The sequence below is a fragment of the Tetrao urogallus genome, assembly GCF_951394365.1.
Source record: "Tetrao urogallus genome assembly, chromosome: 6".
Lineage (NCBI taxonomy): Eukaryota > Metazoa > Chordata > Aves > Galliformes > Phasianidae > Tetrao > Tetrao urogallus.
The window spans coordinates 715,201-787,289 of NC_136819.1; the positions used below are offsets into that span (position 1 = coordinate 715,201).

The 72,089-nt window shown below is 46.6% G+C and overlaps 1 protein-coding gene across 1 annotated transcript; it reads right to left on the reverse strand.

Annotated features, from left to right (window-relative positions):
• Window positions 1-9,759: 9,759 nt before the first annotated feature.
• BDNF (brain derived neurotrophic factor) lies at window positions 9,760-16,834 on the reverse strand (the record flags this gene model as incomplete). The annotated part of the gene is made up of 2 exons (XM_079537100.1): window positions 16,814-16,834; window positions 9,760-10,521 (listed from the first exon to the last, which is right to left on the reverse strand). Exon 2 carries the CDS (start codon window positions 10,498-10,500, stop codon window positions 9,760-9,762), a length of 741 nt encoding a protein of 246 aa, XP_079393226.1. The 5' UTR covers window positions 10,501-10,521; window positions 16,814-16,834.
• Between the last annotated feature and the right edge of the window lie 55,255 nt (window positions 16,835-72,089).

Genomic DNA, 72,089 nt, shown 5'->3' on the forward strand with positions numbered 1-72,089 from the left:
TGGCAAATCCACGTTCAGCTGGGAACTGCGCTAAATACAGCTTTGTCAAATCTTGAGCTTTTATTGCAAGTGTCACATTATCTGACCTTTTTCTTAAAGCTCTAGTTACCAGAATTGTGTTATTACGTGAAAATCTCAGCTTTTATTAGGGAAATAAAGGTTTCCAGCTCTGATGGCTCCAGAGAAAATGCCAATTCCAGAAGTAAACGAGAGGTACTTGAGCACCAAAATGAAAAAGAGGAGAGTCATCTCCATGAGTCAGGCACCTATAACCACAAGTGAGAAACCATGGGAGAGAACACTGCCTGGGCTGTGACCCCACTGAACATTTTGGGTTCCCTAATTCAGCATCAGGAGAGAGATGACTGCAAGAGCATCCCAGGAAGTGGAGCAGGTACACATAGGGCAGCACACGCAGTCTGAGTTACATGGCCCTCCATGGTGCAGAAGTTCTATGGCACCAGGTCCACCAGTTCTCTAACTCTCTCTCAGGCTGGTGGCTCCCATCCTATTGGCAATGGGGACTTCCAGCAAGGCTGAACATGGTGGGAGAGGATCCTGCATGCCTGTGATGAGCACCAGGAGGTTAAAATTGCTTTGACCTACTCAGCAGAGCAGCCCACATTGCTTTCACTGCCTCCAGACCATGGATGGTGCTGATTGCCTGCAACACTTTCCTTGCAGGCACCATATTTCCTCATTGCAACACAGGGAAAGAGAGATGTGAGAATTTTCTCATTTAAAATTAAAGATGATAGGCCAGACTGAAAAAGAAACGAGATGTAGCCAATTCCGCCATTGCTTCACAGTGAGACTTCAGCAAATCTCTTAATGCTCCATGTGAGCTCCCCCAACCAACCGTACAGTGCCCAAGTATCCCACACTGGTGTCCTGGGAGCAACTAATTCAGGAGTGTGGAGGGTCAGCTGCTCAAACGGAGAGGAGTGTTGTTATTTATTGATGCTTTCCTCTGCATTTTGTGCATTCCACAGCCCATCACTCGGCTGGGGAAGACCAAGGATGCCGCAGCTGTGAGCTCTTCCCTTTCCAGTCAGCGGTAACCTAGGCAATATGCAAACAGTTGCCAAAATGGGAGCAGGGCTTTCCTCCTTCCTTGCTCAACACCTTACGGCAGCAATTAGGAAGGGTCAGTAACCACACTCAAATGCTGGAAGCGAAAAAAAAAGAGAAACTGCAGTGAATTGCACACGACCACACAGTTAAATGAGAGAAGCAGAGAGAAATCATCTCTCAAGAAGGCCAGCTAATCCTTTAGGAAAAACAAACAAGCACTTTGTTTCTCCATTTTCCTTAAAATGCTGTTAGTGCTGAAGCAATGCCCTACCATGTTCCACGGTGCTTGTGCAGGACATTAATTCTCAGGTGATCAGTGAGAAACTGAGACAGACCTCACCAGAAAAATGGAACAGATCAGTGTCATGCCTCAGGTACACTGTAACTGAGCCATCAATTACAACACACACCACCTAAACCCCATAGGCTTGGTTTTACACTTTGTGGCTGGATGTAGCATAAATAATACCTTCTGTACAATGCCTCCACCATTGATTTCATTTGATTGTTATATTGATATATTGATCCCGTTTGTGCATGTGTCAAGGTTCTCCAAAAAGGTTTCCCTATCTGGTCGCAGCGCTCATGAAAGCAACACGTGCTCATGGCCTATGAGAACAATGTTCCTGGTGTCACTGCTACCCTGATGTCTTTGGCTGCTGAGCAGCTGGGGGCTGAAGGTGGGGGAAAATGGGAGGGGATGCAGGCACATTCCTTGTGGTGCAGCGCTCAGCACGGGCACAAGGCAGACGCGCAGCCAGGTTAGAAGAAAGCAGCCAGCAGGTGATCAGCGCATTGGGAATTCCACCTTTGGGTTTTTGAGCGATGCGTGTTGCCAAGCACCCAAAGAACCAGAAATGTCAATTCTCTTCTATCAGCAGCCAGCTTTTTCTTTTTTCTTTTCTTTCTTTCCTCACTCCAGTTTCTATAGATATCTCAGACCTTCAGAACCGGTGCGATGCAAACACCGTTGCACAACCGTGCAGTGGGGGTGGCACCTAGCGTGGGGGTGAGGGTGGGGACGGGCAGCTTGCACACAGAGCTCAGGGGATGTCGTAACAGTGGTGCAGGGAGACATCTGCTCCTCGCCACAGTGCCTCCATTCCAGGCACTGCACAAGCACGAACAAGCCTGAGTGGAGGCTGCTCCTGTCTAAATCCCCGTGTCAAACTCACAGCCAAACGTCTGACCGCCCTGGGGCCTCCAGCAGGGCCTGTGCTGGACTCCCATTGACCCTCTCTAAACTGCCTCCTGCATGCATTCCTACATCTGGCCCCAGCAAAAACAGGCAGAAGGTGCTGGTCCCTGGCTGAGCAGGACTCCTACGCAACAGCGTGCAGGATCGTATCCACAGCATGTGCCCAGCCCTGTGCAAGGAAAGACGAGGTGGAGGGGCCTCATGGGGAAACGATGCAGTGTTGATTTGTGTGGCCAAAACTGGCGTCTGGCACCCACATTTTCCTTCATTTCAATCCTCGATGCACTCGGTCCGCCGGTCTTAGAGGGAGTTCTAGTTTTGCAGGAGGGGAGTTATTCTGAACATCCTTTAAATACCCTGTGGGTGGGAGTATTTCCAGTTTGGGCATGGTGCGTGTATTTGGGTAAATAAAATCAGCCTGCAAAGCCAACATTTGCATTGACAACCAATACAGCATGTGCCTGCACCAGTGACTCACGCAGCTTGTCGTTTTGTGTTCAGTTCCTTAACGTATGGTTCCATTTATACCGCAACGTATTTATAACACAGATATTTTAATATCAAGGGACAAATATTTGTTAACGTGTGTTTGTGGAAGGAACGGAGCCCTGCGTTGGGTGACGTGCTGAGATCTGCAGAGCTTCAAAACGTTTTATGGCGTCGTATGCCGCCCACCTCCGCCTCCATCGGAGCGCCCAGCGAGCAGAACAGAAACCAGACAAAATGAATGGGAAAGTGGAGCCGGGGAGCTCAAATGCGCCCCAGGCTGCGCGTCAAGTCTGCGGCAAAACCAAGGCACTGCGGGTTTCTTATCCCTGCGGGATCCATGAGGCGAACTGCATTTCAAGTACATTCATGTAAATCCAAACCAGACCACTGGGCTGGCTTTAATTTACCAGAAAGCCGAACTCGCTCCGTGTGGGAGTGCAAAGGCCGACCCGGGAGGCATAAGGGCCACATGCAGCCCTGCGAGGAGCTGGCAAAGGGCCCCCGGGGTGGCAGCAGCCCCAGGGCCAAGCCAGGCTCCGCGTCTCAGCTGCAGCCACACAGGCAGTGGAGCATCCTGTGCCCCGGTGGCAATGCTGTCATTCCCTACTGCTTTACCTAGTCCTCGAGCCCCTCAGTTCTGCAGACCTGGCCCTTCGCAGGGGCAAAGACAAACTCTGCAGCTGACAAAAAACTGTCACGTTTAAATCACTGAATTAATGCGACATCAAGTGACTCAGTGAGCGGGCACGGTGGCGGTGGGCTGACATTTGGACTAGCTGATGTTAGAGGCCTCTTCCAACCTTAGTAATTCCATGACTCTAAAAGAGAGCAGATTCAGTGATACCCAGGCTTGCAGCTTTGTTCCAAAGTGCTCCGACACATTGGTGCGTAGGTGGCACCCAACTGTAAATTATACTTTATCGTAATGTTCTGCAGTTACAGCCATGTGTAATGCCTGACACGGCCTTTGTTTGGGGTGTTGCACCAGTTCTTAGAGACCGCAGATATTGGCTGTGTTGGGAAGCACGCAACAGAGGAGGCTGTGGTCCTCAAAGTGAACTTGTGACGTGGCAATGGCTTGCAGACCCCTACACAGTTTCTTGCCCCATAAACTGATTATTTTAGCATCTCCTCGTACTGACTTCCTGCCTTGAAAGTTCAAGCAAGGCTTCAGGTTGTCAGCCCATGCACTGTATTATTTTCCAGTGGCAGGCAGGGCTGATTAACATGTATAGCAGTCGCTTGCACTACTCTACCCTCATTAATTCCTAGACTCACCACGCAGGCAACGGTTATAAGCCGTAAGGACATGCAGAGCTATGCCTGGAATCTGCTTTAATTTGGAGGTGTACACCACAGCTGTGCTGCCAACTCTAGCCATAAACCTGGTGGTCTATGGACTTGTTTGCTGCGCCCATCTGCCTGTGCTCCAGCTGCACCACCTGGCTGCCACCAGGGCCTTGGCACAGAGTAAGGCTGCCAGCTCCTTGGGAAGCTGCTGGCGATAAGCATTTAGAAGAAATGCTTTTCTTTCTGTAGTCCCTTTTGGGGTGTTTGCCTAGCTGCCCTGGGAAAGAAAGTAGGAGGTAGTTTTATCAGGGCTGTACCAGTTTGTACATGAAGCGTGTGCATCCACTGAAAGCAGAATGTAGAATTGAAAGCAGCGTAGCATCGCAGGGCTGTTCCCTAAATCAGAAAGGCTAAGGTGGCAGCACTATTTTTGTTACACAAACATGGCCACATTGACTTCTCATTGTTTTAAAATAACAGATTCCCAAGGCTGTAGTCCAAATATAGTGAGGCTTCTATTAAGGAACATGCTGGGGTTAGAGCAAAAGTGAGTTTCCCAGCAGAGTGGCCTTTAGTTAAAGGTCAGAAAAAAAAAATCTAATTGGAAACCTTATTATTATAATTTAAAATATTCAGCATAGATGCCAGTTAAAGGAATATTTAGTGCAGCAATACCCTCAGCTCTCAGAGCCTGATTAGTTCAAAAGACTATCATAGAATCACCAAGGCTGGAAAAGACCTCTAAGATCATCCAAACCAACCGTGCACCTATCACCAAAAAAAAGCCCCACCAATCAACCCAAAAGCTTTTCAGTTCAACCCCATTGGTTTATGTCAATCCCAGTCTTAAGCTACCCTACTTGGTAGCAAGTGTTTAAAATTAAACAGATAAGTCTCTTACTCTTCCCCAACCTGCATCAGAACTCTACCAACTCAGGTGAGTCCTCGGTGCTGCTTCTACTCCATCCAAATAAGTGCATTCCTTCCTTTTCTTGCTTTAATTGCCCTGCCAGAAGGTATCTTCTCTTAATTAGGGGAGGTGGCCTGTGAAAGTGTATTGGATCCACCTGGGACAAGCTGAAATACACATCCTCGCCTTCTCACTGCAATTTAATATTGCCTTGATATTCTGTTAACTGTTTGCCACTCTTCTCTGGCTGGGTAATTTAAAAGCCTTGAGTTTTGCTGCAAGTGATAACAGCTATGGAATTATCTCTTTCCTTCCCACCAGACTGTTCCTGGGTAGAAATAAAGGTTTCGGGGTGCCCATCTGTTCTTTAGTTACCTGTGCCATATATGTAGAACAAGACAACTCGGTGTATTCCCCCATCTCCACTGCTGTCTCGGGCAGAGGCTGGCAGCATGGAAGGCCCGCAGTGAGGCACGACACATCAATGGCACAGAACCACAGAATCCAACCGCAAAGGTTGGAAAAGACCACTGAGATCCCAACCCTGACCCAGCCCTCAGTGCCACAGTTCTGAACACCTCCAGGGACGGTGAGTCCAGGGACACGGCCCCATCAGTCCAGCCAGCGGCAGTTTGCCTATTTATTACGGCTTCTGTCGGTTTCTGCTAGGATAACAATAAGGCAGGGAGCACCCGTGCCCGTGTGTTTAATAGAAATGATAATCTGCAGAAGCGCTGTCTGCTGGGTTCTCGTGGAGATGGTACTGGCACCAACCTCTTGGGAAATTTCTGAGGAGAAGTTGTTTTGCTTTTCTTTTCTTCTTTACGTTATATGGAGGTTTTCTATTCATCACAAAGATTTATTGATTTTTCTAGGCTTACGGGATAATTAAATATACAAAGGCTTGGCAGCTGCAGCAGAGCATATTCTTTTAGAAACGCTATGTTAAATCTGAGCAATTCCACTCTCAGTACTGTGTGGGGGTCATAAATAAGTTCAGTGCAGTGGATATAAATATACATGACACCACTTAAAAATCAAGCGTAGGACTGGCCTGTAGCTGCGGGACTTGGGCCTCACGTACCCATTGCTATTAATGTTAGTGACTCCCCAGCACACTTCCATTACAGTCATCGTTTTACAGCTGAATAAAATCATTTCTGTTTGTCATCCGTGGGTTTTTAGTCTCATGAGGACCTACGGGCCAGAAATATATGGAAATATATCACTTGTGAGCATCCTTATGTTTTATGGAAAGCAAATCCTTGCCAGCACTCCCCTCCCGATGCTAACTGTCCATCTATGAAACAGGTGGCTATCTGCCCTCCAAGGGAGATTTTATTGCTAAAATAAAGTAAAAATTGTTTTAAAACAAAGAACACACATCTTTATAGTAAAACTCAAGTTTGTTTTACAGTTAGAGAAAAGAGTCACATGGTCCCCCAAAAAACCCCAAGTTTTATATATATATATATATATATATTGAAAATATATTTAAAAACATAAAAAACTCTATAGTTAAACATATATTAATCAGTACACTTAAATATAGCTTAATTATATTTACAATACGACGCGGTTGCTTTTAAATTTTAATGCCAATTTCAGTGTTTGTCTTTTTCCTCCAAAAAACATAAAATTATATAAATATACAATAAATATTTATGTTACACAAGGTGAATAGTAGAGAACAAGGCCACAGACATGAACTTACATTTGCAAGTCTTTACTTAACACAGCACTAGGCCTGCTGACATGCATGATATACCTCTGTCACAAACAGACCACAGCAAGATTTCAATTAAGTGACATGAAAGAAAACCAAGCCCCCGCCACCAACTCTGTGAACTGAACAGAGCCTGCCATCACGTCTGCATTGGGTCAAGCAATGAGAGCCACAGGAACACAGCTTAACTACCAGTTTTCATGTTATACACATGTCGAAAGCAACAGCTGACATACATATGATGGGAATCCGCTCTGGGAGCAGCTGCAGGACATGGTTCCTCCCTCCGTTCTCAGTGCTGTCCCTTAGTTCTCCCCACAGCAAGGGCTGCTCCTTTGGCCGCGCTCAGCAGCACACGAGCAGAAGGGATGGGAGGAGAAACCCCATCGGGTGGCTCTGCTGGAAAAGCTGCTGAAGAGCAAAAGCCACCTGTCCGTGCTGTAACACAACAGCTGTAGACCCTGCTCCTAAAGGTAATATAAAGTGGGTTTTCTCCATTTCTATTAACGCAGGGGTTACATTTTTGAGTTGCTTTAAATACAAAGCTGGCAAGTCCTACTCATTTCAATTACTCGGAGCTAACAGCAGCGCTCAGACCTGCCATCCAACCGTTCTCACTGCGACAAGTACAGCTGTGACCATCCCAGGTCAGAACGACTGAACTGAAGCTGTACCCATAATTAACTGTGAGAGATGAGGAGCTTTATTTCTAGCGTAGTTTATGCGCTAACACTTCTTTTGGAAATTCAGTTTGTTTGACCAGGGAATTATTTTGTTTTGATACCTTAGATTACCATTGCATCCTAGCTACCATTTTTTTTCCATGCTCTAGATGATGTTGCTCACTCATTACTGCCACCAAACACACTTGTGAGTTGGGCTACCGCTGCCCCATCTCCCTGCAGCAGTTTAGAAACACGGCTGAGAACAACAGCACCCAAGAGATGTTCAGGTTACTAAATGCCATGGATTATAATATGCATAAACATCCTGGCTACAGAAAAAATAATTTTTTCCCTCACCACAAGTGTCCAGTTTGCATAAGGAACAGCTGAAGCTTGGGACATTTCAGTAAGATTTCCTCAGTTTCTGATTTTTAGGTGGGAATGCCTCAAGTTTGAAGCTCAAGTCGGTCACATAATGTTCTCTTCTTGTTCACAGCCCAGCAAACGTGCAGCCAATACAAAATATGAAATTATTTTTACAGTGAGGATGACTCCACTTTGACATTCCTAGCAAAGGGGAGCCCTTTTACCCTAAGAAGAAACCACTTACTCTGAAGGCGTCTATGCCAGCTCACAGAAGCTAGCAGACAGGGTTTCTACTAGGAGCGCTATCAGTTCTGCGTGAAATATATTCTTCACAGGGGATGATATTTCAAATCAGCTGTGCCCAGCTTTTAATTAATTTTCACTATGCAGATTTCTCAATAGTTACGTCTTCCAGCATTCCCCTCTTTGCTCCAGCTACTTTGCCTAGAGGATTTGCAAATACAGCATCTCTCTTTAGTGAGCTCACTAATGAGCTATGTCTGCCTCTCCACCCACCGTATCCAGATGAAGCGCTACGCCCAGCTCTGAAGCTTACAACCTGCCTTTTTGGAACTACTTCTGTCTAGCTCATTAGAGCGGCAGCACAGGGCCTAGTAAGCAGGTCAGAACCTAAGCAGATGTTAAGCCAGCTACTCCAGCCCTTGCTCTTCACTTCCTTTTAATGCCAGTTCTTGTTTCACGCAGGCTGACAGTAGCAGACGTGCACATTAAGCGTTGGCTGCCTCCACCCCTAGCTCTCACACTGGAGCACAAAGGCTGTGTGCACCACGTGTGCAGGGCACAGCTTCCCCTCCAGGAGGAGATGCACAGGACCAAGTTCAGTCCCAACTACAATCTGGGCAGCCTCAGTCAAACCTTCCTCTGAACTGACCAAGCTCTCCAGTGCTGCTGACCTCCCTCTGATTCACTGGGGAGGGTTTCAGACCCTACTGCATTGACACCACTGCCAGGCTTCACTATGTTGTTAGATCCAAGCACAGTCATATTACACTGTTATCACTGCTCTCAACGCTCCATAGAGCATTTTCTACGTGACAAGCTCCAGCTGTATGCAGACTGAAATATTCTGAAGCTCACAGCCAACCTTCTTGGAGAGAGAAAAGGGGAGGGGACCCCAAACACAAACAAATATGGTATAAAGAAAGGCAAGTCTCAAAAGACAATGACTTACTAAAAAAATAACCCAGCAAAGCATGTTGACAGACAGTTAACTGAGCGCTGCCTTGAAGCCTGAAGTTCAACAATGTGAAGTGGAACATCACCATTCTTTTTCAGTTGCCTCTTTTTATTTATTTATTTTTATCAGTAGTAGTCGGATTGCTACTGCAAACACCTTCACAACATACAAGAAACAAATTTGTCTTTAATCCAGAATAAGGTAATGTGGTTTTCCTTGTTGTTGTTGTTCTTTTTCCCAAATCTGATGGGAATTCAAAAATAAGAGAAACAGTAAAACTATGACAACAGCACCTTGACATTGTTTTAATTCCAACGCTATCAGAAGGTAAAAGCAGTAAACAGATATAGTACTAACAGGAATAAAGATACTTACTGTCTAAAATGTAAACGGAATGTTTTGGTTCAATTTATTTTTCTGAAAGAGGACAGTTTATCATCAATTCACAATTGAAGCAGCATGCAATTTCAATTTTTTTTTTTTTTTTTTTTAATCGTTTTCTGTTTTCAATTCTTGGCAACGGCGACAAACCACAACGTTATCGAGGAATGTAATGCAGACTTTTTAGTTTGTTTGCTTTTTTTCTTTTTTTTTTTTTTTCTCCTCTTTTTTCCTTTTTTTTTTTTTTTGTTTTGTTTTTAATTTGTGCGCAAATGACTTTGACTTTTGTTCCCTTTCAGGTCATGGATACGTTCAATAAATAGATTGTGGAATCACTGTACTGTATAAACTTCAGTTATACATGCAGTCCATAAAATTATTTTTTACTGAATAATTTACCCTGTTATGTATATATACAAATAGATAATTTCGTCTCAATATAATCTGTACAACACGAGCCCACTATCTTCCCCTTTTAATGGTCAATGTACATACACAGGAAGTGTCTATTCTTATAAACCGCCAGCCAACTCTCTTTTTGTTATCCATGGTGAGAGCTCTCACGTAAGACTGGGTAGTTCGGCACTGCGAGTTCCAGTGCCTCTTGTCTATGCCCCTGCAGCCTTCCTTTGTGTACCCCTTGGGGTTGCATTTGGTCTCATAGAAGTATTGCTTCAGTTGGCCTTTCGGTACCGGGACTTTCTCAAGGACTGTGACGGTCGCACCAGACATGTCCACTGCAGTCTTTTTCTCCGCCGCCGTTACCCACTCGCTCGTGCTGTCGCAGACGCTCAGTTCCCCACGGCGAGCTGGGTCAGAGTGACGCCGGACTCTCATGGACATGTTTGCAGCATCCAGGTAGTTTTTGTACTCCTCAAGCAGAAAAAGCAGCGGGGGTTCCAAAGGCACTTGGCTGCTCAGCATGACTCGGGATGTGTACAAGTCCGCATCCTTGTTTTCCTCGCTGGGCTGGATGTCCTGATCCTCATCTAGAAGCTCCTCTATCACGTGCTCAAAAGTGTCCGCCAGCGACGTCAGTCCTCTTGAACCAGCGTTGGGCCCATTTAGGCTTTCAAGTGTCCCGTGGGTCCGAAGACCTGGGTAAGCCAAGCTGCCTTGTCCTCTTACGCTAGCTTCTTTCATCGGGGCAGCTTTCATGCAACTGAAGTATGAGATAACCATAGTAAGGAAAAGGATGGTCATCACTCTTCTAACTTGGTGGAACTGTTAAGGACAAAAACAAGAAGGAAATTAACCTCAGAGGAACAAAGCTATCAAAATTCACCTCAACTGTCACAAGACATCATGCTTTTCCTGCAGAGATACACTGCATGCATGCAGCTGCAACTCAGTACCAGTGGAGGAGCATACTCTGGTACAAAGGTGTTTCTTCAATTTAGATTTCCAGATAAATCATAAGCGAAAACTTGGGCAACACTGATAATAGTGAGTCAGTTCATATGTGCCAATGTCTTGCTGTGGTAAGTACTAGATCAGATACTACACAAACTCCTTATTTACTGAACTATTACACCTATTTCAAGTAACAACAAGAGCAGAACTGCTATTTAGCAACATAGTGTTTCAGCATTAAAAGGCAGCTTCACAAGTGTGGAAGGCAAGGAAGTGGAAAGCCAAATATTTGATTCTTTTTTTTTTTTTATAATGTTATTTATTTAAAGATCTCCCTTTGCCAAAAATAGTCAAATCCAAAAGAAACAGAACGGCACCAGGATAAATTGCATCTGTATTTTAAAAGCAATCCTCAAAGCACAGGAAGAGGCCATGCACCTCAGAGGTCTCACCAGGTCAATCCCTCAACTAGAAGTAGAAGGTACGTACACAAATATAGAACAAGAAAATGATGCAGGACTGTGTGCTTGTAACCCTACTAAATTGGAGCTGGAAAGATTGCTTGCATCATGTGAATGCCAGGGGAAGGACATACTGGATTACAGCACTGATAAAGTGCTCGCTATACCGAAATGACAGCGCCAGGATCGCTGTGCTGCGTTTCCCCAGAGCCCCACAGCAGCTAATCTCAAGTGGGCAAAGCACACATTTTAAGCCCAGGGCTCCCCATGCAAACTAACAGCATGGCCAGGCCACACCACGCCGCCATACCTGAACAAAGAACAGCTTGCCTTGTTTCTCGCACATTCTGCCTCCAGTTCTGGATCACGTTAGGGGCCATGCCTTCAGGCTTATCAGCTGGCTTGGCTCTTTCCTCATTGAGCACACAGGGACAGCACCAGCTAACAGCGTCGGCAAGAAAACTCCTCACCAGCTTTGGGATTAGCAAAACTCATTCCTACCAGCACTCCAAACAGTTTGGGCTTGCACAACTGCAGCTACTCACGTGTTTTGCTAAGCCTCCATGTGTTTCTCATGGTAGAAATTGTTTCTTCCTGAAGAACAGAGTGCGTAGGTAGGATACGATCACAACGAGAGCCCCCCAAATCCTGCTGTGACCCGGAGCTATACTTAGTCTGATCCCAAGCGCTACTACAACATCTATCATGTGTCCAGTTGTTGTATTTCCCTCCTATCTGCTCTCTCACCAGTTCTGCTTGCTAGAAAGCAATGGCATTGTTCACATTTTTGAAGCAGCAGCTAATGCTTATTTCGTAGCTTTTGAAGTTCACTCGGAAGTACCTCATACTTGGCAGCACTCACTGGAGTAAATGCTATTTCTGTTTGCCAACAGGGTGCTATGTAAAAAGCCTTACTTCATCTCCTGCAAATATGCTATGGGAAACTAGTACTCATAAGACTCCAATGTGGAAAGACAATCAATCACAAAACGCACAAAGAAAATGAAATATGTACTAGAAAGGCAGTGCCTGACACGTGGGTCTCAAAGTCTACTTATTGAAGTGCTGGGGGGTGCAGGGAATGAAAACCAACATTTTTTGTGCCCATGCCCTCCCCTCCGCTACTAAGCCAAATTCTGGCTAAGAATCACCTCTTTTCCAGCACAACTTCACTTTCTTGCCTCCATCTCTTTTCCTGTTTAGAAGTGTTACTGTGGCATAGATTTATTAAGATTAAACAAACCTGACATCTGTGACTCACAGGAACACAGTGTTTGCTCTAACCATGCAGAACATTAATATTTCGCATATTTTTCATCCTGGGATTTTAAAAACACATTTTACAGGGAGCAGTATCAGATTTCTTCCTCAAAGGGAAGAAACAGACACTAGAGGTGATTTACCACACAAGGAAAAAGGCTATCAGTCTTCCTTGGTCAAATGTGGAGAGGCATGACAGGAGGGAGACAGAGCGGTTCAGCTAGCATAAAAGGACAGAGCCAGTGGGAACAAGCATCATACATTCCCTCTTCTGAGAATTCTCAGAATTCTTGCATGTGAAAGGAAAATCAAAAGCCGTATTGCGTCCTCTGACCACCAGAGCACTGAACATAACACAGAGCAGGCGGCTCCTAATCAAGTCGTCATTATTTTTATTAGAGTGGTGCCCAAAGGTCCCAGCCAATATCTGGACTCTAGTGGACAGATTCTGTCTGAGCACACAGCAGCCAGAGGGCCGCCCAACATGACAGCAGCAGGACACAACGCAGGCGGGACCGAGGCAAGCACAGAACAAACAGGAGCTTGCATCCGTCAGTGAAGCTTGACCGTTGGAGGCTGAGGATTTGCTAAGTGAAGCCAAGGATACAGTGATTCCTGGAACAGGACACATCCTTCCCTATTATCATTGAACTGTTTATTTATGATAGCAATGAACTTGATAGGATCCAGAGTGACTACAATAGCAGAACTTCATTTGAGAGGAAAACTTAAAAGGAAGACAATATATGAGAAGCAGAGAGGTGCAGAGAAGCTCCGTCAGGAGGCTCAGTGTCCTCCAACTTGCTGGCTGGTCACCAGATCTAGCAGCATTTTATCTCAGACATTAAATTAATCCTTTCTTAATTGGTTTTGCCCTGCATTTAGGAGGGAAACTGCTGTCAAGCTTGATCAATTTACATCCCATCCGATATCTGACTGTCACTATGATAGGTACTATGAAAAAACACAACTAGTCTCTGAAAGCCAACAACTTTATGACAGACGTTATTCACAAGAAAATGTGACCACCTGAAAAGCCACCCCTTTCCCTCCCACTTATATCAATAGAGAAGTATGTCAAAGTATGGCTTAGCAGTGCAGACATGTGGAATACCATCAGCAAGCAAGCACACAGCTACATCTTTGTATAAGAGTTGCAGACTAAACTGAACAGCACAAGCAGGACATGAGAATATTCTCCTTTACCTTCACAACGACTAGAGCAATATACATGGTCCTCAGGTTTTCCACTCAAAATATTGAGTAAAATAATTAAACTTCTAGGAAGCATCTTCATTCTAAAGGCTATAATTTCTATGAGAAGTTGCTCAGAATCTGGTAGTTTAAGATACCACAGCAGATTAAGACAAACCTCATTTTGTGGATAGAAACAGCCTTCGAGCTACTGATGAACAGACTCACGGGTGTGCATGATTTCAGCTCTCACTTAGTGAGCAGGACTAATATCCCCGTGCAGCACTGGACACAGATTGGACAGCATCTTCCAGTCCTTTTTCTTCTACTCCCCAACTATCAAACGCTTGTTGCATTGCAAAGATTAAAGGTACTGGCTGTCTTGCTGCAATAGGTACCTTACAAACTCCAAACACTGACAGATCACATACACCCCTCCAGTTACAAGGCAGGGACCACATCACCTGCGTGGAATCAGAAAGGGCTTGGAACACAGGACAAATCCATACTTTCCCATTTTCCAAGCGTGCTCCTGCTGAACATCTATTTAAATAGGTGCATGCTAGCTGCCTTGAGACTCAGCGTTGAACAGCTTCCTCGGGTCACACAAGATGCCTGTCAGAAATGAGGCTTGAGACCAGTTCCTTAAATGCTATCCATTCTCATAGCTGTGAGAGCATCCTTCCTCCTCTAATGCAGCAACAAAGCTGAAGCCATGAAAACAGGTCACCCACCACGGACGAGATCTCAGAAAGACATGACCTAGTTTGTACTTCAATAAAGTCCATACAATTACAGCTAGAATAAAGGCACATAATTGTGGCAGCAGTCCCCACTAATGGGAAAGAGGCTTGTTAAATGAAGGTCATGTCAATTACAGCTAGTTTACATATGCAGTCAATTACTTAGCTGCACTATTTACTTAGGTATTTAGCATTTAATGAGAATTCACCAGCTAATTGTTTCATTTCATTATTTTTAGTTATTTTAAGCAGAAATCTAATGGCTTAGGTTCTATTTCCAGCAGAGAGACCTGAAGAACAACCGTGAACATGAACTTGCCTTCCCGCATCCTGATGCGCCATGAAAGTTGAAATAACTTTCAGTAGTGAATAGATTCAGAATCCTTTCATCTCCAGAAAAGCAGCATGCAGTGGAAAGTCAAATTAGCAGCAAGATAATTTTCTGCCTTGCCATTTTCTAAGACCTTTATACAGAAGTTCAGTTTACTAAATAGCACCGAATGGCAAAGGCACGAGTTCCTGCTCCACGCATCATTACTGGAGTGTGTGAACAGATACCAGAATGGGATGCATGTCAGCACATGCTTTACAAAGATTTAATGCACTGAGAACAAACAGCATTAACCTTTAATACACGCATAACTGGCTGTCTGACGCACTATGGTTATCCTCACAGCTATTCATGCCAACTATATAATTAATTTTTATTGCTGGAAATAAAACACCCCCCACACACACCTCTCATGTATACATACATACATAGGCACGCCCTTGCCCAATTTGTATTCCTTAAGTTGCTGCTTCATGTCAGGAAGAACACAGACACTTTCCCCCCCCTCACAAACCAAAACCAACCCAACCCAACTTGTCCCATCGACCAGAGGTGGGAAAGAACCCAAAGAAAATAATACAGGATATTAATGCCACAACATAACACCCTTGATCCCTCATAGAGTTACACATCAGTTTCCTACAAACATTCCTCATACCTTTCTGGGTGCTCAAACAATACAAAGGGCACACTTGCTGCAAAACTCTCAGAAGGAATTCAGCCGTTCTTAACATGAGCAGACTAGCCAGGCTCCTCGTTACAAGTGTGCCTATAGTTCACTTGGCAAAGTACAGGCCTGAAGGAGTTCCCAGCAGGATTTCTGTCGGCCAGATCTTGGACCCAAGCTGCAAACACCAGGAAAGAGGCACAATAAATTCTGGCAGTGTGCACAGGCGAAGGAATAGCAGGCCAGGCTCACAGATGGTATCAGAGCTTTCACAGAGACAACACCCATAGAAGAGAACAGATGTGCACTATTTTTACACATTCACAATGGGAATTGCTGGGAGAGCCCATGGCACACACACTGCTTCTCCAGCTGTTCGTACAGCATCCCGCACAAGGGGCACCCCAACTGCACAGGCTTTGTGACCATCCCTGTAAACAAACTCAGCTCCAAAAGGGACTGTGTGTTTGCCACATCAAGCTATACAGGGAAAGCCCTCTTCAAATAGCAGCTACCAGCAGGTTTATGCTCACCAGGAGTAGCATGGGTAGGGTAACATGCCATCCATACTCCTACTGCCATACTAGAAACACCAGACAGCAGAGACAAGACTTCCAAATCTGAGGCTATAGCATTAGCAAATTCCAGGTTGAGAATTCACGCTGCTTTCCAAGCCCGAAATCAAGCTGTTTTAGAGAATTTGCTGTGATACGCTCATGCCATTTCTACGTTCATTCAGAAGGAACATTACAAGACTTAAGTGAACTTTAAGTTCACCTAGACATTATCATATAAAAAAAAACTAAACCCACATAAAACAACTAAACAAAAAGCCAACTACAAAACCATTCAATGAAATTATTGCTCCCTGCCAAGATAATATCTAGATCCTCCACAAAAGCAAATAATTACAGTTCTCCAAAATCATTCACTCCAATTTCCACTAGAGCTTTATACAATGCTAACCCAACCTGTGCATGAAAGAACATTAGGGCAGAGTCTCAGACCTCAGTGCAACATCTGTGGTTTGCCTCCCATTTTACTACAGCTCTTTAGTATGCAACACTGTGCTGAATCATCACAGGATAATGCTATTCTGCCAAGCACATGCATGCAGCTCCCACTGAAGTTGAGGATAATTGGCATTTGAAAGCAGGAGCAGAATGGAGCACACTGCAGGCAAACTAGCATGAGTTGGATCCTTTGTACTGTGACGTGTGTCCAGCAGCCCTCCAACAACCCAGAAGCTGCTGTACCAGTTAAGCTCGCATCTTACAAGCACCTATAAACTTCTGAACAGCATGTAAAGCATCCCACACACCCATCAGCTCTGCAAGTGGCAAGTTTCCCAGAACCTATAGAAAGTTATGCACTCAACAACGTGAACGTAAGAGAAGCTCAGCCAAGGAAAAGCAATGGTTAAGAAGTTAAAGCATCAGACAGTTGCCCATGGACAGTGCCTCCTCTACAGCAAGGGCTATGCCCACTTATTTTGCAAGATACGTACCTTCGCTGAATCCCTGTCTGTGTGTGGCACTGCTGTAAGGGAATACCTTGCTTTTAGCCATAGTCAGTCCTTGAAACAAAGCTGATCAGCACCGTGATGTGTATGAACCAGAAACTGGAAATGCCTGTTGTCAGACTCCTGACAGGTATTAACAATATGCCTGCTTCGTCAGTGGTGTTATCAGTCATCTTCTGGCTGCCTGCCCTCGTGTGCAGACTTTTCTCAACACATGTTCCATCCAGTTGTTAGCACAGCATCTCTGTGGTAATATTGTCCCTACAAGGTACCAGAACACCTAGAAGTACTGGAATCCAAAGTTACACAAGAACTAGCAGACCAGGAGGAGAAATCTCTAAGTTCACAAAGCCACCCCAATATATGTTAATGGAATAACGGACAGCTTCTATTTAATTGCCATTATTTTATTTAAACACCCTCGGAGGGGGCAGCAATCTATAACCCATCTCACTAGGCAGCCAGCCCTGCACCTGTCCTGCTGTAAGAACTACTTTATGTTTGGAGATAGCACTGTGTTGTGAAGTTAATGTATCAGCATAACTACTGAAAACCCTGTGGCAAGAACTGCTGTCTTCACCACTGATACTTTATTTTGACAATGCAGCACATCACAGCTTTCAAAGCATTGTAATTTTCAGCCTGCTTTCCCCCTCTCTGTGTGATTTCATGTTGAAACAAGACTTTTGCTATCACTGCCGGGTTCTCTGTAAGCAACTTTAAAAATTCGGGGGCCAGTTTCAACTAGATGTAGAGGGACACAAGTTTCATAGGCAACACTACTTCCACAGCCCTCAACCAGCAAGCCAGTAGCTGAGACCACCCAAATAAGCTTTCTGCTCCATCCCTAGTTGGGCAAGCCTTCACGGCACAGCCGCCAAGCAAGAAGAGAGCAGCACACGGGTTTGCCCACAGGTTTACCCACGTATTTACAACACTGCCTTGTTGCTTCCACTTCAAATTTTGTATAGGAAAAGTCTGGAGTTAGTTTGAGGGGGTGAGGAAATGTATCTGACAAAGATGCAAACATCAGAAAACGAAGTTCAGTAGCTGCACCGCTCCAGATCCAGACATCTATTAGAACACAAGGAAAAAGAGAAGTAAAACCTGCAGCCTTGCAGGAAGAATTATCAACCTCCTGCCTTTTCACAGTTGTATAATGGTGTAATCTCTCGCCCAGAGAAATATTACACTGTGACTTGTGTGAACACGGCACGTGGGCATTAGGTTGTTCCATCCCCCCAGATTAAAGTGAAGTTTACCTGACTGATGACTTCTCATACCAGTCATTAGATTGGTGGCATCGTGGGAAGTTATTTTGATGAGAGCTGCTGAGGCTCACTCAAGCAGCACATATTCCAGCAGACCTAATTCTGGCACACACAGTCACTGCCTGGTATAAATCCACAGCGCTCTATTCATAGATTTGTACCAGCTGTGAAGCTGGCCCAGCATTTATGCAGTCATAAAATCAGATGGGGCCATCACCTAGACTATAGCTAATATCTACATCAGAACAACGTGCAACAGGTTTCAGCAGAACAGCTTCCACACGCTCCCCACTCCCCAAGGATATGTGCATATTTAGGATTAATTACACTTTAAAGAGGAAGAAAGAAAGTTTCCTAGGTGTGCAGCCCAGCTCCCCCTTCCCCCACCAACACAAGCACACAAATAGCCCAGACATGCCTATAAACAAAAGTATGCAAAAGCCAGGCCAACACAATCCAACTTCCCTCCACTCCACATTAGGGTGTTTTGTTTCAGATACTCGCACCCCCAACAGAACAAAGCGGTTCTGCTGCCAGCCTACAGTCTTCACTGTAAGAGCCCTTAAGCTCCAAAGGGTGGGCTCATAGACGGGATTTCAGTAATTAGACATTCCTCTATAAAAACTTCAATACCTGTCCCTTCACATAAGCAGATCCTACTGCCCTGCAGGGAAGGAGAGCCTCTCTTCAAATAGCTGGGAGTAGGGGGAGGAAGCAGAAAGTCAGAGAAACAAAACTACTCAGTCACTCCATAGAAAGCAGCTAGCTGCTCTCCCTCTCCCAAACTTCTGCATAGCATTGAAGATCCTCAAAATTACTAAAATTCCAAAATAAAACACCTTATCAGATACGACCAATAGATTTCCACGGGGAGTGAAAGCCTTGGAGAAGTTGAAAGAGAAGAGAGACCTGGTACTTACACTGCTGAGTCTCCGATCGTGTAACACTTCTCACAAAACAGACTGTCAAAGCATCAGAAGCGCTTTGCAAACACAGAATCTCAGCACACTTAGGTTAGGAGAAACCACATTCAACATCCTATTTTCCTACAGGGTAGACTGAAGCACATGACAGAACTTAACTTTCCTCAGGTTGCACAGCAAGTCACTGGCAAACCACAGAACATGGGAGCTCCTGCTCCCGATTCCTTGCTTCAGCCCCTACAGAGCTACCTTAACCATATGCATCATTCACATATTTTGCAAATCTCTCTACAGTAAATTCCATATCTAACCCAGAAAGAGGCAGGGCAGCTGATTAAAACCTTAGGGATACTATTTAGAATACACATGCTAGCTCACTTCCATCTGTGTTGTTAATTAGTTCCTGACCGTAGGTTAAATGTAGGGCATGTTGTCACGAGCCTAAGGTGGGGTGGCAGGACCTCCTGCCATTGCCATATGGCTTTTTGTTTCTTCTTTCATTCTTCAGCTTTGAGCCTCATGCTTCTAATTTGTGGGCTCAACCATTGTGTAACAAACAACAAGAAAAGGCAGAACTGTTTCTGTTAATGCAAAAATATTATTCGCCACCAAAACCTCTAAGAGGTTTGATTTGAAATGCATCATCCAGAAGCTGCTTTTACCCAGAAGCCTGCTATGAAATTCAGGAAATAGCTGTTCTCGTGAAGAAGCAGGTATTGACCAGCCCTAGAAATGCAAAACAGGCAGCTTGCCAGGAAGCAAAGGTCAGCCTTAACTTGGATAAAATAGCAATGAGCAAAGCCATCCTACGCATAATACATACAGAGGCTCCTCATACAGGGGGTGAAGCCACTATAGCAAAGTCATCATGATGATCAGTAATAAAAACGATAAAAGAAACACTAGCAGTGGCACCTCCACAAACGCATCTTTTTGGCAGAAAACACGAAGGGCTCAGGATGGTCCTGGTCGAAGCTGCAGGTCACGTTTCAAAGTATGTCTGAACAAGACAAGATACGCAGCGCATCGACAATTCTCCCTCAGTCATTTCCCAGTGAGCACTACTTGAATAATAACAGCTCTGCTGATGGTTTGCAACTGAAGAGTTGCTCCGGAGCGTTTATCTTCCAGTAGAAATCAACGTTGTTTACTATGCTTCCTAGCTGCCATTGCACAGCTGGCCGTTCATTAGCCAAAGGCTGGGGAAATGATTTGTGTTATTTCCAGACACAGGGCTTCCAAATTTTCCTAACAGTTACAGGAGTCACAGCACACTAAGAGAACACCCGTGTTGAACAATTCTGATTAAGAACCAGCTGACCTGAGTTCATGCTGGAGCATTACAGAACCCAGGACGTCTCACTCAGGCTTGTCAGACTTGGAGATAGACCTCTTTGTAGGTGTTGACCTGTAAGTATTTTCTTCCTAACTTCTAATGGAGGTATGTGAAATTGACTGACATATCCTTTGCAAACAACCTTGCTCATCATTACTGCTACTTTTGCAGTTAAAGCTGCACTGAGGGCAGCAGAAATTAATCATTAATAGCAACTAAAAAAGAGAACGGGACTTGAAATGAGTCTTTCAAGGAAGCCCAGCTTTTAAATCCAGATGCCAATCCCAAGCTTGTGAGGGGAAAGCTCATTTTCAGACTTTATGCTAATCATTACATCAAATTTGTATTGCTGTAAGTAGATGCAAAGAAGCACCTGCTTATCTTTATCTTTGCACCATTTCATTGGCAACAACTTGCATGCCCCATACCGGTGCCTTGTTGTTGTAATGAGATGTTCAACATCGCCTCCCAATAAAAACAGCCTTTCTTCACCAGTCTGCAGGACATTAGATACCAAAAAAAAAAAAAAAAAAAAAAAGATGACACTGACATAAACCATTATGCTTGTACCTCCAAAAGCAGAAATGAAGAACCTTGGTAGTGTTTATATCTCATTTTGGTTCAATCCATTAAAAAAAAAAAATAAAAGGCAATCGTGATGTTCAGCAGCAGACCTACCCCACCACAGTTCCCTGGCACAGGTTCTGGTTAAGTCACCCTTGCCAGCTTAACCTTGTTACCAAGGTTAAGGTTGCTTTAACCTTGTTACCAAGGTTGCTTTGCTTCCCCCTTGGACTTGCGCTGGTTTTCAGTACAAATTCTATCAAACAACATTTCTCTCCTGGCATTTAAAGCTCAAACTGGATTATCAACTCAAAAGGAATGTAAATACCAAGTGAACATCCAAGTCTTAATGCAGGCAGCCAGCAGGCACAATTATCTAGAAAGACCACAAAACTCAGTCCCATCTCTCATCCCAGCAGTGCCCATACAGTTCTGTACTGCGATGGCAGCAATGATGAAGAGTAGGTTGGTTTCCTTATTAATCCAGCCCTCGGATCAAGTTTAGATTCCATTTCTTTTTATTTCAGTCTATCAAATACTGAACACACTGAGGGAACCATGTCCAGCATAAGGAAAGGTAAACTAAACCATATGGATACTAAGTGTTGCACCAAGCTTAGAAAGTAAATGGCATAACAGACTAAGGAATTCAGAGATCATAACCTTTAATTCCTCGATCTAGGAAAAAAAAAGCCACACACACACACACACATACACACACACACACACACACACACACAAACCTGCATTTCTCCAGGAGCTGTTATGTTTAAAGAAAGCAGTGTTTTGATCACGTTAGATAAAGCATAACATGTGCTAGAGTTGAGAGGAGATTACGTTCAACTCCTTTATAAGGTACAGGATTCAGCAAAATGCAGTAAAGTAAAAAGGACTCTAGTCCTGTTCTTATTACTACAGCCTTAACTGCAGCAACATGCTTGGAGTCTTTCACATGCTGAGTTAATAAGGAGCATACAACAGCACTTTGCTGAGTTTCCCAATCATTTCCCAGAACCTTCTTGCTATACTACATGTATCTAAGTGCCTACCAGCCTACTGATAGCCCACTGCCTATGGAAGGGAGGCAGCTTGGATGCCAAACTCCAGCTGAACGGAGGGTAGTTTTATAGTTTTATACTTATCAGAGTTTGGTACAAGAGCTGTATCCCTTAACCTATGAGGCTGAATGAACAGTCTGCAGTCGCTTCCCTACTTGAAAGGCAAACACCCCTGTGCCACAGCACCTCAATTTCCCAAGGGACAGCTCAGTTCCCACATATAGAACACTTATTCTGATCTACTTTACACCAACAGATTTAAAGTATTTTAAGAAATTACCGAAAGTACCACCTGGAAAGATAGGCAGCGTGCATAAGCAGTGAAGGGTTTGTATTTCCTAAGTTGCACGAGTTGGAAGTTCTCAGCTCCTACTGATGTTTGCTTGTGCTGGCTTCCTAACCCTGCCGGGCATTTTGACTGCTATAAGTCCACAGTTATTTTAAGAGCCCATAAATAATTGCATCTAAGATTGAGTTTACTGACAAAAAAAAGGCATGTTGGACTGTCCTTATAACCAGTTCCTGGGAAGCTGAGTAAGGAACAACGCTTATTCTGCTCTCCCAAATGCAGTCTGCTGTTGCTAAAAAAATAAATCGCCTACAAAACATACAGATAGGGGTTATCAGCAGCCTGGCTCATTGCAACTGTCCAGGCACAGAGCAAGGGCCAGCCATAGCAGCGTGTTGTGCCACAGATCTCTAGGTGGCGGTAGCTGCTCAGATTTTAAGATACCAAAAGATGCTTATCTCAAATTTAGCAACCAGTATTCCTCCCATCCTCCTAGAACTGCCTTTCCTAATTTGCAATGTGACCCCCCTCCCCCCCCCCCCCCCCCATTTCTTCATAATTTATAGTAGTCTGAAGCTGAGTCACAAGGATTTCTGCGTTTTCCTAACCAAGTGCACAAGAAAAGAAATGAAGTGCCAAAGTATTGAGGTAATTTATAGCGTAAAGCATCGAGAGTTTCTAGTCGATCAAAGGACTCAGGGAAACAAACATAAGAACAATCATGCCTTCTGTTCTATACAAATGCCACGGCCAGAAATAACTGCCCTAATTAACTGGTTTCAAACTGACTTCTCTGAAAGATAGGAGATTCTTACTGAGAAAAGCGTACCACTGCTACAGCCTTATGGCAGCTGTCACTGGGGCATGGAAATTCACTAAATGAAGCTTCCTTTTGCTTTCTCGAGTTGTCCATGGCACTCATCTTTAGACAGCTGTATCCAGTTGTGACGCCTAAATTACACCATAATGGGACCTACTGCTTCCATTACTACCAGTGTTACTGCAGCATTACAGTCACGTCAAATCAGCATCATCCCAGCCAGCTCCCAAGTTCTAAGTGGTAAGAATTCGGTGAGGTGAAGTTGGCTTCTCTTTTTGCAAGACAGCTGACTATTACGTGGCATCTGTAGTGTCTTCAGCACTCCAGGCTGCTCTGACTAGCTGGTAATGGTTGCAGTTGAGCACAGCAGCTGAATTCTACCGACCTATTGTTGTAATAGGCCCAGAAAGCTGAAGAGCAGGCACTATGACGTTGACCCTGCCTCCACTGTAGGTACAGGACTATTTGCCCTGTTCTGCACGGAACAGAATGAAAACAGCATGCGACAGCTCAGAGCCCGTACCTGTAAGCAACATGGCCAGCGTAAGCATGTTGACCACAACACAGTGCCTACCCAATTTACACACACTTGTACCTCCCAAATTAAAACACTGCATTCTTCTAGTATACGCTAGTGCTTCCAAACCAAGTAGCATGAGCATCTGTTGTAACAACATGCAAGTCTAAAGCACCAGAGCAGAGTTTCCAGTGCTGTCTAGCAAGATCTGTTTAGTTTTCGTACTGAGGAGCTCTTGCCAGGGACCAGGGCTGCATGAACGGCGATCCCTGCCCCACACAGCTCACACAACCAGCGTGCACGAGCACAGGAAACAATAGGATCCATGAGCTGATCAACAGCAGGCAGCCCCATCCCAGCTCGTCTGTGGTGCAGCCTGCTCAGCTGGTGTCTGTGCCACCTCCTAATGGTGCGTGGTGGGGAACAAGGGCGTTATTACACACAGCACCTTCTTGCTTGGAAACAAAAGCAGTGGGTTGTGGCGTTACCACATTTCAGTAACACACAGAAATAGCTTCGCATCAGTGCTTTTCAAAGGGTGTTCACAGCTAAGTACTTGCAGGAATGCCAGTATATGGACTGATCTAAGAAATGATTGAGAGTTTCCTAATTAAGCAGCAATTTAGCTATTCAGGAGGAACCAAGTGCTCACAACATATGCTTGAGTGCAGGTCAAGACAAGTTTGTAATTAACCTATTAAAAGCACATATCCTCTTCTCGTGGAGCCTCCACCAGCTCACACAATGCCTAACACAAGATTTCTGGCACAGGCACACACCACGTTCTCAGAACAACATTTCAGCCTTTCACATGAGCCAGGAAGGCAGACGAGTGAATGGCTAATCTCGAAGCAGGCTCACGCACGGAAGCAATGCGATGGTCTCACCCTGCTCCTCAGGAGCTGCGTTTATGCCCTCTCCCTGGCACACAGCTATTACTGAGCTGGAGATGCAATATGCTCTGCTTCCTCCCTCCAGCAGTGGAGCAACAGTTGCAGGAAGTACTAAGGGCAGTGCACAGGCTTTTAACTGCAGCTGCTTTCACTTCAGCATCATCACCGCGCGCAAAGCTTTAAAGAAAAAGAACGGATCCTTCTTTGCCACTACATCCTTCCACATTTTAATGCACCTCTGGAACGCTACACTGCATAGTATTCCAGTGTTCTGTAGTACTACAACACCGTGCCTTTGCTTTTAGAAGCACGCTGCTTGAAATCGAACTTCTCCAGATTAGCTTCCAAGATAAAAGCCGTTTCCCTTTCTCCTCTGCTATCTCCCTTATCACATCTGGATTATTCTGACACAGTGTCCGCACTCCTCCTGATCCGCTTACCCTAATTTCACCGCCCTGGAGTGCCAGGCAGCTCCAGGCAGCAGCCCAGCACGCCAGTGGGCTGAGCAGGCAGCACGCTGCTTACAAATGGATTTCCCCAGCCGAGGTTCAATGGAGCTGAACATTAAGCAGTAGTACTACAGCGGAAAATTGCTGCCTGGTATAGCATCCTGCAGAAAGCCTCTGAACTCAGCAATTACAGAATCACAGAATGGCCAGGGTTGGAAGGGAGCTCGAGGGATCATGAATCTCCAACCCCCTGCCACACGCAGGGCCACCGATCTCCACATTTAATACTAGACCGGGCTGCCCGGGGTCCCATCCGACCTGGCCTTGAACACCTCCAGGGATGAGGCATCCACAGCCCCTCTGGGCAATCCTCAGCCAGCAAGCGGCCGAAGCCGCCACCGGCTCCTTCCAGGTGCAGCCAGCGAGCTAGGGGGCAGGGCAGCGGGGCAGCAGCCGGGGCCAACGAGGGAGAGGGGCTCGGCTGGCACGACGAGCTCTCGGCAGCCCATTCCCGTCGAGGCGAGGGGCCCAGGCTGGGCACACCGCCCTGCGCTCATCGCGCCATGAATTAAAGATGACTCAAACGCTGAGGAAAAAAATGTATCGCCGGGATAGGTTCCTCGCATTCATTAGAACCGCGTTACTAGAAATATAAATAAGTAATGGCTATCGATCCCGCGATAGCGGTAACCTCGGAACTAAGCGGAGCGGAACGCTCAGCTCAGCGCACGGCGCGGCTCCGATGCCGCCCCCACGGCCGCACCGCAGCGCTCGGGCCGCGAGGCGTGGCCGGCCGGGCGCCCCGCGCTCCCGTCGGGCGGGCGGCGAGGACGCCGCGCTGCCGGCGCAGGAACGGCGCTAGCGGCGGGCGGCGTGCCGGGCATTCCGGCGGCGCCGGCGTCCAACAAGTGTCTCCCTCCCGGCCCCGCGGCGCTCCCCGAAGCGCCGCCACCTCCGTCGCGCGCCCGCCGCCAGGGGGCGCCACGCAACGCCCCACGGCCGCGCCCGCGCGGGGTCCGCGCGCTCCGCCACGCGCCGCGCTCCGCCGCCGTCGGGGCAGCGCCGGGAGGCGGCTTGGGGCCGGCAGGTGCCCGACGCGGCGGGCTCCCCTCCGGCACGGCCCGCCTGCCCGGCCCCGCAACTTTGTCGGCGGGGCGCCGCGTACCTCCGTCGTCCACACAAAGGCTGGCCGCTCCCCTCCGGGCAGTCACATCCTCTCGCGGGCGCCCGGTGCCTCCGGCCGCCTTCCGCCGCCCCGGCAACGCAGGCGGCGGCGGCTCAAGTGTCTCATCAAAGCTTGATGAGGAGGGCGGGAGGGCAACCGAGCGGCAGCCGCCCAGCACCCGGCCCGGCCGCCGCCGCCTCCCTCCTAAGCGAGCGGAGCCGCGCCGAACTTCGCCCCCCGCCCGGCGCTTGGGCCAGCGGAGCGGCGGCCGCCCGCCTCGCGCTGCCCCGCTTAAAGGCTCCGCGCCGCCGCCGCCTCCCCCGCCCCGCCCCGCCCGGCCCCCGCTCCCCGCGCCCCCCGAGCGGCGGGCAGGGCACGGAGGGGCCGGGCCGGGAGGGGGGGTGGGGGGGCGGCGGCGGGTGTTGGTTTACTCTGGCGGGGCCGGAGCGATCCATTTAAATATCGCTCCCGCGCTGACCTCTCCTATTAAGAATGCAATCAAGATAATAGCGGGCATTGCTTATTGATGAGTGGCCCAGGTAACGCTACACCGGCGGCTCGCTGCCCGCACGGGGGCACGGCCCGGGCCGGCTCCGCCCGCACCCGACGGCGCGGACCGGTCTGCAGCCGCAGCCGCATCCCCGCAGCACGGCCGCGCTCCCGCAGCACCCGCACCCTCCCCCCTTCCCAGCCCCCAGCACAGTGCATTATTGATAGTGGAAAGTGCGCTGCAATGGCAGCCCCCGATTGAGTGGCTCCATCCGATCTTGGTAAAGACCTGTCCCGTGTTCCCTCACAGATCGGGCTTTCGCCCTTCCACACAACCGTTGCCCCAGGCAGTTCTCCCCGCTGCGATCGACACCTCGGGTCCCACGCTCTCCTTTGTGCTGGGAGAAATGTGGGCGTCTCACTGCCGCCCCCGGGCAGTCCTGCGTGCTGCGCGATGAAACACCTGCATTTATTGGATCGGCGACGTCGTAAAACAGCCCCGGCGTTTGAAACCTGAGAGCACCGAAGGCCTCCTCTATAAAACTGCTTTTAATATATATTAAGGGAAACAATCCTGGTGGTTAATATCCTTTGCAGCTTTAAGAACTTCTTTAAAAATCGCACCTTGAGTCCTCCTTGTATGAAACTCCAATTCTGCCATTAGGAACGGGTCAGCCATTGCTTTCCCTCGTTATGCACCTGCATGACCTCGGACCGCTTGCTGGCACTGCCAAGTGGACCTTTGTGGACAGCCTCCAACAAGGGGAGCGCAGCTGGACGGTGCTATCTGCATTTCATTTGTACGTCGGGCTTCTACCTGCTACACAGTTCAGCTTTCCAGGTACAGCTGTATGACAGCAGTGCCTGACGGCACTCGAGGTGGCACGTTCTAAGCTGCTTTTTGCGTCGTGAGGAGGCTGAGCTGTGGCAGAGCTTTAATATTCAGCGTTCGTAGGACAATGCCTGCAAGTATTTGAATGATCCACCCGTCAGGTTGAACAGCAGCAGGGGCTGCTTTAATTAGCTGTAACGTAATACATTACACACGTGTTATTCCTGGAGGAGGGACTCTTCTCTTACACTAGACATGCAGATGAGCAGCAGCGAATGTCGTGCTGTAGAGACGCTGAAGCATCTGCTGGCTTGCGCTCAGGAGCGAGGGGGAGAGCTCATGTTCAGAAAGCCTGCTTGCAATCAAAGCAAGCTTTTAATTTTGGAAAGGAAGCATGTTCTGATCTGCATGACAAATCTTTGCTTGGTCGTGGATGCGTTCAGCTCTGCTCTGCTGTGGACACGAAGACCATCGGTTACAGGCAACCTCGTGCCAAAATTCCCAATTTGCTCTGCTACCAGCACTCTGCCTTTTGCCTCAGTATCAAGATCTTCCTAAGGAAGAGGTGTGGTCAGAGAGCTGCTGCATCTTGCCAGGATAATCTGCCCTTGGGGGATTATTATCAGCCAGTGCTTGATGGCCAGGAAAATGAAAAAGTGGTGTAAATAATGATCTGCTTGCGTTCTAATCCAAATACAATCTGGGCTCCTTCGTTTTCAGCAGACGTTGACTTCCAGGAGAATGCTGTATGAAGGAGCCCCAAAAGACTGGGCCTGTGAAGTCCTAGTTTGTGAAGCAAACAGAAATCCTTATGGGGAGACACTTCCCTGGCCAGAGACTCTGTTCTATTTCTACAAGAAGTGCTTAAAGCTTAGAGGTACACAGAGAGCCTCGCTTCCACATCCATATGCAAGGATCCGCAGTGCTGCTGCTTCCCATGGGTTCCTGGGTGCCCAGCGAAGACAGCCTCCATTTCCCCTCTCTCTGCTGGAGTTGGGTTTTGCAGGTGCTGCAGCTCAGCACTGCTGGGTAGGACCTGCTCCTAGTTATTTCAGCCAGGTGACTGTAGTGCTTTGAATCCATTGTGTCAGTGCCATGGCATGCCCGCTGTACGGCGCTCACATTGACATCCAGTGTCTTCTTCCTACTCCTGACTAGATAAAATTATGTTTCGCTTGCACCAGTTACACTTAAACCTTTTCCAAATGGCGACAGCGAAGGAGTACAGCTAAGAGTTGTCCCTCTCTCCAATGTTGATTTATCCCTACAGCAATATCAGATTGCTTGTAGTGGGGTGGGACCATTGCTTTTTGCTGAATTCAATTTAAACAATAGCATAGGCACTAATGATACCGTAGATACCGTAAAGAACAAAGCAGCAGCACACACATCTGGTTTCTGTCTCAGTGAAGGCTATGCATTATAGTGATTGATGTACGAGGTCCAAATTTACTGATAATCTAATTATATGATGAAGTAGGTTGTGGGGCTCTCAAATTCCCCCATTGAGATTGTAAGAGGAACAATAAAAAAAAAGTCGATATTTGAAAAGAATAAGGCGGCTCAGCCTCCCCCCACCACTGCACCTTCACGCTCCCTGCTGTAGGAACGTAGTATCTCAGCCTGTTTTCCAAAGAGAAAAAGGTCAAGAAGCTGCAACGTGGACTCCCTCCTGCCTGGCTGTTAGGAAATACAAGATAATCCCGATTACACAAATGTGAATGATGTTGATACGCTCAGGTTTTGACACTGAAGTATTTTTTCTATTAATAATTTTAATTGCCTGAGGTCAGTTCTTATATCACTACAAGTATTTTATGTTTCATTATGTTTATTCATGTTTTCTAGTTACCTATCTTTGCTATTTTTTCACATTAAAGGGCTGGAAAGTTCATTGAAATAAACTTTTCCAACTCAAGCAATGCGAAGAATTGCAGTGAGCTATAAACACGATTGGAAGTCGCAGGAATATCGTGTTTGGAAGGCGATGACTGGGCTGTGACACCACTTTGTTGATGTTAGTCCCACTCACACCAGTGGGACTGCAAAACCGAGGATCTTTCATTAGATGTGGTTTGCAGGCTGTGCGTGTGTGTGTGCGTGCAGGATAAAGCACCTTTCAATCACTGGGGCTGAAACCACAACATTTTTGCTGAGGAAAATACCACCTAACAGCTCAGCATCATCACCCTCCAGCTACAGCAAAGAAGACTTTTTAAGAATTCGAACCAACAATTAAAGTAATTGGTCTCTTCTCATGTCTCTTACAGGTATGCCAGTTTCCCATCACATGGGAGATCTGTGCCCTGGATCTTGTCCCGTCAGGGATTTCAGCGCAATTGCTGTGCGTGAAACTGCTGCCACAGCAAAGCTCTGTGGTAGGTGCAGATGAGGAAGTCATGAGTGAGTTGTACAGAGACACGTTAAGCCTCTCATGACTGTACTTGCTGTGGGAGCACACTTGGCCTGCGCTTGGGCCTTGCCACCCCTGTGCAGCCATCGGCACAGAGATCAATCACGCCATTTGCACACACCGTAAGCACCCCCCTCCGGCCAGCAAGAGCATGGCCTCTCCAAAACAGCCATAGAATCACCCAAACACAGAGCATCCCCAGTTGGAAGCGACCATCGAGTTCAATACTCTCAGCCCCACACAGGACTGCCCAAACCCAATGTCTGAGAGCAGTGTCAAAACACCCCTTGAGCTCCAGCAGCTCAGGGCTGTGCCCACCACCCTCTGGTCAAAGCATCCTCCAGGTTAACAGATTAAAGCATTTAAGAGAGAAGTAGCTGAGAAACGGTAGACATTTTTTTGCTAACTGTGGTATAAAATCGTCACTGTGGCCACAAAAAAGTCTCAGCAACAAAACCCAGATCACATCACGTCCTCCTCCCCCAGGCCTGTGACTTATGGTCTATGATGCAAACACTGGATTCATTGCATTAAAGCCAAAATTTCCCTTAGCTAACACATTTCATTTGTTTGCTGTCTTATATGTTTATTGAACACTTGGGATTGTTAATCTTGTGCTAATTTAATAACTGGAACCATGTGGTTATATAAACGTCGCTGCGTTCTGCTGGGGAGATGAATGAGCATCATGGCACATGGCAGCAGGAAGCACCGGGCTGAGGTGGGCCAGGAGCACGGGGCTGGCCCCTTTGGGCCTGAAAATCCTGCAGTTCATATGCAGAAAACCGACACGAGGTTTTTAGATGCGTGTAACTGACTTTCCTCAAGCTCCACACAGCTTCTCAAATGTGAGGCTGCACAGTGGGGCATGGCCACTGGGAGGACCCCAGAAAGCCAAGCATGGGGCTGGTGTGCCCCAGCACCCACCAGAACCAAACTGCGGTGGGACGGCCACGGGGCCTTCTGCAGAGATCCAGTATCCACACTGCCAGAGTATGAACTCAAAACCAACGTTTTTAGTGCTTGTTTCCTGGACACTGCTTATTTTTCGTGTAGTTTACACAGCTGACATGTAAATGCTTACAAAGGAGTAGTGGCTTCAAACAGCGCTTTGTTTGCCATTAGTTACCCTGATGAATCTGCTATAACTAATTGCAACCTGACGATATATTCCATGGCCTCATTGTGCCTTCAATAACTTGAATATAAACACCACTGAAGGCAGCAGGAATGCAAAGCATGTAAATCAGCACAGAGCTGAGCACTAGGTTTTAAGCAAGGATCCTGCAGCGAGGAATTCAAACCATTATTCTGTATATTCCTTATATTTCTGTTTGATGCTTTACTCTTCTCCGTGCTTGGAGCAGAATCCATTTCCCTTCCGGGCATGCATAGCATGCTCCCCTTTGGTTTCCTAATTTGGGTTAGATCCTATCATATGAAAAATACACTCCGGTATTGCACCTAGAGCACATCGATGAGTCCTAAAGAGCTCTTCTGTAATGGGAATTAAGATCAAAAAGGATACGGAATTTAAATATTCAACATTTTTTTCTTGGATATGAAACATACAAAAATTGTTTTGATGCAAAAGTTGCTGCGACAGAATACGTTACTTAAACTCCAGGACCATATTAGGGTAAAATGGCTTTTTAGAAAGGAATTGCACTGACATAAACTCCTTCATGTGTAAATTATGACATTTTGTCTATTGCCTCTTACTAGAAATGTTGAAAAAAAAAATCTGTTAAAAATATTCTTTTAGGAAGTTGTGTTGAGATAAAAGCAAATGAATAGGAATTGGTATAATTTAGAGGCTCATTTCTGATTAGTTTCTTAATTTATGCCCCATTAACTGCCAGAAATCTGCAGCAGTTCCCAGCGTCCAGGAAGCACAGTAAGCACAGTTGATAACACGGTTTATTTTGCAGTGGTGTTTGCTGCTTTTGTGTTGGAACCTCGCACTTGCAGTGAGTTGATGCTTTGTTGCTCCCATGTCAGGGACACAGGCAGGCTGGGACTGGGGTAAGCTAAACCTGCCCACAAACACGTGCAGAGAGTGAGTGCACGAAACACACGCTGCAACAAGTTTGACCTAGCCTTCTGGCTGAATTCAGCTGCTATTTAGAGCCATTGGTCTTGACCAACATCCCACAGTCAGCACAAGCTCACAGAGGCAATGACTTCCCATGCTGTGGTTTCGAATGCAGCCAGACATGATGCACCAGCAGGTCACCACGGGATCAATAACTCTTCATCTTATGTGCCTGAGCACTGAGCAAGATACGCCTGTGCTCTTTGCTCATCTGTTCCTCCTGTGTGGGCCCACCTGCAGCACGTGCACCATTCCACTCTCCTCTGCAAAGACCCCTTAATGGGGTCCTTCCCCACTTGGTATACCCCTCGCTTCTTCCAGGCTCGAAAAGTGTGAGAGAAACGCAAAATGAGAGATGAAGAGACCACCAGGTCCAAACCAGGCTTGCATCATGCCCAGTGCATCCCAGGGAGGTGGCAGAGACACTGTCCCAGAGGCGTTCAAGGAAAGGGTAGATCTGGTACTTAGGGATGTGACTAGCAGGCACGGTGCCGATGGATGTGTGGTTGGACAGGGTGATCTCAGTGGTCTTTCCCAAACTGAACGATTGATTCCTGGGGCAGCAGGCACTCAAGTAAGCCCGACTGCTCCTGATAGGAACTGACGTGGCACATGCAGTTGTGCTGGCAGCCTGGCAGAGGCAAGCTGAGCTGTGCTGCTAATCAGGGCCGCAGGCAGCTGTCACGCAAAAGCAGCAGCTGGTGAAATGGCCTCTGGAGGTGCAGGAGGCAATGATACCTTGCCTCAGCCCTCCCTGCTGCTCTTGAGCAGGCTGGCGTGCCAGGGCACAGGGCAAGCCCAGCAGTGAGCAAACTGGGAAAGTCCATCTCCCCCAGCTTCCCTCTGCCATGAAACAGCAGTCTGAAGTTGCGTCTGGAAAATCCCCCCAGATAAACGAATATGAAATTCTCACCGTTTAAAATTAACTTTCTCGTTTTGCCTGTAAAAAAAAAAAAAAAAAAAGGCTCAGCCTTCCTGTCAGATGTTTTGATTGCTTTGGGCTCCCTAAAAATTGAAAGCTGGCAGAATTCTCCTTAGCGAGTGCTGTGGGAGATCTTTGATGGGATGATAAAAATAACTATTTGGTGCCAAAGGCGATAGGCTGGGGGAACAAAAGCCTCTCTGAAGTCAGAAAAGTGGATTCTCTGAAAGAGTTAAAAAAAAAAAGAAGAGCCTAGAACAGCAGTGGGCATCCTGGGCCGTGACCAAGGCTGTGCAGCTGATGGCTGAGTCTAGGTGAAGGATTTGGAAGCAGGAAAACAACAGGTGGCGGGCGGGAAACGTGCGAGAATCAGATCTGCCTGGGGAATAGGCGGTGGATAGAGTGACTGGAGGTGATGTGGCACTGCGGGGAGAGAAGAATGGGACGAATCCCTGATGAAGCCCTGACCTCTCACGCCAGCAGGCCTTTGTGAAGAACGAATGCACAGCGAGAAAAGCAGAGGAAAAGGAAGAAAAAACAACAACGAACCAACAAAAAAACAGACTTCAGGTGTTCCTTTGGGAGAGGATGAGGGTGAAACTTGTGGCAGATATTAGTCATGTCACTTAGCAAGGTGTTCAAATACCACGGTGAATGATGAGTGCAGTATGAGGGCTTGGAATAACTTAGGCAGTAAACCAAACTTGAGGCGCAAAAAGATTCAGTGTTGTGATTGTGGTTGCAATATTGTGAGCTTCACTCTGGTGTGGATGACTTTCTGTTCATTTTTCTGATGCGATAACATTTCAACCACAGTGTAAGTGCCGTCACACTTCAGGCTGCAGCAAGTGGCATGTACAAAAGCAAAGGATGCTTGAGATATATTACCACCTGTCAGAAAATTCCAAAACTGGGATTTGGCCCCCACTTAAAAACCATTAGAGCTTTTTCTCTTGGGCAATTCCATTTTATCAGGTATCTGCTTACAGAACTCAGCCTGATCTCCTCTCAGATGGTTTTACAAACTTTCAGCAGATGTGAATGAGCATTTATTTGACAGAGACAACTAACTACCTCGGCAGCTCCACCCTCCTGACCCTTGTTCATGAATCCCCTTGGTCAGGTTTCAAAAGTATTTGCTGTCAGAAGTAATCCTTTTTTTTTTTTTTTTTTTAGCTTTTAGTAACCACCTGCTTCCCTGAAACCCATTGTCCTCTCATGATAAATTCAGTTTTGCACCTGAATATTACATCAAATGTCATCGTCAGGGTTTTGATGATAGTTTTATGAGAAAATATTGAAGGTCTCTTTGAACACGGTGTAAAACAGAACTTCCCTGTCCCTCAGGGAAAACCTGAATAGGAGTTATAGTGAATATGGAATGACCATTGGGTTGCTATGCAAGCTTCTTCAGTTGCTGCTCTTTTAGGGATACAAACGTGTAAAAAAAAAAAAAAAGAATACACCTTAATGCAGGATGAGGCCTGAAGTCAACATTTTGAAGTTTCCATAGCTGTACATATTCAGTGCCTCCCATAGCTACCATTCACATTTGTTTATTTTAAAAAATCTATCTCTAAAGAAGCTGGAGCATGCACACATGAATATCTATGTGTTGATCCGTGGTATTTTTCACTCTACTCGTTGCTCAGAGGGGAGTTTGGTAACACATCTGTACCACTGATGAACATACAGTAGCAAAAGAACTGCAAAGATTTCTCACACAACACACTAGACATACAGGAACTGGAATTTATGCTCTCGGTTACTGATGGAGCAGCCAAGGAACCAGCTTTGCTGGCCTTCTCTGCAGACTGTCTTGAAGAGGATGTATGGAAACGCATATGAAGCAAACTCTCTGGACACTGCCCATGTTCTTCTACTCTTGCTGAGCAGATGAGAGCAGAGTTAATCCCAAAATATTCTCACTTCCTCATCAACATGCCTCCAACTTCTAAGTGCTTCAGATTGTCTGTTACCACTTGTTTTAATAATGGAATCTAGTCAGAAGCTCGTGGCCCCATAAACTTTAGGCATAATTTTAACTATGTCAACTTTAGAAAGTCAGTATCTGCCTCATCAAAGGGCAGTTATGTCCAACGTGGGTGTCTCTGCCAATTGTGTTTCGAACTGCAGCAATAATCCAACCAAACCATGCAAATAGCTTTTCTACACCCACATTTTTTAATTATCATCATGAGACTGAGGTAGCTGAGACCAGATCTATAACATTTTCTGGATGTCAAAATGCCCACACACCTTCTGTAATCCTTGTGCTACCAGCCCCCTTTCGCATTGCTTTTAGCTGGCCCATCTAATTATCTATTACCTTCACTGTTTAATGTATTATTCATAAGCCCCACAAAGGACTGTCAGGAGGAAGGGGCTCTGTTTAAGAAAAAGGAAACAACTTGTCTGACCAGACCACCTCAGCTGCGCCACCTTATAAACATTGCGGCGGTCGATACAGCCCTCCTCGCCCCTTTTCAGAAATGAACCGTTTCTTTTTTACTGCCAGGTGAGACCTCTGCATACATTGCAAACAGAAATAATGTGCTTTCGTCAGAGATTTGTGGCCTACTTCCCATTTTGAAAATAAATAAATTCATTATCTTCGCATGTGCTACAGTCAGTAAGGATCTGAAATGGCAAAGCAGTGAAAATGTTATGACTTAATGAACGCGTTGCGTAATCATTCTTACCAAATGTCAAAATAAATTGGAGGCCAGTGTGTATGGTTTATGCTTGTCAAGTTAGGGTCTTGTTTGCTATTTCTGGAAGAAAAAAAGAAAGAACACTAAAAAGTAGGGGAAGAGAAGGCATATATTTGGGCACTGATGGAAAGAGTTTGGTCCATGCCAGCACAGCCGCTCACGCAGCCTGCCAGCAGATCACAAGGCTGTACTCTGCCATCAAGTTCCAGCAGCCCCAGGAACTGCGGAATACAAGGAACGAAGCCAGGTTCTGCCTATGCTTGAGGCCTTTTGGGGTGTCCCATCACATCCAGTGTTGGCATGTAGGCATTGAGAAACACGGGATTCGCCTGTCCTAAGCAAAGAACTTTCTGTTTGTCCAAGCAATGAATACCTGGGAAGCTCCAAGTCTGGAGTATCGGCAGAGCCAATGGCTCGATCCTTGGGTCTTCCCTTTGAGAGTGCCTCGGGAAAAGACCAATTAGGACTATGCGATAAGAAGGATGACTCCCATACTTACGTGATTAGGAAAACAGATCTCTAAAACAACATATTCAAAGGAAGATCAAAGCAGCACTGTTCTTTTGTGGTTAGATTTTGACTTATTTACGCTTTGCCCCATTGTGTACATGTTCTAGCAGCACCCAGAGGCCACAGCTGTGCGTTGCTCACTGCATCAAAGGCAATGCCTCCAGCGTGCCAGTATTCCTTATGGCCCGCATGAAACGCACAAATACACATATGTGGCTTTCATTTATTTTGTTTCATGACACAGGGAGGGGGGGAAAAATCCTTTTCATACACCTACATCTATCACATAGCAACTAAGAATAGAAGCAATATTGAGACAGATGGAAATGTTAGCGGTGACAGCTCACAAGCACGAATCGCACATTTGTGAAATAATGAAATGGGTGGGCAGTTGTTATATGAACTCCATGTCAGTCGTTACGCTTTCCTGGCTATAATTTTGCAAGAGTATGTCTCAGAGATATTTTCAACCCAGAGGAGTTGGTGCCCTGCGCTGTGCCACACCTTGCTGGAGTGTGGGAGCGAGGACTTGGGGAACTGCCGAGTGATTTGTGCAAGAGCTGCTCATCACAAGCCCTGGGATGGTCCAGGACATTTCCTTGCCAGGACATCTCAGTATTTCCTACATGTGGTGGGAAGGACGCGGAAAGGAGTAAAAACATTTGGAAACCCAAGTGCAAGGGAAACACGGGATGCTCAGATTTGTTTCCAAAGCTTAGTTCTAGCCATATGAGTATTACGTGCTTACGTGTCATCCGCCCATATTCTGTGGTCCCTTGCCCACCATGAATGGCAACAAGTTAGCCCTGCATTCCTCACTTCAGTCTTCCCAGCTCTTCGTGCCCCAAAAGCCACTGTCTCCATTTTAAGAACCGCTTCAATGTTTTGCTAGCCCCATTTTCCAAGCCTCCATCCAAGGGTTTTTCCACCAACAAAAGAAACGCTGTGCTCTCAATCTTAAGTTAGCTCAAAGGGGAGGGAGCTGTGAAAGCGCTCCCCCATAAGTCTATCCATACGTCTGCCCATATGCCTTGCAGTCTGTGCTACCTGTCTGTTTCCCAAGTCCTGCTTGGGAACCTGCTGATTTTCTGAGGTACCGTTGCTTTCACAAGATGCTGTTTACGGCATCATGTTGACATTACTATTTTTTGCTGGAGGAATGAACTAGATCTCCTGAAACCTTATGGACGTTCTCTTTGTTTGTGTACCTGATTAAAAAAAAAACAAAAACAAAACAACAACTCTGGCAGCTACATCCTGGAGTGCTCAGTGGAGATTTACTACAGTGATTCATTCATGATAAGACTTCCAGCTCTGAGCAAAATTTCTCCTCGGGGATTCATCCACCTTTCCAGAATCTCTCATGGCTGGGCAATAGTGTGCCACTGCTTCTAGGAAGCAAAGTCCAGTTACTAAATGGCAGCCAGATGACATTTTCTTTGGGCATTTTGGGGAGCTCGAGAATACTGGCGTGGTAAAGAAATGAAAGAAATATCTTGCTGCACGAAATCAAGTGCACATCCAGCCCCTCAGCTTAACGAAGTGCTACGCAAGCCTCCGTGCCTATCAGCAGTGACTATCAGGTCATTCAAAATAGGAGAACTATTGAAGGATGTTGAAAATCAAGTGGTTATCCAAAAGGAGAAGGATAAATTTTGAGACAGATCATGCCTACATCGGATACCACACAGAGAAACATCTCATACTGAATACAGATACCCGAGAGACACCAAAGCAATTAAGCTGCACCAGGGGAGGTTCTGGTGGGATGTTAAGAAGAATTTCTTCTCAGAACGAGCAGTGAGGCATTGGCACCGGCTGCCCAGAGAGGGAGTGGAGTCATCTGGAGGTGTTCAAGAAAAGAGTAGATGTGGCATGGAAGAACATGGTCAGTGGGCATGGCGGAGGTAGATTGGGTTTGGACTTGAAGATCTTTTCCAACCTTTATGATTCCATGATTCTAAACCACTGAAGACAACACTTGTGGTAGTGGGCAAAATAAATGGAAAGCCATTGAAGAGGACAAAAAGAGGCTGTCACGTCAAAGCTTTGGAGGATGAAGTGAGATTCAGAGGAGATTGGACATTTTACAGTATCATAAACGTAAGAGACGGAAGGCAGTGATGAACCACCACCAAATGGGTGACAGCTCCTGGAGAAATACTATGTACTAAAATCAATAAAGCCACTTGCAGATGAAGGCATGAGTCACTCGAGCAAATGCGACCAAATATGGCCCAGTGTCATTTGTTAGCAGCCACACGTCCCATCCATCTCACAGAGAGTTCTGCACAAACAGGGTGGCGGTGGCAGAAAGGGCAACAGTAGAACTGGGAGTTTGGAAAGGCTGCTGACAGAATACCGGGTGTAAAATTAAAGTGAATGAAGACATACACGGCGGTCTCCGGGGTGGGAAATTCACGTAAACAGAAGCTCCTTGAGAGCAGTTTGGGGAACTGGCAGGACTCCGGCAGGGCTCACCGCCTCTAGTTCGCAGCACACGTACTCAGCTCTCAGCCACCTGACTCCTTCCCGAGCGAGGAGAGGTCAGAGGATGCTTCCTTAGGAGTCTCACAACCCGGCGCTTCTAAGGAGCCGCGTTCGGGCTCCGTCCATCCTGCCGACGACAGCCGCTCCCGGAGCGGCCTCTTCCTCCTCCACGACTTTCTCCTCTCTCGGGCGCTGCCGAGAAACGTCCCGGCAGCGCAACTTTCCAACTGGCAGTGGAAAAACACCCGGCTGCTCCCCGCCCCTCCCCGGGCTGCCCGGCAGGGAGGCGGCCGCTCCCGGAGCGGGGCGGACGGGAGCCCCCCGCACAGCGCACGGCGCTCCTGCGGCAGCTCCATGTTGGCTCCGGGGCGATGGCATCCCCGGCCCCCGCTGCCGGGACCCCGGCGGGAGGCGGTCGCCGCGGTAACCGCGCGGCGGGGGCGGCGGGGCTGGGGCGGGGGGGGAGGGTGGGGGGACGCCCGGCCGTGCCAGCCGGGGTTCCCTGCTCGGCGCTACGTGCGAGCCGCCGCGGGAGCCCGGGGAGGCGGGGGCGCCGGGATCCTCCCTCCCTTCCTCCCTCCTTCCCTCCCTGCCTCCCCGGCGGGGCCGGCGCCGCAGCGGGGCGCCGCCGGCTCTGCCGCAGGGAGCGGTGCCGGGGTGGGGGGAGTCGGAGCCTCTCCACCGGGGCGGGCGGCCGGGATCCCCCGGCGGAGGCAGCACGGCCCCTTCCTCCTCGGGAGCCCCCTGCCCCCCAGCAGCCCGGGTTCGGGAGGGAGAGCGATGCACAGGCTCCACGCAGAACCCCAGAGCTTCTCTACCTGCTACACCGCCGCTGCTCCGCCGAACTGCTGACTTTCCAGAGCTTATTTTTAGCCCGGAGACTAAATATTATTAGCTACATTTCTACGTAGGAAGGATCGGAAGAGGGAGGGGAGGGGGGCACTCGAGAGAGGGAGGCGAGCAGAAAGCTTATCCGAGCCATCTCCAGGCGGGGGACTGCGTTTGGGTTTCAGGCTCGTCAAACACCTCCCCCCTTTCATTTCTAGGCAAGCGGCTGCGGACATGGGATCGGCAGCGCAGCGCGCCCGGCGCTCCGCTCCGTCGGGGGCTGCACGCACGCACACATACACGCACCGCGGAGCCATCGGTGACCCCCGCGCTGGGCACCGGGCGGCTCCATGGAGGTGCAGCTCAGCTGCGTCTCTTTATCTGCGTGAGATCAGCTGTGCACAGTGCCAGCCAGAGCTGAGCTGCAGCTCTTCAGCTATGCAAAATCAACTTCCATCCTCAGCTAGGAAAAAAACCCGGCGCATCTGCTTATTTCGGTAACGATCGGTTGCATCTCTGCCCAAAGCATGCACACGCAGATCGAGATACGAGATTCCCAGATAATATCAGGCACAACTTAACTCAACTCGCAGCGCAATCTCATAACGCGTCTCCTACCTTTGCTACGCTCCACGCACAGCCCCGCCACAAAGGGAACAAAACTCGGCACAGAGCAGGAACCCATCCCCACAGCACCGAGCGGGAGGCAGAGCCAGAGGGGGGGGAGTCACCCCTCTGCTTACCTTGCTCACAGCCAACACCACCGGCAGTGGCTAGATCGCGGAGATAAACACTCGCATTTCCCAAAGTTGACACCGTCAAACCAACCCCCGGAGCTCGCAAGACTCTTTTTTTTCTTTTCTTTTTTTTTTTTTTTTTTTTTTTCTTTTTCCCTCCCTTTCCTCCTTTTCCTATCGCAGCCCGCGCCGCTAGGAATTCAACTTCGCCCAGCTCCGGCGGGCAGGGAGGGGAGGGGAAGGGAAGGGAAGGGAAGGGAAGGGAAGGAGGGAGCGAGGGGCGGGGGGGGTCGGCGCCGGCTGCCAGCGGCTCCCCTACCCCCGCCGGGCCGCGCAAGAGGCGCGCAGCGGGGCGGGACGCGGAGCCGCCCCCGCCGCCGCCTCTGTCCAGGGTGCTGCCCCGCCGCAGCCGCCGCCGCTGCGCGCCCGCTGCGCGCTTCCTGCGCGGCCCCCGTTGGCGTCACGTGAAAAGCGCGGCTCTGCGCGCCCTCCGCCCGGCCCTGCCCGCGCCCCGCGCCCCGCGCCCCCCGCCCGCTCCTCCGCTCCGAGTTCCTCGGGCTTTCCTCGCAGCCCAAGAACGCTGGGGTGAAAGTTGCGCCGGCCGCACCGCCATCGCGCTGGGTCGGAGCCCCGGGCGCGTTAAGTACTCGAAAGCCGAGCCCGTGATATCACACTCTGTCGTTAAGCAACATCTCCAGCTTTTTTTTTTTTTTTTTCTTTTTCTTTTTTCTTCCAGTTACAAAAATACGCTTTTTAAAAAATTATGATGATTTTTTTTTTTTTATAGGTACTCACCATTGTTTCTTTGCTGTCCTGGAGACAGAAGTGTCTTAAAACCTGGTCTCTCCAACAGATGCTGGAAGGTAATGTGTCTTGTTTGAAGTCATCATGTGAGAACTTCTGCTTTGCTCAGTGGATCGCCCACCACTTGGTGTGACTTATGAATCTAATAACCCTTTGCAATATCCGTGAGCTTCAACTCTCCACCACCTTGGTGCCTACAGAAGACAGAAAGCGACTGGCAGGGAGTTTTAAAAACCTATAGATGTACGCAAACGCCTTAGCTCAGAGTCACGTTTCCCTCCGAGTTCTTACGTGATCCTAATGAATGAGAGGGGTTACCGGCTCGCTCGCTATAAAACGCGCCCGCGGCCGCCCCCGGGAAGCGGGACGGAAAGTTCCCGAGGAAAGCCCCGGCCCGACGCAGCCCCGGCAGCGCTCCTGCCGTCTCCCGGCCCGCAGGGCGCCGTGCCCGGCCCTGCCCGCGGGGCACAGGTAAGTCCACCTGCGGTCCTCCCGCGGGAGCGCTCCGGGACTTGTTGCGCACCCGCGGGGAGCGCGGCACCCTGGCCTGGGCGAGCCGGGCCGAATCCAGCCGCACCTTCCTTCCCGACCCGCTCCCCCGGCCCTCTCTGCCCCAAACGCCCCCCGATCCTATCCTTACCCCCCCGCCCCCCCAAATGAGGGTCTCCTTCCCTGCCCCCCGCCGTCCCCATTTTCTCTCCGTTTCTCCTCTCCAGGGACCGCAGCCCGGGGACCGCCGCCGCGCCCACCCCAGCCCTCGGGAAAGAACCGCAGCCATCCGGCTCCGGACTTGTCCAACTTCACGGAGTGCCCCCCGGAGCGCAGCAGGAGCCAGAGCTTGAGTTCCTCGCTCTTTGCCATTCCCTCCTGAGCGACTGCTACAGGTGCGTTTATGGGGTGCTCCCCCCCCAGCCCCAGCCTTGGGTACCTCCGCCTGGGAGCCAAAGCGAGCAGCCTCTTCCATGACAACCACTTCTGTTGATCCATGCAATAACCAGCAGATGCTGCCCTAAGACTGGTACAGCTGGTATGTCCCTGCCTCGGCTGTCCTGGGGGCAAAGTGGCCAAAGGGAAGCCAGGTGGGCTCCAGCACACCTGCCTGGAGGAGGACTGCAGGCCCCTTCACCAACATCACACACTGCCGTGTGACACGCGGTGGGACGAGCGGCTCACGAGGCTGGTGTAAGGCTGCACCCAATAAATTGCCCTGTCACTTGTCACCCGAGACCCATCTTGAGGCACCGATCATCCACCGGGAAGCTGAACTTCCAACTGCTGCAAGTTCTAGTAGCTCATGTTAGCAGCAGTTATGAAGTCATGCTAGTACCACTTTTTAAATTCTGTTAAAACCACCCCGCAGGCATTTCAGTAGGTGGGATGGCTACGAGCAGGGCTCTTTCAGCCTTCCAAGCCAACAGCTTCCACCTGTTCCTCAGCAGAGCAAAATCAGAAAGTCCCACAGGTCATTCACACAAGTAAGTATCCCAGTCCTGAAAGTTTCTGACTCTGCAGAGTTCTTCTCAGCAGATTTGGGTAGAGAAAACTCTATAAAAATACTGTATCATTTAAAAAAATCACATCTACGTACTTCTTTCATAACTCAAGGAACTTTCATCTAGAAAGCCATTCCAGCTCCATCACTTGTAAAGAAGTAGTCAATTCTAAGCGCTTCTCCCTCCTTCTCATCCCATTAACTTTCAGATAGTTTCATTTTTTGTCACAGCTCTCAGTTGCTAGGATCATCCAGAGGAAAATTTGGCCAGGTCACACTATTCTGATGACGTAATGGTACTGAACTTACTAAAAACTTGCACAAAATTTGTCCAGGAAATCCATGTCTGGAACAGGACACACAGCTGATGGGGTTTGCCAATGCTAGAATGCTGTCCTGAAATGCTCCTGGGAAACTGCTTAGGATAACTCAACCCAAGCCCTCCACCTCATTGTGGTAGATAACAGCTGATGGTCTCAGGGCATCAGACCAAATTAAGCTGAAGGGGTGTTCTGCTCTTCATCACTTCCATCATATCAGTCTGAAGTAATTCATAGGGGGAAAAAAAAAAGGTATAGTAATCGGGATAACAGAAATAAAAGGTATGGAAGAACAAAAGGTCATGGGTAGAGTAATACAGGATGCCCAAATGCATGGGAGTTACCTAGCAGAAGAGGAGGCTGTTGGATAAAGCGGTCATAATCCCATAGGGATGCTCACCGGTGACCAAACAGTCCACACTGTTCTGGGGCACCAGGGACAGGATGTCAGTGGTCACAGAGAAACAGCAGGGAAAGGCCACTGCCAGGTCCTTCAGAGAGACTCCTGCAGGAGAGGCACTGAGGAGGGAATGAAGAGATTAAACCCAGATGTTTACTGGGTTTTCCAGCCGTTTACTTCTCCTACCTCTCATCCCTGACTCTTTTATCTCTGGAAGAACAGATCTCCAGGCCATGGGAGACCCAGCTATGAGACACCACTTGATGCGAGTAGCTGGAGACAACAGCTTCTCAGCTTATCACAGAGGGCACAGTTATTTCAAAGTCATTCGTGTGGCAAGCCGTACGCTTCAGCAAAAGTCAGCCCTAGCTCATCGAGTCCAGTCCAAAATTTAAGAGCAGCAATCAGGTGTTCTGCTTGCAGGGTGCTGAGACAGCATAGCTGTTGGCCTCTGCCAGAGCTGCGCCGCGCAGGGCTTGCTACGTTCAGGTGGTTCGTACATATAAGGTAATGTACTTCTCTTGTTCCAAGTATGTTTATCTTGGATTTACATTGTTACCAGATGAAGTATACAGCTGTAGGACTTGACTTCAGCGGGACTACTCGTATGTAAATAGTGACAAAACTGTTTAGCAGATGAGGCCTAATTAAGCAAGAATCAGTCATACATTTTCCCCTCTCTCAGACAAAAGAATGTGAAGAATACTGGAGGAGCATTGCTGGAAGGTCCTGGTGCCTTGAACCAACCCACCAAACACAACCAAATCCCAAGTGAGCTGCAAACATTCCTTCCCTGGCTTAAAGCGCCGGGCAAAAGCAGCGAGCTGTTATTTGTTGGCTTTTTCACATACTCCAAGTGTGCAGCTGGCTGTCCTGCTAAGCACAGGCTGGAAGGCTTTTCACAGCCACCGTGCACTTACTGCTCCTTCAGAGCTCATCGGGAAAGCGTCTCAAACCCTGGCGCTGGCAATCTGAGCAGAATCAGACGCTAACAGTATCTGTCAACTTGAAGGAGATGCTTCTGAAACAAGAGCCATATTGCGTCATCGCTGCTGTGAAACGTGGCTGCCAGCATCTCTACATGCCAGCACGCTCATGGCGTGCTTGAAAGAAAGGTCCCACGGGGTCGGTGTGTGCTGGGTTGGCTGGTAACCTCCTGCCTCTGCAGCAGGCGGGTTTGGCACTGCCTGCTGCTGCCCAGAGGGGAAATACCATCCTCTCAGCATGCTTTTAGGGTTGCCTCCCATAAAGCGCTAATGATCTATGCCTGATTTCCTCCTCCTTCAAATTATCCTGTTCTGATATCTCCATCTTCTCCATGATCTTCGTGCTGCAAACATTAGCAGTCCCTTCCTCCTCCCTCCCTGGAATAGTTTTCCTTTCTTCCAAGCCCACTCGTCTTCAAACCGCTCCCAATTGCGTATTTTCACGCCGGTAACATGCAGATGAACATCGTAGTCATGATCCCACTCAGATACTGAACAAGCCTCCCACCAATGCTCAGCCCTCCTTTAAAGCACTAGAGCATTACATTTTGCTTTCCGTCTCCTCAAAATACCAGGAAATCCTATGGAGTAGGCAGGCTGCATCGAGTGTGTCTCACGGTTGCACCTTCAGGTGGACAGTGGGCAGCATGCACCCTCCAGGAGCACACTGGCATGGGGCGACGGCTTCTCCCCAGCACAGCAGTAACTCAGTAACTTCTCAGAAAGATCTCGAGTTGTGGCAAGCTCACCTTTATGCTTGGTAAAACCAAGGGAGAGACCACGTGTGGCTTGAGCTCAGCATCCCCAGGAAGGCTGTAAATCAGCTAGGTTCCCACCATCCCAGTGCTGGGCGCCTCGGACATTGCTCTCATGCTATGGAGAGAGCAGCAAAGCTGGAGTAGTTTTCCTTCAGCTACTTTTGTTATTTATGGAGAAGGTGTGATTCAGGACAACTTCTAGAATTAAACATCCCCGCTTTGTTTTTCCTCAGACTACCACGGATGCAAATGCAGTTCAGGCTATATCTTGTCTGCTTGTGTGGCACTCACTTAAGTTAGCTGCAAAAGACAGAAGATGAGATAAATGTAATGGAAACTATTGGCCCACGTAAGTTCTCCTGGATGACCTGAGCAAAATGAGCCACTGGGTATCTCTTACTAGAATAAAACCAGAGATAGGGAGAGAAATCAGAACCTGGAGAAAAAAGAAACATGACAGCCGTAATCTGTTACTATTGCAACCTGATTACTGGGTGCTTTGACATACTGGGGGACACTTTCCTTCTCCAATGAAGAATCCATTTCACTTCATGTAACCCCAGGGGAAGTATTTGCCGACGGATCAACCTTTTAAACTGGCTCACTTCACGTTGTTCACGTTCTTTTTGCTCAAAAAGAGCAAAAAGGCACTGTGAACTTGGGGGAAAAAAAAAGATACACCTCACCACCTTTTAAAATGCTGTTGGTATAGCTCTGAGTTAGGGGAGAACTTTAGCACTTCCAGAACAAAGAGGGATTTGTCTTAATTGTACTTATAAGTAAAAAGTAAACACACACTTCAGTTCCTTTATAAGCTAATGTTTAAAAGGAAACTATCTCCAAAACTGTATTAATCTACTTCTTTGCAGTCAAATACCCTATCAGCTTGAATGGGAGTTCTCTGCAACAGCTGTGTTTTTGAACCTCATTCAGTGTGATGGAGATGTGTTATTGTTAAGAACAAAATAGCTGCCGAAGGAACTATACATGGAGTTAGCAGCCAGCACCAGGAATTAGGTGCGTATCATGCAAGAATTACTGAGGAGTGCTGGAGAGTTCTGTGTAAGAGCAACCCTTGACTTTGTTTCTGCATTTATATGATGAACTTTTTCAAATGTAGCTGTGCTACCTTTAACTCCTCCGTGTTAAAAAGGAAGAAGCAGGATGACAACAGAGGATGATGGGAACAGGGAAACAGCAATGTAGGAGAAAAGCACTCTAAAAGATGATAGGAAATAGAACTGGACTGGTAGGAGGTCACCACTGGACCAAGGGTAATTAGGAAAGTAATAACCTCCATCTAGGCTCCAGCACTGAGGAAAAAAAAAAAAAAAGAAGAAAAAAGCCAACAAAACAACAACAAAAAACAGTTCCCATACCAACTAGACTTGTAATTGACCAGGATATTTTTATCCTATCATTCTGTGACTAAAATGACAAACAAATTCTCCCATGAGATGATATTCACAACAGTCAGGAAATAGTGTTAAAGTTGACCTAAATAAATAAAGCTTTCCCTGCATAGGAATTCCTGCAAGGATCCTTTAACACAAGGTCTTTTCAAAACATCCGCTGCAAAGTGCACGCAAACCCCTGTGGGCAACCCACTTACCAGACACCCAGCCTTACCATCTCTGTTCTGAAGCTGGGAGCTTCAGAAGCAGGTTTTGGGGTGAAAACGTAGAGGCCAAGCCAGAAGGTCCCCCATCCTGCTGGTAGACCTGGCAGAGACACGTTTTCACAGAGGAAATGTTATTTTGCAGAGTTACGTGCAGGCTTGAGCTCGGGGCTGTTGGCACACGTGAAGCCTGGCGTACATTTGTTGTCTTTCAGGGATTTGCATGATGCTCTGTGCCTCACATGGTGTCTGTTACACCTGCTTAGCTTTTTGATAGGGTCGTTCACTGCTGTTACCGAGAGCAGTTCCACACTCAACATGGTACATCTCTTTAGATGCATTGTTTATTGAGGTGAATTTTATCTCTTGATCTTAATCATTGTGGCGCGGCAGAGTTGAAGTTTGAACTCTTTCCATCATCAAACTGCTCAAAGATAGGGGCAAGCCAAAGGGAAGATTTTGTGCAAACTTAGTCAAGATTTTATCGCAAAGGCATCAAACCCAGCAGTGTTAAAGATTGCTGGTGAAAACAGTGCTGCTTCTTGTCCTTGCTATTCGCATCACACGTTTGAGGTTGGTTTTGCTCACTTTGCAGCACCCTCCCCATTGCTCCGGAGGGGATGAAAAACCAGCTTCTGCATTTCCAAGACTAAGAGCCAGACTGGTATAAAAGCACCATTATTTCCTCTGCCTACTCACCTTAAGGAATCATGGAGTCATTAAGGCTCGAGAAGACCACTAAGATCCCCAAGTCTAACTCCAGCCCATCCCCACCGTGCCCAATAACCATTCCCACAGTGTCGCATCTCCACATTTCTTAAACACCGTCAGGGACTGTGACTCCACCACCTCCCTGGGCAGCCTGTTCCAATGCCTTACCACTCCTTCTGAGAAGTTTTTCCTTATATGCAACCTGCACTTGCCCTGGAACAACTTAAAGATATTATCTCTCATCCTATCACTCATTTCCTGGGAAAAGAGGCCGATCACCACCTTGCTCTTCTCCATATGTTCCGTGGGTTGATGCTTGCCACACACTGCACATGCCAAGCCTTTGGGTGTGCAGATGTCACTGGGAATCCGTCCACTTCAGCCACTCAAGTCCTTTCATCGCCTCTACTAGAGCTGAATTAAATACAATCTATGCCCATTCCCTTCCACTTTCTTTTATGACGCGTTCTTCTAGCCTCATTGCTCCTCATAGGAGCTGAAGGTTTTGTTTGTAACCCAGGGAACTTTATTGAAGAAGTATATCCAGAAGTGTTCCTAACACTGAACAGCACAAAAACTGCATGATTACTTTTAGTGTCTCTCATTGAACAGAAAGTATTTTAATAACCTGAAAGACTCTTCAGTGAACGGTGCTGGATCTGCTCAATTTATAGCACATTTAAATATTTTTACATTGGTACCCCAAGATTGAATTCCAATACTTTTCTTTTGTATCTCTGAGCATTTTAATATGCTTCTGGGAACACTTACCTTTTATGATGAAAACAATATTTTCTAACATAAAGCGGTGATTTCTGCTTAAGTGCAACCATATGTATCTTAGGGCAAGGGCCTTTGGTTCTAAATAACTGCTTAACGTTAAGGATCTTTCTTAATGAAATGTCACAAACTACTATATAGCTTTCTTGGAGAAACAAAGATGAAACAGAGAGCAACACAGCATCAGTAGTTAAGAGTAAATCCTTTGAGGCACGACTGCAAATTGAGATTTTCAGTGGAATATGTTTAAATTGAGAGACATGAGAAAAATACAAATCTACTTGATCTGATGAACCTGTTTCTCTTGTACGGACTAGATCATGTCCTGTCTTCATTTACCAATCTGATTATTGGTGGACGATCACACCGCTAAACCTAATTGCGCAGAACGACGCAGATAATTTATGCGCGAGTCCGTATGTCATACAGCCCTCATCAGTAAGAGCATCACATCCAGCCACGGTATTCAATGCAAAGATCTCAGATCCTTCATAAACGTGAACTAATCCTTATGGCTTCGAAGGAACTTTCCATGACAGCCTTACAAAAAGAATTACTGGCGCAGAGAGCACTTAAGCTGACTGTAAATGACTGATTATTGCAACTCTGAGCAGTTTACCCACAATAAGGTCAGGACTTGGCAGTCCCAACACTTTTTTTTTTTTTTTTTTTTAAAAGAAATATACAATGACTCTTTCCCCATACCCACTAGGTATGTTACTTTGACACTGGGAAAACATGCATGCAAAGGCATTTATGTCATAATCTCAAGCATATGTGCCCACTCCTACTGCCTAGCTGCAAAATACTGACAAGGAGCAATGATAAATTTGGGGGTAAAACGATTTTCATTGTTCAGGTAAATCAGAAGATAAAGTAGAACAGAGAGCAGCAATCAGATTTTCCAGCCTGCTTTAAGTCTTCTTGGGCTCAGGGTGCTTTCTCTCAGGCTTTTATCTACCCATGGGTCACAGCGTGATTCCTGTGCCCTGTGCCCGCTCCCACCCTCAGCTTTTCATCCATCAGCACTTGGGACAACAAGTGGGCCTGAAGAGCTGATGATCTATGCCAATGTTTTCCCATCTTTTATTGGTGACTCATTTTTTTTTTTTTTTTTTTTAAAACACAGCCTGTTTTCTAATGTGAGGAGAAATTAACCCAGATACTACCAGGGAAAGGAGGTGTGAAGATTCAGATAACTACAATAAAAGTCACTCCAAATTATTTGTTAGGAAAACTCCAGATGACTATCATCACTGTTAGTAATTTCTGTCTCTGAGGTGTGCTTGGTTACGTGATATTGAACTGAAACTTGGCCTGAGGTTTCCCTGCCTTTCAGTGGGTCTGATTGCTCTTTGAAAGATACAATTGCTGTGAAGATGCTGTCTCTCATAATCTCACATTTATCTTATTCTCGGCCTTCTCACAAATCTTTCGACATGCCATGCTTAGGAGTAATCCTCAGTAAATCTAAAGTACGTGGCAGAACTCAGGAGGAAAAATCTGGGAGTGAAATCTAGAAGGAAAACCTTAGGCTGAAAAACAAATGATTAATCACAAGTATGTAGGGAGGAAGAAAGTCACAGAATACCAGCACTTTTCAATTATTTAAACTTAATCAGCAGCATATAAATCACCTGGTCCTATTTTGACACCTCCTTCACCACCCAGCCTCTTTCAAAAATGTATTTCGGGTATTGGCCTAAAGAACATTCTCAAAGAGTAGAGGAATGCAAATGACAGCGACAGCAAGACGAAATGATTCAGTCAACAGTCGCACAGTTAATTAATGATGTATAGCTACCCAAAAAGCCTTTAATGGGGTCTGAACAGCACAGGCTGAACCCTGAGCTGCCCTGGATCAATGGTTCTGTGGGGCCAAGCCGTGCTGCACAGGGCTGGGACCTGTCTGCCCTGCCTCAGTCCTCCTGCTGTCACAATGAAGGAAGCCAGCCTACAACAGCTCAAGCCACTCCAGCCATTGCTTTCCTGTACTGATAATTCGATGGAGATAATTAAATACTACCTTTTCTGCTTGATCCTTTATAAAAGGTTTTTACTGTGCAAGTCACTAGTAGAGCTTATTCCCCTCCACTTGTATTTACGAACACATACAGCCCAGAAGTGCCAGCACGTAGCCTGATGCTCTCAAGCCCAGCTGCACAGAGGGGTCTGTGCTGACACCCACGTGCAGCAGATGAACCTGATGTGCTAAGCCCTATCACTAGCCAACAGGTGCCATTTTGTGGCCTGGCTTGCTGCTTAATTGCTGCTGGCCAGGCTTCTCCAGAAGGGAGTGGAGTGGGTGGCAAGGAGCCCATTAGGGACAGTGGGGAATGCCATGCCACTGGTGTGGCAGCAGCTGGGAAGAGATGGGGGCCACCAGAACACCTCAGATGTTCAGAGACTGCAGGTGAGAGTAGTCATCTCCAGGTGCTGCCTACAGCGCAGAGCAAAATTCTTGGGAAGAGATTGAAATCAGAGCCCTGTGCTTGGATGGCAGCCCTTGCAATCCACCTCTCCTCCCAGAGCACTTGAGGCAGGGGTGACGCGAGTCCTTCCAGACTTACCTTACAGAGACACGGCCATGCTTAGAGAAGGGGAGGCAGGCAGGGTATGGCTCCTGTCACTGCTGCGTGTCCTTGCTGGTGCCGGGGATGCCAGGCTGTCCTGCTGCAGGGCAGAGAGAGGCAGGGTTAGCATCTGTGGGAATGGCATGAGAGCTCCAGAGCTGAGGGTTGTGGCTGCACAAAACAGGAATACTGTGTGCTAGAGCAGAAGGCTGGGCAGCATCCTGGCCTGCTGCTTCCCAACCTTTCCAGAACACGTACATGAATAACTCATTTATGTACACACATACACTTTCATGTGCATGTTAAGTCTGACTACAAAACAGATTTGAAGTACAGTGACAAGAATAAGAATGACAAGAATACAAGAATAAGAATCAGAGGTTACAGAATGGCTGATAGAATCAGAGTCACTGAGGTTGGAGAAGACCACTAAGATCCCCAAGTCTAACTCCAACCCATCCCCACCATGGCCACTAACCATGCCCCTCAGTGTCACATCTCCATGGCTCCTGAACACCTCCAGGGACAGTGACTCCACACCACCCTGGGCAGCCTGTATGAGTGCCTCACCACTCCTGAGAATATCCAACCCGAACCTTCCCTGGTGCAACTTGAGGCCATTACCTCTTGTTCTATCACCACTACCTCAGAGAAGAAACTGGCCCTCACCTCACTACTACCTACTTTCAGGTAGTTATAGAAAACAATATTTATCCTGAGCCTTCTCTTCTCCAGACTGAGCAATCCCAGTTCCTTCAGCTGCTTCTGATACCAACACTGCAGATGTGTTCTTGCTCAGCTCCAAGAGCTCTGTCAGTTGCAAAGGGCTATCTGAAACCTGCACGCTGGAGGAGGAGTGACAGCAGGGTTGCTACAGCAAGAACATGGATGGGGCAGTTATTTAGCATGAGATAGAGTGGAAGACACCAGGAGTACTTCAAGTCTCTGACAAGCTTTCCTATAGGTCAGATCCCTTCCTGTGTATGGCTCCTGCTGTGTTGTGGGAGTAAGCAAGGCTGCAAGAGCAGGACACAAAGCTCCTAGGAAGTATATTTCCTCAACCCTAGCAGAACCAAAGCAACATCAGAACACCAAAGCCGACAGCAACAATTTCAAGGCATGATTGTTATTTCTCACAAGTAATGTGTGGCTAGATTTGCAAAGGTCTTCTCACTTGGCCATTGAACTGCGCATTGCCTCTGAAAGCAGTTAAGTATAAAGCAGTAAGGACACTTATTTCTGTAAACCTAGAGCAGTGTGTGGTGTAAGAGCCACCACAGCAAATCTCGCCTCCACATCCTACATCTACACAGCCTACGCGGGATGCAGGTGTCAGCGAGAGGGGGGGCATGCAATGCAAACCTGGATGTTCCAGGACAACTCCAAACCCAACATCCCATCCATCAGCTCCCCCAGCCCTACCTCCAAGAAGATATCAAGAGCTACAGGAGCTCCTTACCTTGTGGAGGGGCCAGGTGGCTGAAGTCATTAACACCAGCAAGGATGCACCAGGCAGAGACACAGGAGCAAGCACTCGTGCAGGTGAGCAGACTGACCGATTTGCAAGGATATAACACAATGGTTGTGCAACACTGAGGGTGATTTACATTTGCTATCTGCAGATAGGGCTGGAGCACGGGCTGCCTGTGGCGTGCTTGCATGCAGAAGCACGCACGCCCTGGAGGGAGTGCGAAGTGGGGCCCTTGGATCTCTGTCAAGGCAGTGAATCAGCAGCAGAGCCACATGCGGCACTGGGAGCTACTCGCCAGCTGCTTGTTGGGTGGGCTGGGGCCTGTTAACTTGTCTGAGCGGAGACAGACACTGGGGACACAGGAGCTAGAGGGGAACAAAAGCACGAGTCAAACTTCAGTGTCCGTTACCTTGACGTGCGGCTTGACGACAGTTTGCAAACCTGCGTGGGAGAACTAAATGGAAAGCATCTATTTTTCTGTTGTGGAGGGATGCTGAGCTCAAAACAAGTCTTATTCCATGAAACACAGAGTTCTGTCTTCTTTTTAGTCTTAATCCACCTCCTGCGACACACTCCTCTGCTCAGAACAGCATATACCTTCATAACATTGCTTTCACACGGGGTAGCGTTGCTTTGGTACAGGACCAGGTTCAGGGAGGAAATTGGTTTCGGATACTCAGAATGGCTGTGTAAATGAATGATGAATGAAGACGCAGGTGAGCAGAGAAACAAACTGATAAATAGAAAGGAGCACTGTGGAAAAAACCAAGGGGTTCTAAATTGCTTACACAAAACCTAGTAGTAATTTGCATGCTTAGTACTAGATATTAACAGCATCTCTCTCCCTGCTGCACCGAAACGTGTTCTATATGCACAAACAAAGGAAAGTGCCAACCACCCAAGTGTTTATGTTGGTTTTGGAGAACCCCCACATTTCATTTCCCAGCTTAAAAGGAAAAAAGAAACCTGGAGCTGCAGAGATCATTGCTGTTTCCTACCAGAGCAATTCTGTATGTTTGACATCTTATCTATTGTTTATGTCAGGCAAACGGTGCCTGGACAACACGCAGAGTGGGCTGCAGCAGTAAGGTGGCAAGCGAATGCCTATGAGCTGCTGTGATTCATTGCTTCAGAGGAGCTCTCGCTTTAATCACAGAGGACTGGCAGATGAGGGAGGCCACGGCGATTTATGACTTTGGGGCAGAGTGACAGCTGTCCCAGGTATCCCAGCTCCATGCTACAAATCAATGCCTTTATTAGAGGGTGACAGCATTAGTGGCAAAGGTTCAGGCAGCCCTCGGCCCTCTGAAAAACTGCCGCATGAGAAAGCAAGCCTGCTTCACGCACAGAAAAAATCAATCTGACATGAAAGCTTTCCAGTGACTGAGGGTGACATCCACAAGGTCGTCTCTAGCAAAGGTAATCTCACCTCTTGCAGGGCTGGATGCCCATTTTATCACAGGCATTAAGTAGTGCAGCCCCTGCTGCCTGCAAGCTGTAAACAGTGGTACTCCAGGGAGCATCCCCTAGCCTGCCAGCATCCTGGGGTGCCCACAGCACTTCACTGCTCTACTTTCCAGCTCTGGCTACATCCCTTTGTCCCACCCTCTGCTTGTGTCCACATTATGCAGTGTGGAACACCCCAGAGCTGCCTCAGTGGCCATACAGCAACTGGGCCCTACCTGGGAGCAGCCAGCATACCAAAAGGAGCACTCCTTGAGAATGTGCAGCCAGAAAGCACATCTAGAAATTAAAGGTTCTGCAGTCATGCACACAGGAGAAGAGTTTCCTTGTCTGCATGCCTCAGTTTCTAAATTCTCCAAGTGGAAAGGCTGAAAGTTTGTTCACACAATCAATGCGAGGCTTAAGCTGGGTGTGAAGCATTTGTGCTGGCAGCAGCTCTGCCTAGAAATACCAGGAAGGTACTGAGGAGGGCTCCAAGGACCAGCCCACACAGTGGCTGAGGTGGCCTGCACAGTGCCCCACCAGCATAGGTTAAGGCTGGTCGATGCGTCCATACCTGTAGCTGTTGTAAAAGATGCAAGAACAGCCCAAATAGCCTAATGGGAACAAAGAAGGAGCTCAGAGCCTTGCTTCTTGACCAGACGGCCTGCAGTTCTTTGCAGAGAGCAAAGCTAAACTTTAGGTTGAGTTCACAAGCCATTGCTCCTTTTGTCATCACAAAGCGTTGTGAGAAACGTATACATTTAATTTAGAGATCATCTGTTGAGCTGAGCATTGTACAGAGCAAGAGACACTCCATGCCACCAAAGCAAATCCCAGGCACTGCATCTGCAGAGCAGGGGACACAATGCCAGGCAGCAGCGGCCCACGAGGCCTCCACCACCCTCTTATCCAAGGGGTGCTTGGGAGAAGGATTTCTAGCAATGCCTCCCCCTTCTGCTTTCACTTCTGTAGGAGGTCACTTCCACCCCCATGTGCGCCACAGAGCCTCAGTTCTCAGGGCATCACCAGAAGGATGCTCACTCGCTGATAGAGCAGATGAGCCCTGCCTTCCAAAACATCGATGTGGCTATAAGTCAGAGATCAGAGAAGAAAAGCTAAAAATATTTTGCCACTTACAGACAGAGATGACTACCAAAAAAACGCTTAAAGTTTCAACAGCAGTGTGAAGACTATCATCATCTTTTTCCAGAGAAGTTTATCATTTTCTTCGGAGAATAAACTCCTGTAGCGTTACCTCTGTATGCACAAGATGACGGCGTACTCAGCTAGTTCCTGCACTCTACATGTTTCCAGCTGAAAGGTCACAGAAGACGAAAGGATGACTGAGCATTGCAAAGAAAGGAAGGAGTGCTTGATGCTGTTGGGGCACTGCTGGTGACATGGTGGGTCCGAGGGAAGCTCTGCCAGGACACAAAGAAACCAGCAGCTCTGTTGATGGAGACCCCCCTGCCAGCATTTCAACACTGGAGGGCTGTGAATAAGCAGCTTCAGGAAACAACATGTTCCAAGACCTGACAAAAGAGCATTTCTAACATTTCAGTAACCTGGGAGTCAGACATTTTTTTCAGCTTTGGTCACTATTTCAGTAACATACTTCAGATGTTTTGCTTCTCCTCTTAACACCAGAGCCAGCACACAGCATAGCCAGACACTTGCAATATGCAGCATCACGGACAGACACCAGTGGAGTACTGCATATACAATGGAAAAAATGCAGTGGCAACAAATACACATCTATATATACACACACACATATTGACATTCAGGTGGGCATGTGCAGCTGGGGCTTTCAAGGCTGACATGTTATTTACTCTTCTCCTGGCCTCAGAACACTTTCCTTGGAATTCAAAAATCGGTGTTTCAGATGAGCCTGGAGCAGGGAATTCACTGACTGTGAAGCAGCTCTGACAGCCTGCTGCTCACCCGGTTTCCCAGCTGACACAAAGCAAACACCACCTTCATCTACAGGCCAATATACTTGACCTTCGCATCTCCTAGATAAATGCTCAAATAACAAGGGAAGAGCAGGGAGGATTCAGGGAGAAAACAGTCCATGCACAACTCTGTTGAGCTGCCTGGTCGCTACGCCCTACCATGGGGGTGATCTGGGAAGCTTCTTGATGGTTTGCATGTCAACTGTGAGAGCTCGCTCTGTCCTCACCTGCACAGAAAGCAGTCCTGAAGATTCCAGAAGCTAAAGCCATGCCACCCGCCAGGAAGAGGAGCACATCTTCCTACCTGTCTGGCCAGTGTGGAGCTTCAAAGCCGAGCACAGCTCACAGCAATTTCATTTGTGCAAAACTCTGGCTAGGAAGCAGCAGCTGGTGCCTGGCATACTGTGAGGTATTTGGCCGTGTGCTGGCAAGCACACCTGTATGTGGGGCTCCCAAACTGATTGGAGAGCGCACAGCTCTCCCCATCTGGCAGCAACCCTCATAGCACAGAGGGGAACTGAGGGTTGAGGAAGCATGGTGTTCTTCCCTGACCAACTTCATCATAAAACAGCTGGGAAGGAAGTCAGTGTAACTTGGGGTTCCATTTGCAGGCATGCAATTTGATTAATCTTTTTTCTCCTTTCAATCATCGCCCATCATGTAGGGCACAAAGTGGAAATGGTTTTGGTCTTCCTTCATTAGCTACATTAATTTTTAATTGAGAGCCATACTCTTACCATGACAACCAAGGAGATGGATGGATTTGATTCTAACTTCATTCAAACATCCTCTGGCTGAGCTTTGAGCAGTTTGTATTGGCTGGGACTAAAATACAAAACAATCTGCCAAATATTCTCCCCACTCAGAGTATTTGTGCACCTTTGCATATAGGATCTCCCCCATTCAAGAGAATCCTCACTAGTTGCTCTGATCCCCATGCTGCTCACAGTGGATAGATACAGAGCAAGCTGCATTGAGTTGAGCCCCGTGTCTTAGTAACCATGGCAGTGTGTGGCTTCTTTTCCTGAGGTATAAATTTTCCACTGGTCACACCTGTGGCCAATAAGGCCTGAGGGAAGAAGCTGTAGGAAAGCAGGTCATTAACTGAGCAAACACAAAATGATGCCATGAGGAAGCACTTGGCAGAGACACAGCCACGCTCTCCTGCTTTCCTGTGCCCCTAGCAGCAGGGGCACTGCCTTCACACTCCAGCCCCATGGGCAAGACACTGCAATAGCCTACCACGGCCAGGGCAGAAACGTAGGCTCGCTTTGCCATGGCTCAGGGTCGCTGCTGTTTGAGTTTTGGGGGCTGAAGGGAGTTGCCTGACGGCAGGGCCAGGCACGGGGCCGACCCGCGAGTGCCGGTCTCACCACCTTCCTCCTCACGGCAGATGCTGGCTGAGCTCTGCAAGAGCAGGGACACACGACTGAGCGAAGCTGTGTGCGGGACCGGCCCCCATGACTGGGGCTAAATGAAACACTTCACCGTCTGGCATATCACTCCGTTTCCCACGGATGGCACAAATAGTCACTGTGCGATGTACAAACACCGGGGATCTATTATTGGCACCTCTCCTTTGCTTGCCATAGTGACGTCCAACCCAAACGCAAGTGTTAATGCCCTTATAAGGCTCCCAGCACAAATTTAAATTTTTTATCCTTTGGCCGATGATACAAACTGCAATCTCAGTAGCATACGGCATGGGGAGGTGGGAGATTTTCTTGGCTCTGTGGTGAGAGAGAGAAATTAAAAAGGAGCCTACAATGCTGAGTCACTGTGACAAATAACTTACTATGGCATACATTCAGGGTTTAGCAAAGAGGCAGCTGAGAGTGAGTCAGTGACTGACTAGTGCCTCCTAGATTTTCCTCCTTGGGAAAGATTCAATTCAGTGTAAGGAAGAGATGGCAAAAGTATTTCTCAGTGTTACCATTACCAAGTTGCTATCGCTAATTACACACACGTGGTTAAAACCATCAAGTTCCATTGTGTAATACACGCCTTCTGTTTGCTATATAACATCACCCATCACAGAGCAGTAAGGCCCATTACAAGTACTGGTTTTGAGATACAGAAAACTTGGCCAAACTTCAAGTGTTTGGCAGTGTCAACTCAAGCACCTCCCTTCTTTTGGTTGCTCAGCTTCACAGTCTTATCCGCATCCTATTTAGCTCTCTGGCTGAGTAGTCTGTAGCACCATTTACACCAAAATAGACAGTTTTGTGATCAAAAAAGACCAAGTGCAAAATGGATACAGTTTTGTGGAAGAACGTGTAAGAAGGTCACAGTCCACCAAAACACCTAGTCCCAGTAAAGTCAAATTTGCATGTGCTGAATCACAGCCCAAGTTATTCTTGTGTCGTTCTGGGTTTTGATGTTTCTAACCCCCTTCTCCTTCTGCTCAGGCAGACAAGTTCTTGTCCAGCACCCCAGATCTGGGAGGAGAGCAAGAAGCAGGTCTGCATGATATCCTCTCCCCTCACCGCAGGTCCCATACCTGCCCATGTGAGAGAAGAAATAATAGAAAGAGTTTCCTGTCAGGAAGGGGCTGTTTACAGCTTTTCAGCTGTCTGTACACCCCCTTTCCCTTCCACCTGCTGGTTGGGGCTGCAGTAAGAACTGCACCAGCCAGCATCTCTCCATTTGTGCCTTGTTTCTCCTACATAGAGAGGTATCACTGGGTAAGCCCTGAAATTCTTCAGATACTATGCTAATTTGTACATGATGGGGAAAGAATATAACTGCTCCCAAGCAGACCACAACCAGCTAGAAAGAATTTCCTACCATCCTCTTCCACATGAGCCACAGGGTTCAGCCTGGCAGTGGAAACGTCTTGCCTCAAGTAATTCCAGTTGGGATACTGCAGTCAAGCCATCCCTTCTGAGCACAAATAAAGGCAGAGAATAATCCATTGTTCACTCAAAATGTTAATTAGCGAGTGAATTATGCTCATACTGCTCCCAGTCGAAGACTGACTGCTGAAGAAATGTAATTAGGTAGTTATATCTGTTGTCTAGCTTATACGAACTACAGTGGTCCAGTTGATTGCGAATGAGTTCATAGAGCTGGTCAATTATTTGTACACGATGCTTTTGTTTGTTTCTTAAACAAAAATGCCTTTCCCCTCTCCTAAAACAAACCTTTCTTGAAAAATAGTGATATCATCAACAATTTCACGGTCTTTTTTTAGCTGAGTGCGTCTCTTTCCAACTGTGAGACAAAGGGCTTCCTTATTTCCACCACAACCCTACCAAGTGCATTACAAACCCCACGAGAGAGCGCCTAGCATGTCCCAGAGCTGCCATGTGATCCTAGGCAAGAGGGTACAGCTGAGATCCCCAGAGTCTTAAGGAAGAATTGGCTTTAAAGATCACACGCTGACCCTGCTTTTAAGAGCAGCAAATCCATATAATTTCAAGGAAAAAAAAAAAAAGAAATCATTTGTGTTTTCCTTCATGTGTCTGTGAAGAGCAGCTCTCAGATCTGACCTTTCCAAAATGCCTATCAGTGATCAGCTGTAAAACAAGAGATCTCTGTAATATTTTTCTAAAGCAGAGTGAACAGCAGCCAACTTCCCATAGAGAAGGAGGAGGATTTTCTCAAACTAATTTTATTTCCTTATCTTTAGTCATCTGCTGAAAAGAAAACACTAAATATATTCCTCAGTCTACTCCTTCCAGTGATAGCTCGAAGGAGTAAAGAACCATATGCTCCTTCAGCTGATCCATACTGTCTCCATGACAATGCAGTTTACAAAGTTTGTTCCTGACAGCTCTGTAGTACGTGCTTCAGCTGCTCACATTTTGGGGCATGAGGATGGCTGGCAGCGGTGGCGCTGGTGGCTGCTACTGCAGTGCTTGGGCATGCCCACCAGTGGCTCTGGTCAAGCAGTGCTTCTGCCCAAACCTCCCAGCCCCATGAGCAGTGCCCACCAGCGAGCTCCAGCTCCAGTGGTGCAGCTCAGCCTGTGGCACCGTCTGGAAGCTGATGCAGCCAGTCCCTCCAAATTCCTTACGAGCTTTCATGTGTTCAATGCCTTAAAAGGAGAAAGGTTTTCACCTCATTTTAGCCAATCAGAAAAATCTCGGTGAATTTACACAGAAAAAAAATGTGTTCTCCTCATTAAAGTGCTCTTGGCCTTTGGGCAAGGTGAATCTCCTGGATCCTCCCAGGAGCACAGCAGAGCCAGAGCTGGAGCCGTGCCACATCTTTCCTCTACATTCCTCCAATCCCTTCGCATCCCTATTTCATTTACAACGTACCACACGGCGCATAGAAAATGGACTTCACCTCCAGCCAGCCCAGGCAGGACACTCAACTTACTGACTGCTGTGCTGGACAAGATACCTTATTCTATGATGTAACAGAACAGAAGCATTCAGGAACAGGCTGTGCCTGAGCTGCAGGCCATCAATTGGCAGCCTCCACCTCAACAAGCGCAGAAAGACGTGATATTGTTATTTTCAGAGCCTGTGTATTTCACTATTCCCCAATCAGTACAATAGCTGTCAGCACTCCTGTTTTGAATTTCACACACTTGTTTGATCAGAAACCAACAGAAATACATAACTGGCTGTGGTGGAGCATGAGATTCAGTTCTTTCTTATGAAGGAGTTACCCAATTTGTATGTCACAGATCAGGTTGTCTCCATGCAATCATTTCTAAAAGCAACCACGGTACATATTTAAGAGCAGAAATAAAAACTTCAGCTGGCTAAGACTGAAAAAAGAAAATAAATATATATATACACACACACACACACACACATATATATATACACACATAAATACACATAAGCCTAACACTCATTTGAATTGTCAGGGTGAAACATTTAGAAAATAATTAAATTTTAAAATCTCTAATCCCACCTCCATCGCTATAGAATGGCCTACACAGCTGAATTCCCATAGGTTTGCCACCTGTTTTGAGTTCTACCAGCCTGGCACTCAGCAGCAAGAAGCTTAATCATGCTAGAGGGTTCCCCACCTGCAATCTCTGCTGCCCCTTGGAGCACGGAGCCCAGCAAGGACCTTAGGGCTGGGGAGAAACACTGTTCACTCCTTCAGAGTGGCCAGGCCTGGGACACAGCTCACAAGATGTCTCAGCATTCCTTTGACGTATACAGATATATGCCAAGTTCTAATTATGCTTGACTGTCTTCTAGAAATTCAGGCTTCTTTTCCCCCCCTCCTCCTTGAATATGCCAGATTTCTCCTGAATTCTATTTATGGGCTGAAAAATGAAGGCTTGTCTAATTAGAGATGATTCTCCTCTTATTCCTTCACCCCCTATACCAGGAGCTAAGACAACTTCTGCCAAAGAGGACTGGCATCTAGACTAGTTCCTAGCATTATGCAGTGGAGGGATGTGCACTGCACAGGAACAAGCTTCCACGGAGAACGAAGACAGCTTGGAGTCACAGCTTCCTTTCAAGCCTATGAAACCCATGGATTTCTAGAGACTTGGCCCCCCAGCACAAAATACCCCTCTTTGGGGGTTGGGGAGTGGGGGGGGGGGGGGGGGAGAGCTAGGGCTCTGCTGATCTCTCCAGTTAGCAGGAAGGAGCACAGGACCCAGCACGCCACATGCTTTGGAGGCACTACTCAAAGATATTTGGTGCCTTTGGAGGCTCCCCAGGGACTGCCAACATAAAAGATTTAACTTGCATGCCCAAACATCAAGTAAACGCTGTCTATTAAGAAGTTTAACGGAGGAAATACTTTCCAGACACAAAAGCCTTTTCTATGGGAACTGCTGCTCTGTAGGATGTCAGACACATAATGCTGGTGCCATAAGTGTCACTTTCCAGTAGTTTCATTCAGAAAATATATGATGGATGTCTAGAAAAGCCAATGAAATATATATTCCTTTTAATTATCCTTATCCATGCTGCTTTCTCCAGGGCTTTGAGGAACATGCTTGAGGAGGATCTTTGAAGACTCGTGCAAAACCAATCTCTTTGGCTTTGAGGGCTGAGAAAAATCACAAAACTCACCATATCTCACCAGAGGGCAAGAATGGAATTCAGCCCTGGGAGACAACACTTGCACGTGCCTGGCACTGCCCTGGCTGGCGGTTTAGGGACAGGCGTGACCCAGGGGCTTATCAGGCATCTTTCCCAGAAAAGAACCCAGCCCAGGGCCTGGCAAAAGAAAAAAAAAAAAATAAAATAAAATAAAAATTAAATTAAAAAAAAAATAATCAAAAACAAACAAACAAAAGACTGTCAGAACACACATGAGAGTTGCTCACTCCTTGCTGGATAGTTCATATCAGATGCCCACAAATACATGACAAGGGACAACAACAATCCTGAAGACTTCGAAGTCTGGAGAAGCGATTTGGACAAAGCAAATACTAGTGTCCTCATTCTGCAGGGCGATTAATTGGTTTTATTTAACTGCTTCTGGCTCTCTTCAGTCAATAGGGAGAGTTATATACCTCCAGTGGATGATCCAAATCAAGTGGGATTGGAAACCCTGGACTTATACCTTTGCAAATCTTTAGACTGCTATGGGCTTCTTGGTTTAGCTCTGTTCATTAAATTAATGGTTATCAAGCTTGAGTCACTGGGTCAGAGCTCACCAATGCTGGACTGAAAGTGATAATGAGTGCCTCGAGGAGAACTTGAGACCCTCCTGGAAAACCAGGTCAAGACCCCTACAGAAGCAACAACCCCTCATTTTTGCTATATTACTTTCATATTTTATGGTCACCAAGAATGTTTTTCCCACCCTCTTGTTATGCTAGTGCCTGGAGTGGGCTGTTTGTCCCCCCAGCAGAAAATAAAGAGTCACAGCAGCACCAGAGGGTGTGGGGGCAGATGCTTTTTGGGCATCAGAACTGGCAGTTTTTAGAGCCTCCGAATGAGTAGGCAACTGTGCTGAGGCTCTTTCTCCCACCACAAATCACGAAGCCAAATATCTCAGCTGCACGGCATGTCTGCAGGAGCTCCTCCTCCAGTACTGGCTTGTGTGGGAAGGGCTCTGCTGGCACGCAGCTCATCTGAGCACTTGCGTGCCTGTGGACAAAATTAAGGCAAGCCTCTGTGCACATTCAATATACATGGGCAAAGCCCTCCTTAGAGCCTGCCTGGCTTCACAACAGCAACCTGAAGCACTCTGAGCATTGGGGCTACATGCAACCAGCCAACTTTGGATACCAATGCTTGGGAAGTTCCATGCAGGAGCAGGAAGACATGGGGATTGGGGCACCAGAGAGCAGAAGTTTCCTTTTTTTCCTCCTCAGAAGGAAAAAAAAATTGGCTAAAGGCAGTAGAAACAGATGTACTTATGTATCCCATACACTATAAAAGAAAAGCCCTTCCAGCAAAGCAGATGGGTTTAAGTGCCATTTAAAGCAACTTCTGCTTCACCCAAGGAAGCCTCACACAAGCTTTACATGTGGGTTACACAAGTATTTTAAACAAAAAGTCTCTGGCTACAAATCTCTAACATCACATGAAGCTTTCCTTGATGAAAGCTCATCAAGTGGAACCAAGGAAAACAGCCCCAACACCCCCAAACAGTACCCTTGACTTCAAGCTTCGTGGGAGCAGAACGCAGTTCTGCAGTGATGCTGCTTCCTTTTCTGCTCACATCTTCTGATACCCTAGCCCCGGAGGAACATTTTTAGGAACACATAACAGCGTGGGTTCATTCTCCTCAATTGAGAGAATCATTGTGCATACACGAGGTGAAGAAAATTCCACAAATGAGCCACCACCCAAACAGATGTTGTCATGATAGATGTCATGCCTATGAACTTTTCAGTGGACAGAGTTGAGCCACAGGTTTGGCAGTAGTCTCACATACCTTGCTCCATATTAATTTTCCTCAAGGATGAGAAGAATTAGAACAGCACAATATGTTTCAGAAGCTCACCCTTTTCAGCCTTTTTTTTTTTTTTTCTTTTTCCTTTTTCTACAATCATGTACTACAGACTAGAGTCATAACCAATGTGTATTTCAGGCCCATGCACAGGTAGGAACATGGAAGATGGGTAACGTCTACTTCCCGTTCTCTTCATGGAGAAGTTGCTACGTACAGAAATGAGTGGAGTTGTTTTCTCACATCCAGTCAAAGCATGACTTAACAGCCAAAAGCTCAGTAAAACAAAGCAATAGAAAAAAAAGAACACTAAGCCTTTGTCAGCCTGGTCGATGTAGGTAGGTGAAAGATGAGTTTGGACAAGGTTAGAGAGTGAAATGTCATGAGCACCAGATTCCAGGAGAACCAGAACTGGTTTACTGTGCTAAACTGAGGAAAGCACACACAAGCTACAGCTGAACAGAAACACAGGGTAGACTAAAGTGTTTTTATAAGAAAAAAATAAAGGCCTAAGGAAAGAGTGACTCAAGACAAAAAGCTCCCAGCAGTAAAAGGAAGGCTGCAGCTTTAGCTCATTGCTTAAACCAATGTTTGAGAGAAAAAAAAAAAAAAAAAAAAAAAAAAAAAAAAAGCCTGGTACCAACAGAAATAGGACCCGCTCAACATACCTGCTGGTGGCAATGCATAAAGTACTGAAGGATCACATCTTCTGCAGAAAAAAGCATCCCTGCTAGAGAGCTGCTCCATCTTCTCACGTGTACAAGCGTCCCCACCACCAGCACTCATTTATTTCTGTCAACAGGGTACACTTGAGCCTTCTCCTGTGAGCACTTACACCTGTTCCCTGTAAAGGTGGTGATGGTTCTCACACTCTTCTGGTGTTGTCAAGTAGTCTAGGGATCAGCTGGCCCTTTATGAACCATGGCTGGTAATTGTTCATGCCTGCTGGGTACCCCACCTGCTCAGCTTTGGATCTGCCCCATTCAGAGTCCAGTCCCACAGCTCCCAGCAGGGTTGGAGTGAAAAAAACACAACAATCAATGGACCAACCAAACAACAACAACAAAAAAAAACATTGCAGTGTTTGTGATTAAGAGAGATGGAAATTTTTTGCAGCTGTCAATCTAAATATACCTGCCTTGCTTGATCTTGTGATCTGTGTTGCTTGATCTTATGGAGTCTGCAGTGGTGGATGAGAATGTGGCTTGGGAATAGGCATGGGTGTGTTGAAAAAACTAATGAAGCTAAAAGCTTTTACACATTTCAGACAAAAAATGCAAGAAAAAGAGATGTCTGGAAGAGGTTCTTTTTGTTTTTGAATTTGTTTTTCTTTAAATGAATGTATTTTAATTTAGCAACTTTCTGTATGAAAGCATAGACCCCTTCTGTTGCGCAGATCAATGCGGCTTGTTCTAAGATATTGTTTTGATCATAGATGAGTTTGTACAGGTGTAATTCTTCTCATCCCAGTGTAAATACTCCTGATATGCACCTTTCAACAATATGATGAAGCCTGAGCTGGGACTAGCTCCTCAGTCTCTTTGTTGGCTTTAGAAAACGTTGTAAACAGCTTTGCTTGGTTCTAACAGAATAGGGACGTGCAGCAGAGTTCTTTTAATGCATGTTTATTGTGATATGCAGTCCTGAAATGCACGCCCCAGTGTAAATAGCCACTCCTTCAAACAAACTGGAAAATCATTACTGAGAGGGTATAGGACAATAGTAGAGCACATAGATGAATGCGCTGTACTTAGTTCGTGTAAGCTTAAGGTAAATTAAATAATACAGATGAACGACAAACTCAGTGTTTTATTCAGAAGGAAGAAAATGAGGGGTGGTTAAAGCTGGCATCAGGGTGATGTAGAAGTTCCTAAGGAAAGGAGAGGAAAAAAAACAACATCAGGGATGTTCATAGTGGAAAGAAGGAGGTGTGAAACACCGGAACCTCAGAGAAAAATCAGATTTAGGTACGCAGGAGTCAGATCTCTGGTTTGAGGAAAAAATGCAGTTATAACAATGCCATCAGAAGGGTTTGGACAAAGCTGGAGAACAACTGAAACTAAGGCATGAAGAAAGGAGAGCGGTTAAATACCAAGACACAATCAGATATCATTTAAATGTGATGTTAGTTTTTGGATCACTAACGTAGAAAATACTTAGGAAATAATCAGGTATACGAAGGCAAAAGAAGATTTCATTACAGGGCATTTGCAGAGCACTCATTGGTTTCAGTGGAGAAAGCATTCCGGTTATTTGCCTTAGTCTGAGGCTCCACAAAACGTTAAGACTTGCAGTTTGTGCTCCCAGGGATGAACAAGGTCCTTTCCTCTGTCTAGTTTAGCCCATCTGTTTTAAGGAATCAGAGTATTAACCAGGGTTTTCTCTCTGTTGGATTACAAAAAGAAAAAAGGTTGGTATGGAGTCAAATCAATGGTACTATTTTGCTTGCTTGTTCTTCTGTACTTGAGAAATAGTGGGGAAGCTTGATGTTGTCGGATGTCTGGAGATGTCCGTCATAAGCTGGGGAGGGATGGAACTTGTAGTCTTAACTCGGGTGACAAATAGAATTGAATCCATAACAAGAGGAGGAAATCCTTGCAGGTTTTTATTTCCAGATGTTCATTCAAACATTTGAGTTAAATGGTGTTAGCATAGAAAACAAAAAGAGCTTAAAATGGTCTAACCAAAATCACTCTTAATCAGGTTTTGTTTCCATGGCACCTTTGATGTCATAAGCCTAATAGCTCCCCAGTGATCCATAGAGTCTTCCAGGAAAAAAAAAAAAAAGAAAAAGGCTAGACAACCTGAATGCCAAATGTTGAACACATGCTTAAAAATATCCTTTCCGAAAAGTTTTCAGGCCTCCCTTCTCTTTTAAGAATTAAGGGAAACCAAAAATCAAACCAGGAATTCCCCACAAACACCCACCCACCCTGCGCATCGCCGGAAATCTGTGCACGGCGGTTTGAATGCATGGAGCCCTACAGATATAATATTAAACTGCAAAGGAAATGCATAAATAGGCTGCTATAAAAATAGCTGTAAAACACTTTTTTTTCTTTTTCCTTTTTTTTTTTTTTTTTTTCATTCTACAGATGCAATATTTCAAGAAACATCTTTCTGTCAAAACTGAAGCAGATTGTGGTGTTCAGCAGCACATTTCTTTGCTAGGGAAACATTCTTGGTGCAGTGTTTTTGCTATTCGTCTCATGTTTTTTCCAAGGATTTTCTAATTAATCATGGTGCTGATGGATGATGGCTGTCCTACTATGGCTGCTATTAACACACACAAGTCTTGCCAGAGGTAAAGTAGATGTAATTTGCTTTTATTTAAAAGCTTTTGCTCAATGATGTTTTTACGGCCTGATCTGGCATTTGTGGTCAAGCAACATTCCCAGACCCTTCTGCCTTCAGGATCCTTATCCAATTCTGTAAGAGCTTTGCTTCTCTTCTGCTTTTCTGGTCACTGCGCACTGGCTGAGCAGAGATGTATTGCTCTGCCTGGTGCTTTTGGTATGGATAGCAGAGGGTCTGAAGCTTCAGAGGGCAAGATGTGTGGAATATTGCTGCTGGAGAACTTAAACGTCAAGACTCATACTAGAAATAAAAGCAAAATCCTAATCCGGATTGGAATCTTTGTATCATTGAAGGTATTGAATGTAATGATCCACCAAATCCACCAATTTGAATGGGAAGAAGAGCTTAAAAGTTCAACTTTCAAAATGGAAGTTTATAAAACACTGCTTAAGAGGTGCCAAACGTGTATGTCAAACAATATGGATATAAAATGTGATATGAACAATGAAAACGATGCTGCTTCAAAATAAAATCCAGCAATCAAATATTCTTTTGCTAGAATAGCAAAATGAATCAACGTTCTACCCTTCCCAGGGCTGAATTCCACAATGTATACGGAGTGAGTCTGGATGGCATCAAATGAGCCAACATAGCAGCTAACTGTAATAATAACCTTTCTAGCAAAATAAATAAGCTTGTCATGTTGACATGCTTATCATATTTTCAAAAGGATATTATCTAATAAAATATCAAGTGTTACTTAAAAAGTGTGTTACCTCTCTCTATAAAAGTATTTGCACTAAAATCACTGTGCTAGTGAATTACTCTGAACGTTTCATGTTCTAACACAGTGTGACAGAGTCTACTACGCCTTAAAGCACTTGTCAGTGTCAGAATTTGGCCCCGTCACACTTTCTCCAAGAAGAAATATAGTGGCTGGTCTATTTTGGTTTGCAACAATAAGTTAATAAATAAAAACACAGATTCCAAATTAAAAACAAAACTGAAGGAAAACAAGGCACACGTAATTCCAAGTGCAGTAAATACAGATTACTTTTCTTGTTTAGGTTACTGGCTTGTTTGCCTGGCCTCTTTGTGAATGAGAAAATGAAACATACTGTACTATATTAAAAATCGGGAAAAAGAATATTTTGTTTTTATAATGCCTTTTTCCCTACTTGTCTTGTGTGTTTTGTATTTCGTGTGATGGGACCGATTCGTTCAGATATTTATGTGCTATTAATTGTAATTCCTTTTCGTAACAAACATCAGAACTTTGATCTCTAGGAACTTTTCCAGGTCAAGTTTTCAGATGAAACACCCAACCATCCATACACAGACCTGTGTACAAGTTTTAGTATGCTTCCATTTGTCCTTCTTTAAAACAAACTTCTCCAGACAGAAGAGACTGACAGGCGCATGGAAGACCACTTTAATCTACTCCTGCAGTCAGAGCAGATATATGAAGTGTAGCACAAACTGGAGGCAAGCCTTGGAACGGTGCTTCCCAGAGTACTGCTGGGTATGAGAACATTCCTCAGTAGTGAGTTCAGAAGAGAAGGATGGTGAAAAACAATATTAATCTGTGCGGCTGCTGTAGGGAAGAATTGACAGCTGAGCTTGGTGGATGCTGGTTGCTGATACGCTGACAGGCAGTGCTGGGTATGGCATCTACAGGTCACCGCCAAGCGGAGCACGCCCCACCACTCAGCTCATATAAGCACATACACCATCGATCTTGTGCAGTTGTTGTACCTGCCTTTTGTCTGGAAAATGAGCCGCTGATTAAAGACAGGGGCTGGGAACTGTAGGGATCCACGACTGCAGCAAGTGGGAACCGCAGATTCTTTGGGGTGTTGAAGAGCGTGTTGTTATAATCCCTGCTCACACCCTACGTCACACGCTGCCTTGTACTAACATTTAATTTTTTCTGTGATTGGAAATGGAATGCAATCTTTAAAAGAAAACCGGCTCTTACTAGAAGCTGTTAACTTCTCCATCCTGAAAATAATATTCTCCTCCTTTCTTCTAATTAGTCATAATTCCTCCTTCCTCAGATTTGTCTCTCTCACTCCCATGTTCTTTTTCTCTTATGACTAACAGGTTTTAGGAATGAACTTCAGACGAGTCTGAAAGAAAAAAATCTCTTCCAGGATGGCTATTTTTCCATTAACTCCTACAATCATATACAGCAGGCAGTTCAGAAAATTGGTCATAAGAAACACACTGCTCCGTCTCCACATTACCCTTTCAGCTGCAGCTCCAGGTAGTAATCAGTGTCAGCATAGCAGCAGACTTCAGCCAGCACCACTTCCTTCAGGATCCATCCTCAGGACTGGTTCTTGCAGCACAAATTCACCCTCACCAAAAGAAGACGTCCTTAACCAGCTCACCACTGTTCTCCATTCTTGGTCAAGACCATTGTTAGTTAGTTGTTTGGATTCTTTTCTTCCTTACCAGAATATTGCTTTCCCTCAAATCCGTCCTCTCTTTGCTTCACACAGGTAACAGCTCTTTTCTTTACCACAGTGTGTTTCTTCTGAGGAGCCCAGCTCAGTCTAGAGCAGTAGGTTACCTTCCAAATAGCTCTCCTTGCTTTTACCCACTCTCCTCCCTTTCCTCCCCTCCATCCAATCAGCAGAGTCATTCCGACATTAAAGATAAGCAGTTTTTTCAGTCTCACTCAGCACTTCCATCCAAGTCAGTTAAACCATCTAGGTTTCCTATCCTCTTTTTTTTTTTTTTTTTTTAATTTACCTTTAATCTACAGTTTGACCATAGTTCCCTTTTACGCATTTTGGGGACATGGTTTCTCGCATATATTGTTCTTCTGCCCTGAAGTTCAGTGTAAGATCAAATATTCAGAGGTGCTCCCAATTACTCCAGATTTACCTCACAGTAATAGAGAAAAATCTGGACTCAAAATGACAGGATTTATGGGGCTGTGATGTCTGTGTCACTGGTTTTATTGTTATTTGCATGTGCCATAGTTCCCCTGATGAAAAGCACGTGTCTCTGATTTACCAAGCAGTCTTTAACCTCAGAGTCAGCTTTTTATTCCATAGACCCATAAAATGTACCTAAGGAGAAAATAAGGGCCAGGACTGACATAAAAGTGAGCTGAACTGAAGCAGCTTCAGACTCAGCAGTTCCTGACTGTTTTGCTTTGCATAGGATTGTAAAGCTCCCCAAGCTGGAAGAGACTCACAGGTATCATTTTTTTTGGATCTCTCCTTTGCAGATGTTTGGTGGCACAAGGAGAAGCAGGGTGAAACTCAGAACACATTCATATTAATTGCTTATTTGGAAATTAAACACAAAGTATCTAGAAAACCAAGAGAGTGGAAGATACTCAGCTCAGCACACTCCTCATCAAAGAGGTGCATACCAAGCACAGGGCAGATCCCACTGCAGCACCTCACTTCATTTAAAAAGTTCTTGTCTAAAGAGTAAGGAAAGATGATCTGTGATCCTCGGGCTGTGCTCCTGGTTCTGCACAAAATTCCTCCACATATAGAAAAAAAAGGAAAACAAAACTTTGGGGAGATTTCCAGCAGGGTACGCCATGGATCCAGGAGCGTGGTGTGATTTATAGAAACCACTGCTCCGGCCAGGACACTGCTGCGTCTGCTGTTTCAAAAGCCCTGCTTTATTTACCTTCTGAGTATGAAGAGTCTCTCCTCGTGTGCCTTCACTTACACTTGCTGCTTGGAGCAGAACGGCTGGTTGGCTTCTGTGCAGAAAGATTGGGAATGGCCGTGAGTGTGAGGGCAGCCCGCGGCTGTGAGATGGCCATCTGGTAAAAGAAAGAAAGAAAAATCACAGGGCAGTAGGCTGGGGCTGCTGCTTTTAAAGTTTCACTATACGCAGGATTTCAGCAACATTCTCCCCATTTTAATGGCCTTATGTAACAAAAATCATTTTTCATGTGTTCAGGCCACTTAAAGAGCTGCAGTGTATCTGCGCCGTGGTTTGTCCATGCTACAAATTTTTCCTAAAATATGCTCATAAGAGGGAATGTTTTTTCTCGTGATGGCTTTTGTGCTTGCTGCCTCTAGCTGTGCTCCAAGTGCCTTTCTGCAGAGAGGTCTCCATTGCTCAAGAAGTAGCAGCTGAATGGCCAGCTTGCAATTCAGAGTGCTGAGGAAACCTATGCTCAGTGCCTCAAGGTAAACTGGGGGCTGGCAGCAGCAGCTGAACAGCCAGATGAGACACCAGCCCAGCACGGCTGGGAAAAAGGGCAGCATGGACCTCTGCGACAGATCGCTGTTTGTCACAGCTGAAGTCATTCCAGCTCACCAGTCACAGCCCCTTGCATCTCCGTTGTCACTGAAACAACATACTTCTGCACGGTCTCAGCTGTACCTAGATAGCTATAAACACAAATTACGGCTGCCGTACGGCCCCTCTGCATTGCTGGCAAGGTGACATGAGGTCTACACTGAATAAACATTGCTGAAAGTTTTTCAAAGGTGCAGGCTTTGGGACTTTGGACAATAGATTATCTCAATTAAATGTAGTTGCTTGTGGGGTTTTTTAAATTTATATCGCGTCATTTTCTGCTGCAAGCGGGAAAGTGGTACGCAAAACATGAGTAGGTCAGAGAATAACAGTAGATCTGGTGGTATTGCTTCTTTGGATTGGTGCCTAAGCAGTCTAAATCACATATACACATGTGGCATCACTAGATGCCAGATTACAGAAATGGAGAATTACATACGCTTTTTTAGTAATTAAAATTTCCTTTGTATTTGCTGCCTTTATTAGGAGTCCCTGAGCCCTCTTAATTCCCACTGTTAGAATCCCTGCTGCCTATTTTTAATATTCTTGCAATTTAAATACATTTTTCACACTGCTTTAAGGACCTTATATGAATAATATCCAAATAAACACAAAACAGTGAATCACATAACTTTTGGATACTTTACATGCAAGTTCTACGAATTCAGGTCATGGAGTGCGGTGAATTTATGAAGATGCTATACTGGCTTCTAAGGCCAATTAAACAAACAAAACAAAAAAAAAATGAAGGGGATTTCTTTAGCTGCTTTGCAACAGAAGAGAGTTTGCTTATTTCGTTTGCATGTTGCTCACTGGTGGCTCCCATCTAGCTCCACTCAGCTGCCCATCCCCATGAGCTAGACCTTGCCATTTGCATTTTAGCACTGCCATAATGCTGTGGCTGTGGGAAACAGCCAGAAGAGGCCGTTGGTTTTAAAAGAGCAAAACTCCATATTGCCAGGGAGGGCTGGAACAACAGCATACTGTTTGCTCTGCTGTGAACCAGTCCCTGCAAGCAGTGCTCATTTCCACCGCTGAAGTCAGGAGAAGGCCATAAACAAAGTGACTAATGGAAGGAGTGGGTGATGTGAATACCATCGTTCTTGGCGTATATGTTTCTTACACCCTCCTGCTCTAAGACATCTCGCTGAACTCTGTGCACTGGACTGGACTTGCAGTCCTAAAGCAAGGCTGAGCTGAAGTGTCATTCTCAGTGCCCTA